Genomic DNA, 72,089 nt, shown 5'->3' on the forward strand with positions numbered 1-72,089 from the left:
ATTCCGTACACATACACAAGTAGAGATTTGTTTAGCGGTTTCTTGAACCACAATATTTCGTGCCTATGTAGTATGTAAGTAAATCTAAACGCTGTCTAGCTTAGATTTGAGTAGTATTTTCTTGACTGTTATTATTCATGCAGTGGGAATGATATTTAACTGACTTGTTTTAGTACTGTTTTAAGTTGTACTGAACAGCTAGACTCCTGATATTTCGAGACTTGTATTCAGCGGTAATCATTAATACCATAGTGACTAAGTTGAGTCACCTTTACATTAATGTGCTGTTGGAAGTTATCTATGTTTGATTATTAATAGTAACTACCAAGGGCCTAGTGATAGTTTAATTGTCTGTCACTGTTGAGATAGACAGAAGAGGTTTCTGATAATTCTGTAATCATTGTATCTTATGTGAAATTATAGAATATAGAACCAGTTTTTAACCATAATCAATTTGTCTGGATGTGATCATTTATTAAGTGTTTTCTTGTCTGGAGGGATACTGCTTTTTAGTAGTTTAATTAAAAAAGGGAATTATGTGGGATTACTAGTTAACACGCAACATAGTCCATACCCCATGTAGTTTTCTAAAAGTTAAATTCAGTTCAAGTTCGGAATAAATTAATTCGCAATTCAGATTAAATACAATTACAGATTTAGACCAATTAAATTCGTAATTCAGATCAAATTCATTTCACATCTCGATCACATTCAATTCGTAATTCAGATTAAAATACAATTAACAAAATCAAATCACATTCAATTTATAATTTATAACTTTTATGATTCTTTAACACTACACCATAAATTTACCAACAAAGAAACACATCCATGTTACATGCTTGATTTCATTTAATGATGTTTGATGTTTCATATTTTTCTGCATGAAATTACAGATAAGGCACAGCAAATTACTTTAAGTATCCACTATTTATCAGCTATCCATGCAACTCTGCAAAAATTTAAAGGTAAAAACCAGTATTGGAAACGCCCCAAATTCCAAAAAATGAAATGGAAGCTCTTATTACCAATCATGTGCAAGAATATGTTTTGACGAATACATGATGGAATTTTTTTGGCCGGGAAACCGCCTACTAATTGACATATTTGGTAAATTAGTTTATCTATTGGTATGTGAGAGATAAACGCATGTGTCGCGCATGTGTGCGTATAGTCCCATATACATCTTTCTGTGTACATGCAGTGCTTGTAACTTTACGAAGACTGGGTCAAATTTCTTATCATTTTGATGATTCCAGAACCTTGCAGTACACACCAATACTTATATTCTAGATGATCAACCTTTTCTGAGCGATTCCACAACGTTTCTTTCACAATGCAATCGCATGACCATCATAACTGGTCTTTATCTTTAAATAGTTGTATAATAGAAGGAGGATCCCTCCTATAAACCTGTATACCGGTAATCATGCAGTTTCAGTGGCTGATGAACAACTACCGTATATGTGCTGTAGTAACCACTTTATTTCAGTTTTTTTCTTTCCTTCTGTTCGTTGCTACCTGTACAATTACCTGCTAATAGCATTTGCACACAAGTTAGAACAAGCCCACATTGTATAAATAAATGTGGTCTAAATTTTTTAGACACAGACGTTGAGTGTAGGGTTATATTACATAATGGCAAAATTGATCATGAGTTGTTCTTCAAATTGGCAACAATGTTATTTCCTTCATTGTTATCAACAATGTTCTAATAAAATGTAATGTCCCTAATAACAATTTGTATATGTACGGACTGCGTCAAAAAGTTGAGAAAATTGCAAATTTCGATAAAAATCATGATAAAGAACCTCTTGATGTGTTGCCAATTTAATGATTTTAAAGCTAATTTTTCCTTTTCAAAATTCCTGGCATCAAAATATGGTCATACAAGTGAGATGGATGCAGTGAATGCAGAAATGTTGCTCTTCCTACTATATGCATCAGGGGGGTGTTTCACAAAGATTCAAAGTCTAACTTAAATCTAAGTTGGACTTAAAAGTTATGGAGAGCCATTTGTAGCCTTAAAATAAAATATATTCAAAAGCAAAAGTGTTTTAAACTTTTCATAAATTCCACATCAAGAACATGAAATCTTTCATAATAAAGAGAAAACATGATTGATTTGAATCAACATTTTATGCCTTTTAAAATAACTTTTACAAAATATTTTCAATGATGCTGATGGCTTTCCATAATTGTTAAGTCCAACTTAGAGATAAGTTCAACTTAGGATCTTTGTGAAAAACCCCCCTGGTAATGTTTTTTAGGGCTCTGAATCAAAAGTTATTGAGCGCTGTCACATATTAAGTGCAAACAAACTAACAAAGTAGTTGAATTCCATAAACCATAGTCTGGTGTTTATTCCCCGCACTGGGTATCAAGTCACGCGTATCGCATATACATCGCGCACATGCGATCTGACCTCCTGAGGTCACAGGTGTCACATTTGCATAATCTGATACATATTCATTATCATGACATCCCTCCTTTGCCAGAATGAAACTTTATCCTGGTCTATTTTTATACTATAGTTTCACTGAAAATTCTTGTATTATTTCTTTTGTTCTTGTGTTTCAGCCATATGTGAATTACTGAAATAAACATGCTTTGATGCATTTGCTTTTGTTTCTTCCTTTTTTTTTTTTTTTTTTTTTTTTTTTTTTAAAGAACAACTTCTAACAAACAACAAATTTATCTGGTCGATAAACTTTTCCCAAATGTTTTATCTTCCAAACAACTTTGTTGAACAACATAAAACATAACATGCAATATAATATCTTTCATGCAATATCTTTCATGCATCCAGTCTGTGGTCCAAATAAAAGTTCAATTGTTCATTGGATACTATTTGAGTTCTAGTTTTGAGTTTGTGTAAATCATCTGTTATCTCCAAGCGTTCATACGACTAGCTGAAACTGAAGTTTTTGGAAATACTCTCTTCGATGATTGAATCCATTTTTGAAAACTGATCGATGCTCCAACTCAAACTTGTGTTTTTCGCAACACCTATCACATACAATAAGGGCAGCGTTCGGCGTACACCCTTTTACATTGATTAATGTATGTGTAATATTGAAACATCTATATATCAGAACTTATTATTTTAGCACATAACACAACTTCCTCGTACGCTTGGTTTCCATGGTGATTTCTCCAACATGTCGATTTCACAAATATGGGCAGCGCAAGGCGTACACCCTTTAAATCATAACTTGGCTTCAACCAATGATTTCCAAACATTTCTCCTTGGCACATGTAGTTTCATATATCACTGTCGCTATTTTACAAAGAGCTCATCCCCACCATATTGATCTGGAATCACACAAAATCATCATATCGCTTAGGGAATCTTCTCTGGCGTTGTGGTCTACTAGCTGCCATAGGAACGTTGGTGTTTGTTGTCTCTGCTTGGGTATCACCATCTTGATGTCTCTGGTCACCGCCTGATGTGTTGCTCGCTGCCTCTGAGTCTGGATCTCTGGTCACCGCCTCAGGAGTACTGGTCTCCGCCTCAGGATTACCGTCCGACCCTTCAGGAATACCGGTCACCGCCTCAGGATTGCCGTCTGTCCTCTCTGGATTGGCAGCTTCGTTATGAGTGTCTCGGGACATGTATCTTTTTACACTTGATACATTCCTATTATACAGGACTCCGTCAGGAGATTTCACAGTTACCATACTTCCTGTTCTTGCTGTCACTGTGTATGGCTGGCTAAAGTATGGCGTGTCTAGTTTCCTCCTTTCATCACGTCTTACTATCACCTTATCTCCTGGCACTATGTCAGAATGTACGGCTCCCCTCTTCAGATCTGCATAGTGTTTTGCACCACTTTTCATTTGGAGGTCCCTGTCTCTGAGTTCCTGATCCTCACTAATGTCCTGGATTTGTGGTAGTTTAGTTCGGATCTTTCTCCCGAACAACACTTCTGCCGGGCTTTTTCCCGTTGTCGAATGAGTACTAGCCCTGTAGACTGCGACGTAAGTCAGCAAGGCCTCTTTCCAATCCTTGCCTTCTGCCTGTGCAATTCTAAGCCTTTTCACTATACTCTGGTTCTGTCTTTCGACCTCGCCGTTGGCTTGGGGCCATTTAGGAGTCACCCGATGGTGGTGAATTCCTGTAATGTTCATGTACTCTGCGAAAACTTCTGAGATGAACTGGGGTCCATTGTCTGAGTATAACGTCACAGGTAACCCATGTCTGCCAAAGATTTCAGCCAGGGCTTTGACTGTCTTCTCTGCAGTGGTTGATTTCATGATTGCATACTCGTAGTATCTGCTATAATAATCAACTACCACAAGTATAGATTCTCCTGTCGGAAGTGGTCCTAGGAAATCAACAGCTACATCCACCCAAGGTCCTGTTGGCAACATAGTACTTCGAATTGGTTCTGGTGGATTACCCCTGCTTGTGATTTGGCAACCATGACAAGTCTTGACGAATTTCTCTGCATCTTTCTCACATCCTGGCCACCATACCTTGGTTCTCAAATTCTGTTTGGTGCCAACAATGCCCAGGTGTCCTTCGTGAGCTAATGACACCATCTTTGGCCTCTGTGCCTGTGGAATCACCAATCTGCTACCTCTCAGCACACACTGACCAATTATACAGAGTTCATCCTTGATGGGAATGTATGCTTTATATGGACAATCATCCCATTGTCCACTGTGAATACACTCTCTGATAACTTCGAGTTCAGGATCATGTTCAGATTCTCTTTCGACTTCCTTCGTTGTCACCGCACCTGGCGTTGACTGGACTGCCACAAAACGCACAAAGCTCTCTGCTTCTGTTTCCAACACAGAAGTTTCTCTCGGTTGATCATCCTTCAGCAATCTTGACAATGGATCTGCTATGTTGGACTTTCCTGCGATGTGGACTACCCTGTACTTGTACTGTTGAAGCCTCAGAACCCACCGCTCTATTCTCGCACATGGCTTAGATCTCGGTGAATAAATGACTTCAAGCGGTTTGTGATCAGTCACTAGATCAAACTCTATTCCATACAGGTACGCATGGAATCTTTCACAAGCCCACACAAGTCCAAGGGCTTCTTTTTCCGTCTGAGAGTATCTCCTTTCAACGTTACTTAACGAGCGGCTGGCATATGCTACTATCCTCGGGCCATCACCATGCACCTGCACCAGCACTGCTCCTAAGCCAACTGGACTGGCATCCGCTATGACTTTTGTCGGTGCATTTAGATCATAGTAGCCCAGGGTCTCTGCACTCATCAAGCTTTCCTTTAGCGACTTAAACGCTTGTCGCTGTTCATGACCAAATTGAAATGGCGTGTCCTTTCTGGTCAGCTTTCTCAGTGGATCTGCCAATGTAGCAAAGTTCGGAATGAACTTTGCGCAGTAGTTGACTAGCCCCAAGAAACTTCTCATCTCAGTTGCAGTCTGGGGTTCACGGGCCTCTGCAATTGCTTTCACCTTGGCCAATCCTGGGTTGAGTCCCTCGCTAGTCAGTCTGTGCCCCATGAAGTCCAACTCAGAGACACCAAACTTACACTTTTCTGCATTTGCAGTAAGTCCTGCGTCCCGCAGTCTGCCAAGCACCTGCTTCAACCTCTTGTCATGCTCTTTCTGGGTCGATGCATGCACAATGATGTCATCTGATATGTTCGCAGCTCCTTCTATCCCAGCTATCACTCTGTGTATCTCATATTGATAAATCTCTGGAGCAGCATTGATTCCGAACAACAGTCTCTTATAGCGGAACAACCCACAATGAGTGACAAAGGTTGTCACCTCTCTAGACTCCGGATGTAACTCCAGTTGGTGGTACCCCCACTTCAGGTCTATTTTCGAAAAGACCTTGCTAATCGACAGCTCCTGTAGGACTTCCTCAATAGTGGGAATGGGGTGACGTTCTCTTATGATTGCTTCGTTCACTCTACGCATATCGATACACAGTCTTATTTCATCATTTCTCTTTGGAACTATGACAACTGGGCTTACCCATGGCGTGGAGCGTTCAACTGGCTCAATGATGTCGAGATCGATCAATTCCGCAATCTTCATCTCGACCTTTTTTCTCAGTCCAAATGGAGTCCTTCGCACAGGCTGGGCCACTGGCTTCACCGTTTCATCCACTGCTAACCGCACCTGTCGGCCCTTCAACTTCCCAACTCCTTTGAAGACTGCTTCAAACTCCTGCTTTAAACCTGCATAACTCTGTACCGCATTTACATGTACAATTCCCACCTGGAGCACTCCCAGCTCTCTAGACGTATGTTTGCTCAGTAAAGGTTCTCCCTTTTCTTTAATGACAACAAACTCTGCAGTCGACTTCATCTTGCCAACTTCTACGGTGGCTGTGAAACATCCAACAGTTGTTAATGGTATATGTGATGTGTACGGATAAAGCCTCTTGGTACTCTTAGTAGATTTGCAGATGATTTTGTCCTTCTTCAGTTTCTCCCACAACATCTGATCTATTACATTGCAATCACTTCCCGAATCTACTATCACTGGGACTGTGACACCTCCAATGATTATTGGGACTTTCTCATGATCACCATTCACAGCAAATTGATAGTACCTCTGATCACGGCCACGGCTGTTGTCATCATCACTATCATTTCCGGGTTCACCTTCCACTTGGCGAACTCTATTCTTATACTTCTTTCCATCTCTGGACTTCCCATCTCTGAATTTTCCTCTCGCCTCACTTGTGCTCTTGGCCTTACTTTTGCACATTGTCGCAAAGTGGTTTTGGCCTCCACATTTCCGACAGATCTTTCCTTTGGCTGGACATGATGCATCCTTCCCAAAATGTCCTTTGTTCCCACATCGGTAGCATTCCAAATTCTTTTTTCTGTCATTCTCATACGATACTTGGTTCACTTGAACTTGTCCACCAGCTCTAGGCCTTTCTCTCTCTCTCAATGACATGGAGTTAAATTGACCTTCAACAGCTTCTAGAGCAGCAGCCATGGACAATGCATCATTTAACTTGAGCTCACCTCCTTTCTCCAGCATTCTCCTGCGAAGTTTATCAGCTCTACAATACTGAACTACTTGGTCAAGAATTTGGTTTTCTACATCCCCAGCTACGAAATTGCATCCAATAGCAACCTGTCGTAATTTGGTAACAAATTGGGCAACCGTTTCACCATCTTCCTGCTTTGTTTTCCTGAACAAATGTCTTTGAAACGTAGCATTAGGTTTGACAACATAATGAGCATTTAGGGCATCTGTGGCTTTTTGATACTCATTCCTCTCTCCTTTATTGGGAAGTGTTTTGAAAGTCTCCCTTACCACAGGCCCCGCAGTGTACAGCAACAGTGCTCTCCGTTGAGCCTCCTGGGCCGGCGTACATCCGTCCAGAAACAGGCCGCGACTATCGGCGTAGGCTTCGAACTCTTCAAGCCAAGCTTGCCACTTGCCGCTGACAATACTTGCACCACCCGTCGGATCGAAGTGTGGAACTCCTCGAAGCGCTAACAATTCCGCTCCAGCGAATGCCATGTTGAAACTTTTCCAGCTCGTAGCCACAGATTCAACATCCAAGAAACATTAATCCTCGTCGCCAATGTCACATATTAAGTGCAAACAAACTAACAAAGTAGTTGAATTCCATAAACCATAGTCTGGTGTTTATTCCCCGCACTGGGTATCAAGTCACGCGTATCGCATATACATCGCGCGCGCACATGCGATCTGACCTCCTGAGGTCACAGGTGTCACATTTGCATAATCTGATACATATTCATTATCATGACAAGCGCCAAACCACAGAATGTGGAAAGCCTGTCAAGAAAGGGTTAAAGATGAAGTTGAGTTCTGGTCATGCGATTGGATTGTGAAAGAATTGGTGTGGAATCGACCAGAAAAGGTTGATCATCTAGCATATAACTATTGGTGCGTATTGCAAGGTTCTGGAATCATAAAATTGATAGGAAATTTGGCCAAGTCTTGGTAAAGTTACAAACATTGACCTCACTGTACACAGGAAGATGTATATGGGACTACACAAACATGTGGCGTAAAAATCCTACCCCCCCCCCCCCGAGTTTTACGATAATACATGACATATTTAGAATATGAAGGCATTTGAGGAGCCATGCTTTTTAGGGAACATGTAATATCTGATGTTCTTCCACAATTGCCTAATAAGAATGATAACGCTCACAAATTATTTTTCACCTCTTCCCAGAACTCAACCTTCTCTCTAACGTTCACTGGTGCAGGTAATCACAAATAATACATGATTATTGAATAAAAATGAACTTAATGAAGTTTTCCATTGAGTGGATATACACAAAAAAAATGATTGCACACGTATGTAATATGTAATGTGTCTCAGCTGTCACGAACTGGCAATTAAGGTTTTAAAATGAGTTTCATCTACAATGAGGTACGTTTCTATTCATTTTAACCCATTAGCAACTAGAGATTCTGTAGAAAAGGCCTATGACTCACTGGAAGATGTTGCATTATTTGTTGTATTATGCAAGTTTAACCATATGTATTGTATACAAACTACATGATGCGTGCACGAATATAATTGTGACGCGCACGCATATCATTGTGACACGGCATATTGGTCTGCGCCAATAAACCTCTTACCCATGTGAGATGTGACTCTATAATCGTCTTCAAGATCCCACTTATTTGCAACCATAATCTACAGTGTGTTATATTTGACATTAGGCCATGTCCCATAACACAGCAATTATTGTTTTCATTTTGACAATGTTCTGAATAATATAAAACCGTGCGCTATTTTTCTATGCAGAATCGTACTGTAGACATTGTAAGGATTACGCACGTATAACATTATCATAGAAGAACCCAGAACGGATACTAAAGCGCATTGAAAACGAACGAAAACGGGCGGTTTAGTAAGTACAAGGAGGGGCAGTTTTGGGCGGTGTAGTCGCTAATGGGTTAATATACTTTCATAAATCACTCAATAATAAGACATCTTGTAATAAGGCACTTTTAGTACCAAAATAATGGCAAAATCATATTTGTTTGTAATAAAAACCTTGAGTTCCTTGAACAGTTTTATGTTATTCTTTATTGTGTTCATACTCATTATCCATAAGGCCATAGTTCGAAGTTTTTAAGGATGATTTTATACATTCTAGCTGTACACAAATTATTTATTTAGGTGATTGCATGGTACAAATAAAAGGAACATTCTACAACTCCTATATCTTACTGATACCAAAATAAAAGTTCTTGGTATCAGAAACAGAAAAAATATTTGAACAAATATATCCCGACTACCGAGAAAGTAAAATACATTTACATGCAACATAATAAGATATAAATCTAATTTATCTTTATAATTTGTGTATTACTTTGAGACAAAATGATCCTAGAATAAGCCCTATGTACAGCTAGATTAACATTCTTTTAGAATAGAATAAAGCATGAAGTTGCAGCATGGTTTCAAATTTGAAAGCTAGAACATCAATGATTTCATCACTAAATGATATCCCCTGGGGCAATATTCTGAAATGATGTTATTTTTTATGGAAGTGGAAATGATGTTAATTGACACAGCAACTCAAATTTTCGAGGAACCAACGCTTATACTTGTTGCTTGTGCTGATGCTTCTTTTAGCTTCACGCAATTGCAGCCAGATTTGCATAGACATGTACATGAGCCAATGACTCGTCCTAATTCTTATTTGTTATGATAATTTAACATCGTTTTACTAAACATAAAATATATCATCATTTCAGAATACGACTGGGCACTGATACATACAAATGTATCCTTACCATAAAGATATTTTCTTTGCATCCTTTAATTCTTTATATTCAGAACAGAAATGATTGCAACATAAAGTAGATACATATTTTTCTATATAGTTATACACCAGTGCATCGTTTCACAAAACTGTCATGATAACCACTAGTCCACCGACATCCCATTAAAATGTGTGCTAATTTCAATGCATGTTTTAATGGGATGTTGGTAAACTTTTACTTGTGAAAGTTTTGTGAAATGTGCCTGGGGCACTGATGCATACAATCGTATTCTTACAATAGAGACAAATTTGTAATCATTTCAATTCTTAATGTCCAGAACATCAATGATTGCATCACGCAGTAGATAAACATTCCTCTTTATAGTTACACATCAGCCTATTGAAATGCTTGCAAATTTTAATGCACATTTCAATGGAGTTTTGGCAAACCTGTACTTATCACAGTTTCCCGAAGCACTGCCCTGGGTACTGATAGGTACAAACGTACCCGTAAGATAGGAACAACATTTAGTTATCCTTTTAATTCTTAATATCCAGAACATCAATGACTGCATCACGTAAAAAGTAATATTCCTCTTTATAGTTGTACACTTGGGCACTGATACGTACAAACCGATCCTCACCATCATTACTCACAGCAACAGCCACACTATGCTTTTTCAAAATCTCATAAATCAAATCTTTATTGGCCTCATAAAGAGCTAGCTTGGGAGATGGAGGAAGTAGGACAAGACGCATAAATGGCGCCCTCAACTCCTCATCCCGGTCAACCCAGGTTGTGTTCCATGCCTTGGCCAACATCTCAGCTGCCCATTGGACGAGCAGAGAGTTGTAGGCTGTGATCCTCTCCTAATAAATGGAATCAAAAAAGCAAAAAGAGGGACAGAGAGAGGGAGAGTGGGAAAGTGAGAGGAAGAGAGAGAGAGAATCAAGATAATTAGGAAATACAAATTTAACAAGAGAGAAGAAAAAACAAGAGAAAGGGGTGAGATATAACATGGCATGAATTCATTGATTTTGAAATTACTGTACTATTATGATACCACTAATTCATTTTTGTATCGCATGATATGTACAATGTCACTTGAACTTCACAAAGTGCTTGAATATTACCTTTGGCCTGGCTTACTCCATTAAATTAGAAATCTAATATGTAATATTTAACCATCATCATAGAGGAGACGACAAGAAGATTTGGAGAATCGATGATACCTTCCCTTATATTTCTGAAGATCATCCAACCCAATTGAAAAGCAATCTGTGGGTCTTATTTTGGCAATATAAAATCCACTTTAGTACTGCATTATCTCTCCCCAAATCTTATCAATCTTATCCTCAATCGATGCCTATAGAGTGGTGAAGTGTGACGTCATCAAAATACTACTTTTAGAATTTCTCATTTTGAACTTCATTTTTCGAAAGAGCATCAAAAATAATGTCCAAATGTCAAAAACCAATCGAATATGTTAAGTATTGGCTGAGATATGACCATCTGAATGAATAGTTTTCCTATAAGAACTCAGTGTTATTTTGCTCTGGTTCATAACATTACGAACCACAGTAAATCAACACTGAGTTCCTACATTGGATCATAGTCAGATCGAGTAATGTGCGCCGGTTCATTAAACAGAATTCTCCAAGGTCAGAACCAGGTTACTGTTAACCAGGGCCCCATTTCACAAAACTTGTCATCAGTGACAAATGACAGTTTTTGTTATAAGCTACTGAAATCCTTGCTTCTGATTGGTTATCATCAGCTTTGACACTGATTTTTGTCATTTGTCATTGAAAAAATGCTTTGTGAAACAGGTCCCAGAACACATCCTCCAGGGACCCGTTTCACAAAGCCTTTTTTTTCAATAACATATGACAAAAATCAGTGACAAATCTGCTGATAACCAATCAGAAGCAAGGATTTCAGTAGCTTATAACAAAAATTGTCATTTGTCACTGATGACAAGTTTTGTGAAACACCCCCCAGCTCTCACGCTCAAACTCACCAATCCACCGAGGTAATAATGATAGTGAATGGCATGCTTGGCCGTGAAGTAAGGGATTGCATCCCTGGTCCCGATGTAATGGAAGCGATCTTGAAGATCTTGATCAAATGTATGATGGGATGAGATAGCGGTTCGGATCCAGCTCTGATGCTTGGGATGTACATAGAACAAGGCACATCCCCTAGGTGAATAAAGCCACTTGTGCAAGTTGCCTACAAAATTTAAGATGGAAAAATAGCATTAATTTAAAATTTGTAAAAAATTTAATGTTATTTTTGAGCAATCATCAGAGGAGGACACTGGCGCTATACAAGAAGACATCATCATTATCATCACCTAGAAACTAAGTCTGAAAAGATATGCCGGTGTCAAAAGTCAATTTTTACCTTAGAATATAAACTCTGTACAGAATAGTATAGGTCCAATAAAAGATCCTTGTGGCACATCTACATCGCCCACAAAGGACTGCAAGGCTTCGAAGGTCGGGTGACATCCAAATATAGATTCCTGTTGATGTGCAGGAATGCATACAACTCATATTTTGTTATTCAAACATCTAAATAATCTTAATATATTTCATAGAATTTAAAAAGGCTTTTCAAATAATTTCAAAGCAAATTTCACTAGCGCAAATTGGTACGCCTCACCATAGTAAAAGTCCGCCCCAAGTTCCTCCAACCGAAGAGGGAGCTGCCCCGGAGCATGAGCCCCATCGATAGCCACTATCACTCCACGACTGTGACAGATCTCGATCAGTTCCTTGATTGGCAACAAGAGGGCCGAGAAGGACGCAATGTGATCCAGCATGGCAATCTTGATCCTGGGGTTCTCGTCGAGGGCACGGGTGTGGAGATCGATGATCTCCTTGGCTGTCGTCTGGATTGGGATCTCAACGGACACAGTGCTGACATCTGATAGGTACATGACAGGTTTGATAGGCATACAAAATATTTCCTTTGTCATCAGTTGGTCACAGAAGCACCTCCAGAAGGATTTTTCTTTTCAAAACATGCTTGATCTGAATTCCCTAAACATATTGTCAAATGATGGTTAAAATATATGACTTAACATTTTTTTTTTTAAAGATTACTGAAGATGAGCAGCCTTATCTTCATGCTTTGCAAAGTAATCATACCATTTTGGGAGGGGGTAGGTGAAATATTTATTTGGTCATCAAAGAAAGTATTTGTCACTGTACAAAAGAGGTTTCAAAGTATACCCAGTTTTCTTGAACCTTGTGTCAAATGATGCCTAAGACTTGAATAAGAGTCATGGAACTGAGAACTGAGATCTTCATGCCTTACAAATGTATCACTAAGTTGTTGAATCATGGCTCCCACTCTTTTTGTTAAATTCTTCTTGACTTCTTCCTATTGCACATGAAAAGGAAGGCCAATGCACACATCAGTAGCCTACAGTCTATCCTTTTGACTTTTGACTCCTTTCTCATTTCCCAAGGTTTAACCCTTGCAGGGCAGGATATATTTTTAGAGCTAAGTTGATCATACGTTGTTCTTCAAATTGGCAACAATAAGTTTTTCTATTATTGCTACATTGTTAAAATGAAACATCATGTTTCTGAAAACAATAAAAATGGGCGAGAATGTTGTCCAAAGTTGAAACATATCAAATTTTATATTTCATTACTACATCTACTTTTAGTAGTACAATCTACTGCATGTAAATTGATGAGTTGAATTTGAAAGTGTTACCTTGATTGAGATTGGTAACAAATTTCAATGTCTTCAGCACAGCCCCATAGGTATGATTTGTCACCAAGATCTGGTCACCAGCACTGAACTTGAAGGATTTCACGATGCTGTTTGTTGCTGAAATATTGACAAGGAAGAAAAGTAAAATCACAAATTTGTGCCACCTACATGTAGCAAGCAAGCAACAATAAAAAGACATTTGCAGTTCGCACTTCATAAAAGTATAATTTAAGTATTAACCCTTGCAGGAAAAGATTTATTTTTAGGGCTAAATTGATCACATATTATTCTTCAAATTGGCAAAAATTATAATAACAGTAATGTAAAACAACATGCCATGGAGCACCAAGTGTAGCACCTGTGATTCTGTCACAAAATCAATGTTTTTGTCACCAATCAATCCCACCAATTGATTTTGTCACAAAAACAATCTCAGCAATTGATTTTGTCACAAAAGCAATATCACCTGTTGATTTTGTCATGAAAGCAAAATAGATTTTGTCACAAGATTACTCCCAAGAATGATTCCATGGACAAAATGACCTCCTAGACCGATTCCGTGAACAAAATCACTACCCCATAAAGTTGGAAAGTTGCCAAAATTGCAAAGTTTGATAATAAACAATGTTTTTGAATATCTCAGCATGGTGCCAATTTAAGGATTTTAAAGCTTGTGTTTCCTTTTTTTTAATTCCCGGCTTCACAAGAAAATTGAGCCATGAAACAAAAACAGAAAAAGGTAATTTGTACAAAATTGTAAAAACCCTCCAAGACGACTACTGGAAATGTATTCATGAAGCACTTCCACCACACTGGCAGTGATTACATGTATTCTAAAATACTCAGTGTTTAAATGAACTTTGCTAACTGTGTGCTAACTATAAACTGGTCTGCTTCGATACTAACCAGTCGTAACGTTTTCAACTAAGACCAGATTCTCCGGCTTCGCGCACACAAACTCGGCAACGTTCTTGACCGCATCCTTGTACATGTCCTGTCTACGGAAGCGACACCACATCTCAGGATTGGATTCCCGTTCATCCATCATTCTGAAAAATATGGAACATCATCATACATTCAATTATTTTGCCTAATGAGTCTATACCCTCAAGTCAAATAGACCAGCATGTTTGAGTAGGGAGATGGCAATTATAACAGAAAAATAATGTTTGAACACGACAAATGTGAGAGTTATCCACATCTACGTCACAATCCACTACCCAAACTGCCAATTTGAGATTCACATAGACTTAAAGTGATGTCATATTTCAAACATTCATAACTTTCTTATTATGGGTCCTGTTTATTTCAAACTTTTGACTTTCTGTTTCTCTCATTTTTCTGCTTTCAAACAAATGAACTTATTACAAGGGTTGGATTGCCCTTTAAAGTTGACAGCTGTTTCCTTACTCCCACAGGTCACTGGCAAGTCAGGAAATGCAGTGACTAAGAACAGATGTGAATGTAGCACAGGAACTTTGCACACATGTAGTATCAAATGGCAATATATGCCTGGGTATCTGAGTTTAACTCTTTACTGTTTGGCAACGTTTTTAGCACTGGACTGCCACAAAAACTGATTTACTAACATATATCTAAATTCACAGATGTATCTTTCCTGGGGACCTAGTGATGAGCTATTCTATATAACCTGTTTTGAATGAACTATAATACTCGGAATCCAGTCTGCAACCATTATTTATTGCTAAATTGGGCAAGCCTCAGGTTTTCAAGAACAACATTTGTTTCAAAATCATGCATACAAATTTGGATACCGGTATGTTAGTAAACCAGTATTTTAAAAAATGTGAGTAAAGTTCACTTTTGTAGTCAGCTGCAGAGTTGAACAAATGAGAAAAAAGAGTAGAAGTTCCTAGATGAACAATGCAGAAAACAAGATCAATTAGAAAACAAACCCAAAGTGAAGTGGTTTAATTTCAACTTTCTAAAAACTGAAAACTCTTGAGATGACTAAAGCAAGTTTTGAATTCCTTCCCTGTACTATGGGTGGCAAAACCTGCCCCCAAAACTCAAATCTTGTAAAATGTGTTTAAATTACGAATGGCCCTCCTCAGCATCTCTTAAACTTTATTCATGTACAGCATACTTGATTTCTAAGTTTTAAAAATGAAGCAAATAATAAGAATGCACAATATTTTTGGTCTTGACCTCCGATAATTATCTTAAAAGCTTGGTAACACATTTTTTTATTCCCTTGAATATGGTTTCTCTCTGTATTAAACTAGAGGAACCTGTACATTAAAGGCCCACTGCACTACTTGTAGCTACTTGCGCCCTCTATATAACAAACAATGCATAATCGGTGACCATTGGTCCCCCATGATCCTCTTTTTCTTATGTTAACTGAGAGCTGAGTTGATGAGATAATCACCTGTCCAGTGACCTTGCAGGGCAGTCTAATCCCTCCTGTAAACTACGGCAGATAAGCTTTAAGACCACCTGGCTATTAAGACCACTTTCTTTTCATGCCTGCCTTGAGCGGTCTTTATATATACAGGTTTTCACTTCACAAACCTTTTCTGTAATTCCTTCCCTGTACTATGGGTGGCAAAACGTGCCCCCAAAACTCAAACGTTGTAAAATGTGTTTAAATTACGAATGGCCCTCCTCAGCACCTCTTAATCTTCATTCATGTACAGCATACTTGATTTCTAAGTTTTAAAAATCAAGCAAATAATAAGAATGCACAATTTTGTTGGTCTTGACCTCCGATAATTATCTTAAAAGCTTGGTAACACATTTTTTTATTCCATTGAATATGGTTTCTCTCTGTATTACACTAAAGGAACCTGTACATTAAAGGCCCACTGCACTACTTGTAGCTACTTGCGCCCTCTATATAACAAACAATGCATAATCGGTGACCATTGGTCCCCCATGATCCTCTTTTTCTTATGTTAACTGAGAGCTGAGTTGATGAGATAACCACCTGTCCAGTGACCTTGCAGGGCAGTCTAATCCCTCCTGTAAACTACGGCAGATAAGCTTTAAGACCACCTGGCTATTAAGACCACTTTCTTTTCATGCCTGCCTTGAGCGGTCTTTATATATATACAGGTTTTCACTTCACAAACCTTTTCTGTAATTCCTTCCCTGTACTATGGGTGGCAAAACGTGCCCCCAAATCTCAAACATTGTAAAATGTGTTTAAATTACGAATGGCCCTCCTCAGCACCTCTTAATCTTCATTCATGTACAGCATACTTGATTTCTAAGTTTTAAAAATCAAGCAAATAATAAGAATGCACAATTTTGTTGGTCTTGACCTCCGATAATTATCTTAAAAGCTTGGTTACACATTTTCTTATTCCCTTGAATATGGTTTCTCTCTGTACTAAACTAAAGGAACCTGTAAATTAAGACCACCTGGCTATAAAGACCCCTTTCTTTTCATGCCTGCCTTGAGCGATCTTTATATACAGGTTTTCACTTCACAAACCTTTTCTGTGCTTTGAGCACTCTCTGCGGAACCCCGCCATAAGAGCCATTATTCAATGGATGGAGATTTTCAACAAGAGAGTATTCCCGATCACGCAGGCTCTTTCCAAGTTCTGGCAAAGCATCACTTTCACAAACATCAGTAGTCTTCTCTTCCTGCTCATCTCCCGTTGCCCATGATGCAAGTCGTCTCAGAATCTCGTAGACGACCACAGATGCACAGGCAGAGATGGCGGCTACAGCCACAGTGCATTTCCTTTGAGACATCCCGTTTCACTTGGATTATGAAATTCCCTAAAAGAAAAGAACATGAAATTGTGTTTTGTAGGATTTACTACTTTTTCAGAACTTCAGAACAGCCCGCCAAACAAGTAGTACGGTAAGCCTAAAAATTCTGACTATTAACACTGACTTTTAGGGCCTAAATAGTCAGCTAGTTAGTGAGTCGGGCTAACTCGGGTAGTCCCGTGGGCCGAGTTAGCCCGGATTCGCTAGTAGTAATCCTATAATAATGGTGATATCAATATCATAAACCTTTTCATAAACCACCAAGCCGGCAACGTAACTTCAACTGTCTCAAGTTTATTTGGCTAAACCAAGGAGTTACTACACTAGGAGTGGGGACTGGATTAGGGTCAAACGACCCATCCTGTATGCCGCGCTCCCCAAGCGACCATTCCACTAAATTGGATTAATGCCGCCTGGTCGCACCGGTCGTAAATAACATTACATGGCGCATGCGCAAGGTCGGTTAATCAGCCGGAACCGCTGGCATGTGCGGTGCATTGTAGGATATGTTTACAGCTTTCTCGCGTGACGATTACTATTTGGAAGATGACTGATGACTATTCAGCGGCTGACTGAGTCGTTGCGAAATTTTCCCTCAAAAACTAGACAAAATAAAATATGTGCTCTTACACCCACCCCCCCCCCCCCTCCCCCCACCTTTAAATTGTAAACATAAATGTAAACATCTAGGCATTACCATCGATAATATGCAGGGAGGTGCTCCCTGACATTACCAGTAATAATAATATTAATTTAATAATAGTAATATTTAATTTTTATAGGTATAGCGCTTAATACAAATGTCTCTAAGCGCTTTACAAATATACTATTACCCCAGCCATTGGATCAATTATCATTAGACTATTTATATACAAATAGACCTAGATCTAATTGCATATTTGACAACACAATCAACATCATTAATCGCCACAAAAGTCAAAGACAATCAATAGACATCACTAGAGTCTAGACATCACAATGGATTTGTAATTGTATTAGAACAGTTGTTTAATAATCATTAAATATAATCCTAACTATCCGCCAAGCTTAGCGCTTATAATTATATGCATGTCATCTCATTCATGCCCTCCCGGCCCAGCTAGCAGCTATAGTTCCTCAACTCGTCCAACACGCACAATAATACCGCCAGGTGAACTGAAACAAGTAACTCCTTGACTGAAACCACACACCAATATATATTAGTGGGACAATAGAAAAATAGTGACACAGCAGATGTTAACAGGTTTCCAATAGGTCATCACAATAACAAGAACGGCCAAGATCGGTGGAGTCATACATCAAAATAAAGAAGAAAATCTCATTTGTCTGCCAAAAAAATGATTTTCATCTGGGGTAGTCTGGGTCTACCACTAATATTACATTGAAATATGAATATAAATGGAACAAAATAAGGACATTTTTCAACAACAATCAGGTCAAAACTCAGCTTGTCGTTTGCCGATTTTCGAGATCTTTGTACCAATCGAGAGCTGAATTCTTAGACTACCACGACATCAGAGTGTGTGTCGCATATGATGAAGCTATCGACATGTGTATAGAGCTAGTCTAGATAAACCACCTATATATTATGACTGGACTGTCGATGTTTCCTCCTAGAGAGGGCCAGTTTAGCACGGCATCGCGCATGGCCATGGGACATAAAAGTCCGGAGATCGAGACCAGGGTGACCTCGTTGCGTAAGAGGTCGTTTTGTTTTTCGTTGGACCCCTAATCCCTCATAATCCCGCTCTGAGTGATAAGAAAAGCCCTAAGGGCAGAGTGTTCACTCCTAGTGTAGTAACTCCTTGGCTAAACTAAACTTGTCAGCACTGCACTGTGCATGCATGTGCACTACAGTCATGCCACATGATGCCCTCGCGTTCGCCGCCAATGCAGGCCAGACTCAATACGCATTTAGCATTGACTGCAAAATGTATATTATTTAACTACATTTTTGTACAATTTTCCATTTAAATGGTACCTGTTATTAGTTATATATATCCTCAGAAGTAACCTACCTTTTTAATTTGTCACGTTCGCAGTGATGTTTACTTTTAGTAGATCTAGGGCTCTAGGCCTACCTATTTACTTCTTTTGTCAACAATTAAAATCACGTGATGACTAGCATGTCACCTGACCTAGTTCCTATTTGGGTAGGTTACCATTTGGGTAGGGTCGATCGGCTCCTCTACTAAGAGGCTAACGAACGAAAGAGAGAAATTTTTGGTATCATGCGTGCTCACCACAGAATTTCTTCTATTTCAAGAACAAGAAGAAAAAGAAAAGGAGGATCAGAAAAGGGAGAGGAAGAAGAAGAAGAAGAAGAAGAAGAAGAAGAAGAAGAACTTAAGAAGAAGAAGAAGAAAGAAGAAGAAGAAGAAGAAGAAAAAGAAGAAAAAGAAGAAGGAGAAGAAGAAGAAGAAGAAGAAGAAGAAGAAGAAGAAGAAAAAGAAGAAGAAGAAGAAGAAAAAGAAGAAGAAGAAGAAGAAGCTTGAAAGAGAAGAAGAAGGAGAAGACGCGGAAAAAGAAGAAGAGCAAGCGTGAAAAAGAAGAATAAGAAGAGATCGAAGAAGAAGAAGAAGAAGGAGAAGAAGAAGGAGAAGAAGAAGAAGAAGAAGAAGAAGAAGAAGAAGAAGAAGAAGAAGAAGAAGAAGAAGAAGAAGAAAGAAAAAGAAGAAGAAGAAGAGAAGAATGAGAAGGAAAGGAAGAAGAAGAAGAATATGGATAAGAAACATGCGTTTTTTACTATTAAATATATATTTTATTTGCCTTATCCAACGTACACGATAAAATGTAACTTGTGACAGAGTACATAATAGCAACAGTAAAGTTCATATAATACATTTTTGTAAAATATAAAGACGAGGAAGATTAACGCTTAGCTTGTAGAAGTCAAGCCCCTCAATTACAGCAGTATCATTAAAAAAATAATAAGCAGCCTAGCTGGTTATATAATAAAGTAACAAAATAATATAAGAAATGTTCGTCAAAAGCGCTTGAGTGCTTAACAAATAACTATAAACATGGTTTAACTGAATCATGAAAAAAGGTGGGGAGAAGAGACTTAGTACAAAGGAGAGTGATCAAACATTCAGGATATAGAAATGGAAAGAGCTAGGGGTGAAAAAGGAAGAGGAAGAGGAAGAGGTAGAGAGAGAGAGAGAGAGAGAGAGAGAAAGAGAGAGAGAGAGAGAGAGAGAGAGAGAGGGGGGGGGGACATATTTACACTGAAATTGTGTCCCTCTGCTCTTTCCTCTCTGAAGGTTTCAGAGGAAAAAAAGGAAAAAAAGGAAAAAATTATAAAAGCTGTCTATAGGCGAGAAAGGGAATATGAAATAGGAAAATGTGAGTCGGCAGTTGCTATATACCAGGCGCGTCGCCAGGGGGGGGGGGCGTGCCAAAAACGCCGGCCAAAGAGAAAGAGAGAGAGAGGGGGAAGAGATAGAGAGAGAGAGAGAGAGAGAGAGAGAGAGAGAGAGAGAGAGAGAGAGAGTAAAAGTAAGAGGACGTAGAAAGAAAAAAGAGTAGACAAAGAAACATGACAAAGAGACAACAGATATTCATCAGAATCATTTGATTAATTGTTTGTAAAATCTCAAAAATGTCGATGGGTCTTCTAGAGGCGACGGACCCGGAGGACAGGAGGCACAGTGCCCCCACAAACTTTTTCAAATACCCCTGAAGTGCCCCTTTTTACATAGGAAAATGCCCCCTTTTACTTTTTAAACGTGCCCCTTATCATTATCTCTGATAAGATTACAGCCTTTTGGAATGCGCTACGCAGAAGAGTGACTGATTTTAATCCCGATTATTTTCTTACAGGCAAAATCATTTTATTTAGAATTGCCGAACCAAAAAGTCAAGCCACCTCAGATTTTAATTTTCTTATTTTACTTGGTAAACAGTTCATTCTACGTTGTAAATATCAAGAGAGTGTACCTAGTTTGAAACAATTCAATAATTATATTTTGTCTTATAAATCCGCTGAAGAAGCTATTGCAAAAAAGAAAAACAAATTTGAGAAGCATATGGCAAAGTGGCAAAACATCAACAAGTATTTCCGTGTTGCATAATGATAATGTTATATATTATGTGCAAAACGTTTCAGGGGATAGATTTATTTGTTTTTGTTACATTTTTTTTGTTTTATTCATGTTGTAGTGTATTTGATGTACTATGTTCTCTTATGTAATAGAAAAGGTCAGATTATATCATGCGTTATGCCCCGGCGGTGCAGCCGGGCCGACTACGGACCGGCGGGCCGGGGGGGGAGAGAGGGGCTATAAATGTTCTTTACTTTTTGGCCTCTCTCTTTCCATTTAGTGTCGGATCTGGTGGTCGTATCGTCTGTGCGGCCGGGTAGTATCATGCTATGTTTTTTTAATGTTTCACACTGATATGTGAAACCGGCAATTGTAAGTGTGAAACAATATGATTATTCATTATTTTTGTGCTAAACGATGAAACGCATATTTTGTAAATCATTGTGCTTTCTGACCAATAAAACTTATCAAGATAAAAAAAAAAATATCTCTGATAACTTGCATCTATTAAAATCTGAAAGGTGCCCCTTTCCCTAACAGGCGCCCATTTTCCTTTGTAAAATGTGCCCCGGCTATTCATCTCATGTGAGCGCCCTTTGCAGGTACAAGACGTTCCTCTTACCACATCTGATAAGTGACCCTTATATTTTGACAAGTGCCTCTTTTCCTTTTTATTCCCCTTTTTGCATTCTTATAATTGTCCCCGTTTTCATCTCCGGTGAGTGCTCTTATTCACATTTGAGAGGTGTCCTCTTTATTTTGTGAAATAAGGGCTCCTTTTCATCACTGATAAGTGCCCTTTTTATAATTTTGACAAATGCTCCCTTTCAATTTTTAATAAGTACCATTTTCCTTCTGATAATTGCCCCTTTTTCTTTCAGTAATAAGTGCCCCTTTTCTGTTCTCATAAGTGCCCCTTTTCATTTCTGGTGAGCGCCCTTAATCAATTGCGAGAAGTGCCCCATTTTTACCTCAAATGATTCCCCTTTTCTTCATTCTAATAAGTGTCCTTTTCCCATTTGGATAAAAAGCCCCCTTTTCCTTTTGCCGTAAAATGTATTCCTAATCTAAAGCGCCCAAGAGCAACTTTGTCTTTAATATCACCCAAAGCTCGTTCGCTACGCTCGCTCGCATTTAAAGTTGATATAGTATAATTTTGTTTCTTATCAAAGGTCTTTCCATTCTTTCATGATGAGATGTACTTAAAACCCTATCAGAATTGTGTTTTCCATCTTTATAGGATGCATTTTTTTTTTTGCGACCTCATATATCCTTACAACTTTACTCAATCGCTCGCAAATGAATTTCAGACCATCTCACCTAACTGCAAAGTATTATATGCTTCAGTAATATTTTTGACCATGTAGAGTGAGAAAAAATATTGAAATCATCGCTGCATGTAGTCATTGTGTGTAGGGTATATATCACTCTCTAAAAGAAAGGAAAACAAATTGCTTTGAGGTTTCCTTTGGTAGGTGCCCTTTTTTGTTGGTGCCCCCAGGCGCGGATCCAGGATTTCTTAGAGAAGGGGGCCCAACTTCTTTTGTTTTGCTCCTGAAAATTTGAAAATCGCGCCGGCCGAAAAGTCGCTCAGTGGGGGGGGGGGGGGGTAGTGAGCACTATTTTTTTTTGGGTCCTCGAAATTTTTTCATTTGCTTCCCCCCCCCAAAAGGTAAAAATCACGTGATTTTACATGATTTTTTTTCTCAAGGGGGGGGTGCCGGGCCCCCGGGACCCCCCCCCCCCCTGGATCCGCCACTGGGTGCCCCCCCCCCAACTTTGAAAGAAGCTTCTCCGCCTCTGGGTTTTTTTCGGAGCGATATCCATAGAATGATGTTACATTGGCAAACGTGTTTGAGAAGTTGCATGACATTTCATTTATTGCGATTGAGTAAAGTGGCATAAAACAATTATTACTACTTAATCATTAATGCAACGAAAATGTTTATGCTCTAATATGGCCGGGGGGGGGGGTACTCGCCTAATACGGTATAAGGGTACCGCTCTAATTAATGGGTTACTTATTTGCAAAAATCCCTAAAGATGGGGTACTGATTTTGTGCTGCAAAATTCTTCAGTGCTCCGCTTTTCAGATCTTTGCCACATTGGTAAATATTTTCTTCAAGTTGATATCTTACCCATTACTTGCTTAAGTGAAAATTCCAGATGCAAAATCCCGCAAAAAGAATTGAAATCAATTCGCTTTTTCATCCAAAGAGGCTCGCCGATAAACGCTCAGATTATCAATCATTAAGTAGAATACGGCGAAAATTAAACATTGGTTGCGTTTTGAATGGAAGCCCCTAATAACAGGTAAAAAAAATTCCCGAAAGACCCTTAAATGGGTATGGGTTTAGACGCTTAAGCCGCACACCCCCGTCCAAACCAAATCAGAATCCCCCCCCCCTACACACACACACACACACGCACACACAAACGACAGCTATACATATAAAATATATATATATATATAGGGCCAATATGTTGTAAATATATTGATAATTCTGTTTTCACGTCACTGGTGTTTTTATCGAAATAAAACAAACAAAAACCAAAATTCCACCCAACTGCCCCAATTTTTGAAAAGATAGATCTATTGAATTGAATTGAAAATTTATTGTCCCTTTCGGGAAATTCTTTTGTCACTGGTTTACAGTCTTTGTACATATATACATAATACAAGAACAATACATAATACAATAATTATCAAATGTACATCGTTACAAACAGGCGCGGATCCAGGATTTCTTAAGGGAGGGGGCCCAACTTTTTTTTTTTTTTTTTTGCGCCCGAAAATTTGAAAATCGCGCCGGCCGAAAAGTCGCTCAGTGGGGGGGGGGGGGGGGGGGGGGGGGGGGGGGGGGGGACATTTTTTTTTTTTTTTTTTTTTTTGGAGTTCCAAAAAAATCACAACGACTAAGCCAGCTGAAAAGTCGCTCTGGGGGGGGGGGGGGGGGGGGGGGGGGGGGGGGGGGGGGGTGGGGGGGGGGGGGGGGGGGGGTTAATAAGCACAATTTTTTTTTTGGTCCTCGAAAATTTTAAAATTTGCACCCCCCCCCCCCCCCCCTTGAACGCCAGGGGGGGGGGGGGGGCCAACCCCCAAAAAGGTAAAAAATCGCGTGATTTTGCATGATTTTTTTCTCAAGGGGGGGGGGGGGCGGGCCCCCGGGGCCCCCCCACCCCTGGATCCGCCACTGGTTACAAACGTAGTTACATTCTGAAAATAATTGTTGCATTGGAAACGGAACAAACGATACATGAAAACATGGCATTCCAGTGTGAAAAATTCGAACATTAAGCTTGCTGTTTATTTGAGAATAGGTGAGTTTAATATTATGAGCTTAATATATTTCATTTTGAAAGTGAAAGTTTTGTCAATAAATGCTGTCGATACTGTTCATTTCTATATTACACTTACACATACATTTTGTTATATACTACAACACTCCCCAAAGTAGTATTCAGGAGATTCCCCCCCCCCCCCCCCTGCCTATAGGTTTCCCCATGCTTCGAGTGGCCGTATACGTAGCTAGCGTCGGTGAAGCTTTTCTTCACACACCTAATCGGAGATGAAGGTAGCCCATCCAATGTGTAAAAATTGCCAATTTGATAAGTGTAAGGATCGCATTGTACACATACAACCGCTATACTACACACACGCAATATATTCTTTGTGTATTGTATCCGTCAGGCATGATCAATGCAACGATGGCTGGCTACCAATTAAAATAGGCATGGTGGTCGGATATAATGAGAGTAGATGATGGAGGGGGGGGGGGGGGGGTAAAGCGCAGTACTTAGGGGCAAATCAAAGAATTATACTAAGACCTCACCTCATGTATGTTAGAAATTAAAAAGTTATTATCTTCTTTTGAATTGCAATATATCCCCGCACCATAAGTCATGCATGAATGTTATTTGTCATATGTTATATATTTGAAAGGTGGTACACGATTCAAGCTCTATTTGCTTATGTTTCATCACGTACCTTTGTGTGTTCTTTCTTCAAACTGTATATTAGTTGCAACGTGTCTATGATAAATCATTGTTATATTCTTTTTCATGTAAAGTCAATTCAAATGGATTGTAAAATTGAAATGATTTGTATATTATTTTATATCATTTTTCATGTGATGTTAACTTCAATGAATTGTGAAATTGTGAACATGCATGCATGCATAAATAAATAAATAAATAAATAAATATGCCTTCTCTGGAAAAGGCCGGGGCATTGACTCTTTAAATACCAATCACAGAAACTATTCACCATTATGTCAAGGTCATGTACATATTTTCTATGGATATATTTTTTAATTCTCAACTCTTTACCACTAGCGTCATGTACATTGTCTATGGATAAAGTAGAATATTAACTCTTCACCACCCTACGCTAACTTATCACCCCCTAGCGCCATGTACATTGTCTATGGATAAGCTGGAATATTATAACTCTTCACCACCCTACGCTAACTTTTCACCACCCTATATAGCGCCATGTACATAGTCTATAAACTGGAATATTAACTCTTTACCGTGTTAGTTTGTGTTAGTTATGCCTATGCCTTTACGGTGACCATAATGGTAGGAATATTCCCCAGCAGAGGCCGCACTCCTGGGGGAGTAGGGGCACAGTGCCCCTCCCCCCACTTTTTCAAGCACCCGAAAAGTGCCCCTTTTTACATAGGAATAGTGCTCCTTTTACTCTGATAAGTGCCCTTTTATTTGACACGTGCCCCTTTTCCTTCGACAAGTTCCCATTTTCCATTGCAATAAGTGTCCATTTTCCATTCTCGTAAGTGCCCTCTTTAATCTCTAGTACTAGGGTAGATGTGGAGAATTGGAGACCCTTAAGCACATTTCCATAATTTACAAAACATGAAAAATGTTACACATACAGAAAGTTTTGTTTACTCTTTAGTAACTTCTTCTCTTTATTGGGAAACAAAATTGTGGTCATGATGTAACTGATTAATAACATAAAAATAATTATGACGTCATCACCAAAGGTCTCTCATTACCAACATGCGTAGGTAATAAGGGACAGTTACAAATCAAGACATTTCAAATCAAGACATCAAGACAAAAATGGAATTGTTATAGTTAGTTCAAACACTTTTTGAAAGAGATACAAGCAGCCAATGAACTTACTGTAATTTTGAAACGATTTTGAAAGAAGAAATTAATCCCATGTTATCCGCTTGTTATGCTTTATAATTCATTGATATCACAGTATATAACATATTGCAATTTAGTATTGGCCACCAGCGCCAAAATCAAAATCAACTCTATTTATTTATTGCAAAAGAAAGCCCTTCGTATTATGTACTGGTTCACCATTATTTATCGCACACAAGTCCAATATTTTACAAACTGAAAACCCTTACAGTATTCGACATAAATTCGCTACAATGTTTACTGATCATGTTTAAGTATTTAAAAAATATGCTCCCTCTTTCATTTCAAAACTTTTACACTATGAATAAAGCTATTCACTCTTACCCTACTAGTAATTCCTCAAATTTTCATCTAGTGTACTCGAAATAAATCATAAGACACCATGGTCCTGACCTATGGAACTTTCCTCCAGAATCTATTAAATCATGTTGCTCCCTCTCAGGGCCGTAGCCAGAGTTTGATGTTTAGGGGGGGGGGGGGACACATACATGTAGTTGATCGACGTTCTGGGGAGGGGTCTAAACAATTTCAATTTTTTTTGGGGGGGGTGGGCACGTGCCCCCCCCCCCCCCCCCGTGGCTACGGGCCTGCTCACTCTACTCATTTAAGGCCAAAGTTAAAACGATGTTATTATCAGAATACTCAAGGTAGAATTTCTGTGTCAACTATTCATTGTTTATCATGTCATCTCTTCTTTCATTCGAATCATTATCATCATCATCATCATCGTCTTCATCATCATCATCATCCTCATCTGCATTGTCAATATCACCATCATCGAAATTGTATTTTCAATTACCTATCCGTATCTGCTTAATATGTGTCAATGTATTCATGAGTTTTTGTCTGGGGTTGTCGTTTTATCAAGCAATCTGCTTACAATGACAGTCCTTCTTCCGCAAATAATTGTTTCATGTTTTATAATGTTTGAGGAAACTTAGTATTTATGACATTTTATATAATATATATATATATATATATGTATTTGCTAATTTATGATTCATTGTCAGAAAAATACTTATTGTACTTATATTATTATTGTTATCGAAAAACTGTATGATTACACGAATGCAGAAGAAAATATAATAAAATCAAAATATACTTAAGACCTTAAAGGTCTTTTCAGTCTTCCGTTATGAAAATGTAATTATAACCCTATCAGGATTGGGTTTTTTCCTCTTTATAAGATGTAATTTTTCGCACTGCGACCTCACAAATCTTAACACTTTTCCTCGTTTGCAAATAAATGTTCAGACCATCACACCCAACTGCAAAGCATGATGCATTATGCAATATCTTGTATGGGTATAAAGTGAAACAAATATTGAAATCATCCCTGATAATGTAAACACAATGTAGGGGTATATACCGAAGTCTAAACAATGTCCAAGGGTGTCGATTTGTATCCGTGGTTGGGGGGATGATAGGTGCCAAGATATTTTCTGCAATGGATCAAAGCAACCAAGAGGTAAAGCGTGTGGGCAGGTTGCACCCCCTCCCCAAGCGCGTCGTAGCAAGGATTCATTTTAGGGGGGCGGTAGGTAGTGAGCACGCAAAGCGTGCGATGCGCAAATCTTACAGAGCGCGCGAAGCGCGCTCCTAGGGGGTTGGGTGCAGGGAGGAGTTTCCCTCTGGCCCTCTCCCCCGCGAAGTGCAGAAGCTTTGACGTTTCATTAAATTATTAGATAAAGAAGACGATTCGATGTACATTCTCGACTCTTAATCCTTAATGTTTGAATCAAGTTCCCCTTCCTCCGCGCGTAGCGCGGAAGCTCTGACGTCTCATTAGATTATTAAAGAAAGAAGACGATTTGATGTACCATTCTCGACTTTTAATCTTGTCTGAATTCAGTTCCCCCCCCCCTCCCGCGCGAAACGCGGAAGCTTTACCGTTCGTTAAATTATTAGAGAAAGAAGACGATTCGTTGTACTGTTCTCTATATTAATCCTTGTCTAAATTCAGTTTCCCCACCCCCTCCCGCGCGAAGCGCGGAAGCTTGACGTTTCAATAAATTATTACTCTTAATCTTTGTCTGTATTCATTTTCGCCCATCGAGCGCTAAGCGCGGAAGCTTTACCGTTTCATTAAATTATTAGATAAGGAAGACGATTCGTTGTATCGTGTCCTTGTCTGAATTCAGTTTTCCCCCTCCAACAAGAAGCGCGCAAGCCTTGACGTTTCACTAAATTTTTAGAGAAAGAAGATGATTCGTTGTACTGTTCTCTATATTAATCCTTGTCTGAATTCAGTTTCCCCACATGATGTACGTACGGAACGTTCGTTCGCAAATCGTTGCATGCACAGCCCGAGTGGTGGTTAGCATGGGTTATCTCCCGGCAGTGCTTGTCGCAATAGCTCCCGCAATAGCTTCCGGAAGGGAATTGTATACTAACTGTTAATGTTAACGGCCGCTAATTAGGCCCATTAGTGACTATACAAAATATATGCTTCCTTGATGGTCATCTTGCAAGTAATAACCATTAACTTCTCTCATCATTAATTTTTTCTTATTTTTTTTCTTTGAGGGTGAATTATTGGGGGATGATTGTACAGGCCACCCCCCCCACCTGAAATATTGGGGGGATATATCCCCCATCCCCCCCCTCCCCCCGGGATCGACACCATGACAATGTTATTTCTTTTGAGATTCCCTTTGTAGCCTAGGTGTTTTTTCTTTAGAAAGTGTCCTTTTTTCTTGGTGCCCCGCCCCCCGCCCCCACTTTGAAGTCGCTCGGCCGCCCCTTTTCCCAGTGAGTGGAGACTACAAACTTGCGATTGATTGGAGGACTTACGATTGATTTGGATCAATCGTAACTCTATAAGACGGGGACAACTAAGCTCTCATGAAATTCTCACAATGATACACATCTGAAGTTTGAAAACAATATTAAGACTGCGGACACCAGAATATTTCGAAAACTAATAAACATTTATTGAGAAATTACAGGAAATGCCAATGCATATATGACTTTTTTTTCCTTTCAATTCTATTTTCTCTTCTTCGTTCTCGTAGACATAGCCTCTACGGTAATACATGGCAACATTAGAATAAAGAATCATTACTAGTACTATATAGATCAGGCGCGCCGGAAACAGTTGGGAGGGGGGGGGGGGGTTTGGGGTGGCAAACATTCCAGGGGGCTCACCTTCCAGGGGCAGTGACGTAATGAGAAAAAACGTTCGGAAGGGGGGGGGGCAGACGAAAAAATCTGCATCACCACCAGTCTTACATGTTACATGCAGCTCCCGCGGAACGTTTTTCAAAGTGGAGGGAGTATTAACGATCAGGTAGAGAGCGTAAATTGGCGTAGGGTCCAGGGCATGAGTCTCGGTAGGGGGGTCAAGGGGCTGAGCCCGGAAACTCAGGGGTTTTAGGTATATTACGGTCAGATGAGCATCAAGGGGGCCGCCTTAAGGCCCTTGGTGGGGTTCAGGGCGGAGCCCCCTTAAGCTCTGGGGTTTAAGGCATTTAATTACGGTCAGATGAGCATTTTTTATACCTTATTTGTGACATTGGCAGGTCACTTATTTTTTCTCTCCGTCTTCTTCTTTTTCTCTTTAACATACTTTTTCAAAAAGTGGTGGGGGGGGGTGGGGGGGGAGGCTCGAGCCCAGCCTTTGCAGACCATGACATAAAGGCTTCTAAATAAGCGTATTTCTCGCTCGACTGTAATTTGGGAATTTTCTTATCGTCCTACAAACGCATAAAAAGGTAAGACTTACAAAAAAAATGGAGAAAAAAATACCGTAAAATCATGTCATAACAACAACATTTATAAATTACTGGTATCGAATAAGAAAACACCCCCCCCCCCATCAGTACGCCAGCGTTCGGGGCTCATGTCTTCTCACCCCTATAACAAAAAAACAGACACGCTTTCCCATTTTCGCACAATATGCCATGATATGCGCTATTATAAAGACCTCCATTGATAAATACCGTATAGGTGGCATGCGCAATGTTTATGAAATTTAATTCCTGTGAACGTTTCTTTCTTTGAATGGAATTGTATATGTGATTTAATTCAGGATTTTATTATTGTTATGTTCTTTTGGGTTAAAAATACAAACCAATGTTTACTCCTTTATTTTTTTTTTTTTTTTTTGAGGGGGGGGGGGGGCGTTTTTGTGGGGGGGGGGCAAAATGCGTTTTGTTAACAAATTCGTTGTTATTCACATTCTCTCTAGTATAATTATATGGGAGATAAATTCAATGTTGTACAGTCAGTTTACATCTCAAATGCAGCTGTGCACATATTTAAAACATTAGACATGGCAACCAAGTCACAATGAAAACCACATATTATTAAAAACATTTACGAGACCAGCTTTGCCTTCGTGCTTCATTATGTTGTCATCCCTTTGGAATCAATGTGGAATTGTGTGGAGGTCCTACATAAACAGCACAACAATTTCGCCGTTCATTTCCGATTCTCTTGAATTCATAACGACTGAAATAAGATCCATTCAAGTTGCAAACTTCCGACGAATCAACAGTTTTCCCAGTTGCATGTACCTGCATAAGGTCTTGCGGTACCGCAAAATATTTCGGGATGCCAGGTATATTGAGGTTCATTTGTAAAATATATTCCACATATTACAGAATGTTACAATATATGTTTTCTCTACAGTTGTATTAGAAAAAGATATACAGGCTAGTACAATATAATTTTAAATTCTTCACGATAATATTTTAGAGAGTGCAAGTTTTATAATTTGTTTGATAGTCTGTTAAATGAAGAGGACTGTTTCATTGTTAAATTATCTCACCCGTCTACATATCAAGCCCTATATATTTTTTTAATTTATATAGGCGACAGAAGGGGGATCGCATCTGTTTATTTCAGTTCATCCTCGTGAAGCAATTGCTTATACATAAACCTACCGATCGGAAATAATAAATCTCTTAAAGGTTTTATTTGAACCCCATGATCTCTTTTTCAGCCAACATGAAAGTCTGAAGAACTTTGCAGGAATTGTGAATATGTCACGTATGTCCTATCTGTTAGCAGTGTCCTATAGAATTCAAATTATGCAAGGAAACCTGTTTACTTTTAAGACTTGACCGTCAGACGCTATTGAATAAATGATTGGCTTGCTAAATAGAGCTGTAAGGGGTACATGAGCATTACATGCAGGCACGGATCCAGGATTTCTTAGGGGGGGGGGGCAAATTTGAAATCATGCGAGCCAAATATTGGTACGTTATGGTGACCAGCAGTGACGTAATTGGGAGGGGGTGGGTGCAAGTAGGGGCGAGTTTCCCCCTCCCTCCTCCGCGAAGCGCGGAAGCTTTGACATTTCAAAAAATTATTAGAGAAAGAAGACGATTCGTTGTACCGTTATCGACTCTTAATCTTCGTCTAAATTCAGTTCCCCCCCCCCCCCTCCCGCGCGAAGCTTTTACGTTTCATTAAATCATTAGAGAAAGAAGACGATTCGTTGTATCGTTCTTGACTCTTAATCCTTGTCTAACTTCAGTTCCCCCCCCCCCCCCGTGCGAAGCGCGGAAGCTTTTACGTTCATTAAATCATTAGAGAAAGAAGACGATTCGTTGTACCGTTCTCGACTCTTAATCCTTGTCTAAATTCAGTCTCCTCCCCCTCCTCCCGTGCGAAGCGCGGAAGCTTCGACGTTTCATTTAAATTTTAGAGAAAGAAGACGATTCGTTGTACCGCTCTCGAAAATATTCTTCGTCTGAATTCAGTTTCCCCCCTCCCGCGCTCCCTCGCTACGCGTTTTTTGGGGGACCACCCCACCGCCCCCCTGGCTACGCGCCTGCAGTCAGATGAACCTATGTTGATACCTTGTCTGCCCCCGGAAGTTCAGGGGTTTTAGGCATTTAATTACGGTCAGATGAGCATTATTTTGATACCTAATTGTGACATTTGCAGGTCACTAATTGGCGTGGGGTTCAGGGGGCGGAGCCCCCGGAAACTCAAGGGTTTTAGGCACTCAATTACGGTCAGATGAGTATCAAGGGACCCGCCTTGAGGCTTTTCGTTGGGGTCAGGGGGCAGAGCCCCCGGAAGCTCAGGGGTTTTAGGCGTTTAATTACTGTCAGATGAGCATCTAAGGGCCCGCCTTAGGGCCCTAGGTGGAATCCAGGGGGCTGAGCCCTCGTGGTTTTAGGCATTTAATGTAATCATGGTCAGATGAGCATATTTGATACATCATTATAATGTGTCACTGGCAGTTAACTATTTTTTCTTTCTTGCTCTCTTTCTTTCTATTCTCTTTAATATACTCTTTTTTTTTAAAGTGGGGGGGGGGGGGGAGGCTCGAGGATCCCGATCCCCGCCGTTCCGCGGGCCCTGACATGTAGGCATCTCAAGAAGCATTTTCTTGCCTGGCTGTAAATTTAGGAATTTGTCATTTTCCAACAAACGCATACAAAAGTACAATTTACTTAAAAGTGATGAAAAATCTCGGAAAATTATGTCATTTCAGCATTATTTGTAAACCACCGTTATGGAATTAGAAAAAACCACGTTTGAATTTTATTTCCCCAAAGCCCCCCCCCCCCTCCTTTATCAGTACGCCAGTGCCCCCCCCCCCCGATTTACACCTTGTTGACGAGAAAATTACAACTGATATCCCTTACCTTTCTTCATTCTCTTTTTGCTCTTTCCCTTTCTCTCCTCTTTCCCTTTCCCTTCCCTTCTCTCTCTTTTAAGGTTGCCTGGGGGGGGGGGGGGGAGCGTCATTTTGGCCCCACTCCGCTCCACACATTGTTGACTGATCTCCCCTTCTTTTCTCCCTTTCTTTTCTTCTTCCTCTTTTTTGTTCCCTTTTAGCTCTCCTCTTTTCCTTTTCCTTCCTTCTCTTTTTTTTAACGCGGGGACGGGGGGGGGGGGGAGAGGCAAGGGCCTTTTGCCTCCACCCCCCCCCCCGATCGGGAAAATTGCAACTGATATCCCCCTTCTTTTCTTTTCTTCTTCCTCTTTTTTCTTTCCTTTATCGCATTTTTTCCTTTTTTTCTTTCCCTTTCCTTCCTTCTCTTTTATTTTTTGATTGGGGGAGGGGCAGCAGCCTGGGAGGCAATTCCTTTTGCCCCCCCCCCCCCGATCTCCTTTTCCTCTTTTCTTTTTTCTTCCTCTTTTTTCCCCTTTTCCCTCTTTCCCTTTCCCTTCTTTTCCTTTTCTTTCTCTCCTTTTTTTTCGGGGGGGGGGGGGCAAGGCCCGCTCGCCCCCCTGGATCCGCGCCTCTCTACATGTACTAAATGTACATTTGTCTATTATGTAAAAATCAGACTAATTAAACGAGCGTGCTCGCTAAATTCAATTCGACAACTAATGATCATTATTTTCTCACAAAAAGACATTTTCAAACCTTTTGGTTTTGAGGGAAGTTCTAAATTATTATTATCATTCAAATTACGTTGGAATTTAACCTCGTCATTATTTTTGGCCTGCACATAGGACATAATACCGTTTTAACTTCAATAAACTGTATTGTAATTGGATGGTGAAAAATTAATATTCCAGTTTATCCATAGTCAATGTACATGGCGCTATAGGGTGGTGAAAGTTAGCGTAGGGTGGTGAAGAGTTAATATTCCAGCTTATCCATAGACAATGTACATGACCGTAGGGTGGTGAAAAGTTAGCGTAGGGTGGTGAAAAATTAAATATTCCAGTTTATCCATAGACAATGTACATGGCGCTAGGGTGGTGAAAAGTTAGCGTAGGGTGGTGAAGAGTTAATATTCCACTTTATCCATAGACAATGTACATGACGCTAGGGTGGTGAAAAGTTAGCGTAGGGTGGTGAAGAGTTAATATTCCACTTTATCCATAGACAATGTACATGACGCTAGGGTGGTGAAAAGTTAGCGTAGGGTGGTGAAAAATTAATATTCCGGTTTATCCATAGACAATGTACATGACGCTAGGGTGGTGAAAAGATAGCGTAGGGTGGTGAAGAGTTAATATTCCACTTTATCCATAGACAATGTACATGACGCTAGGGTGGTGAAAAGTTAGCGTAGGGTGGTGAAGAGTTAATAATCCATAGACAATGTACATGACGCTAGGGTGGTGAAAAGTTAGCGTAGGGTGGTGAAGAGTTAATGTTCCAGCTTATCCATAGACAATGTACATAACGGAAGGGTGGTGAAAAGTTAGCGTAGGGTGGTGAAGAGTTATAATATTCCAGCTTATCCATAGACAATGTACATGGCGCTAGGGTGGTGAAAAGTTAGCGTAGGGTGGTGAAGAGTTAATATTCCAGCTTATCCATAGACAATGCACATGACGGAAGGGTGGTGAAAAGTTAGCGTAGGGTGGTGAAGAGTTATATTCCAGCTTATCCATAGATAATGTACATGACGCTATAGGGTGGTGAAAAGTTAGCGTAGGGTGGTGAAGAGTTAATATTCCAGCTTATCCATAGACAATGCACATGACGGTAGGGTGGTGAAAAGTTAGCGTAGGGTGGTGAAGAGTTAATATTCCACTTTATCCATAGACAATGTACATGACGGTAGGGTGGTGAAAAGTTAGCGTAGGGTGGTGAAGAGTTAATATTCCAGCTTATCCATAGACAATGTACATGACGGAAGGGTGGTGAAAAGTTAGCGTAGGGTGGTGAAGAGTTAATATTACCATTTATCCATAGACAATGTACATGACGGTAGGGTGGTGAAAAGTTAGCGTAGGGTGGTGAAGAGTTAATGTTCCAGCTTATCCATAGACAATGTACATAACGCTAGGGTGGTGAAAAGTTAGCGTAGGGTGGTGAAGAGTTAATATTCCAGCTTATCCATAGACAATGCACATGACGGTAGGGTGGTGAAAAGTTAGCGTAGGGTGGTGAAGAGTTAATATTACCATTTATCCATAGACAATGTACATGACGGTAGGGTGGTGAAAAGTTAGCGTAGGGTGGTGAAGAGTTAATATTCCAGCTTATCCATAGACAATGTACATGACGGAAGGGTGGTGAAAAGTTAGCGTAGGGTGGTGAAGAGTTAATATTACCATTTATCCATAGACAATGTACATGACGGTAGGGTGGTGAAAAGTTAGCGTAGGGTGGTGAAGAGTTAATATTCCAGCTTATCCATAGACAATGTACATGACGGAAGGGTGGTGAAAAGTTAGCGTAGGGTGGTGAAGAGTTAATATTCCAGCTTATCCATAGACAATGTACATGACGGAAGGGTGGTGAAAAGTTAGCGTAGGGTGGTGAAGAGTTAATATTCCAGCTTATCCATAGACAATGTACATGACGGAAGGGTGGTGAAAAGTTAGCGTAGGGTGGTGAAGAGTTAATATTCCAGCTTATCCATAGACAATGTACATGACGGAAGGGTGGTGAAAAGTTAGCGTAGGGTGGTGAAGAGTTAATATTCCACTTCATCCATAATTGACAATGTACATGACGCTAGGGTGGTGAAAAGTTAGCGTAGGGTGGTGAAGAGTTAATGTTCCAGCTTATCCATAGACAATGTACATAACGCTAGGGTGGTGAAAAGTTAGCGTAGGGTGGTGAAGAGTTAATATTCCAGCTTATCCATAGACAATGCACATGACGGTAGGGTGGTGAAAAGTTAGCGTAGGGTGGTGAAGAGTTAATATTACCATTTATCCATAGACAATGTACATGACGGTAGGGTGGTGAAAAGTTAGCGTAGGGTGGTGAAGAGTTAATATTCCAGCTTATCCATAGACAATGTACATGACGGAAGAGTGGTGAAAAGTTAGCGTAGGGTGGTGAAGAGTTAATATTACCATTTATCCATAGACAATGTACATGACGGTAGGGTGGTGAAAAGTTAGCGTAGGGTGGTGAAGAGTTAATATTCCAGCTTATCCATAGACAATGTACATGACGGAAGGGTGGTGAAAAGTTAGCGTAGGGTGGTGAAGAGTTAATATTCCACTTCATCCATAATTGACAATGTACATGACGCTAGGGTGGTGAAAAGTTGAGATCGTGAAAAATTATATCCATAGAAAATATGTACATGAGGGTGACATAATGGTGAATAGTTTATGTGATTTGGTATTTAAAGAGTCAATGCCCCCTTTCGCAGAGAAAGGCATATATAATTATGGTGCGGGATATATTGCAATTCGAAAGAAGATAATAACGTTTTAATTTCTAACATAAATGAGGTGAGGTCGTATTATTCTTTGATTTGCCCTTAAGTTCTGCGCTTTACCCCCCCCCCCCCTCCATCATCTACTCTCATTTTATCCGACCACCATGCCTATTTTAATTGGTAGCCAGCCATCGTTGCACTGATCATGCCTGATGGATACAATACACAAAGAATATATTGCGTGTGTGTAGTATAGCGGTTGTACGTGTACAATGCGATCCTTACACTTATCAAATTGGCAATTTTTACACATTAAATGGGCTACCTTCATCTCCGATTAGGTGTGTGAAGAAAAGCTTCACCCCTTAGCGTCACGTAGCTGCGCAACCATTGTCATACTGCCTAAGTTTTCGGAAGTAGATCTTAATCGTGGTCCAATTCATCAGCCGTCTGTATTCACTACACGTGCAAATGCGTGGTTGCAAACTCGCTTTTGGGAATCAATTATTTACTCAGCTACGTAAGCTATTTCAATATACGTCGGTGTATAGTGCGTGTATGTAATGCAGAGGATTTCGAAAAGTTGTTGACAAAAAGGAACACAAATTATTATCTGCTTCACCTTTTGACAGCTGATGATGTCACACAATGGAGGAGAAATTTTCAAAGTTTGGAGGAGAAATGAAGAAGCAGGTCAGGTTTGATTTTAATACATGATAAATGATAGGATTCTTAACCGTGCTTTATTTCCATCGAATCGCATTGTGACATGGATCGACACTTGCACTGCACTGCCAACTAGGGCTGGGCTAGGCGTTGGCTGCCGTTACCTCCCCTGGCCGTGGCCTTGATTTTCTCCGGCTCGGGAATGGAGTAGTTAAGCCATTAAATTTAACAATAATAACAAGTGTAACTGTAGCTGTAGTACGCCATAGCTCCAGTAGCATAAACAGAAATACCTGTACGTTGTGCATTGATTGATTGTGGTTGTTTAACAATTTTACTTTTTTAGTCTTTTAGAGCAGAAACTGAGAAAGTGAGATTGAGTGAGAAAACCAGAGGCAGAACTTCAGTTCAGAACAGAAGATTGGAAAAATGTTGAATAAAATTGGACAAACAATAATGAGAAAGTTATGATTTTTGTAAATTTGTAGTATCATGTTAGCATGCATGCATGTTTAGGGAATTTTAAATTGGCTGAATCGGTAAACTAATCTAGACTCTAAATGTATAACTTTCCGCATCGAGCGCTGTGAGTTGCACTCTCCCATTCATCATCATCATCATCATCATCATGATACGAGGAGAGGTAGATCCTGTAATCCTCGGTCACTTCTTCAGGGTTGGTTATGTTCTAGAGGTTAACTCATTGCACATGCGCAGGTTTAGGACAGTTTTGATCATATCAATTTATTTGAATCGCTCAGACCACCAGTGCTTATCCAGTCTCATCTTGAAGATATCGATGGAGTTTGAGTCAATTATTTCTTGAGGGAGACTATTCCAGTCGGACACCACTCTGTTGCTGAAAAAGCATTTCCTTATGTTTAGACGAGACCTTTCGTTGAAAATCTTTAGAGAGTGTCCTCGGGTTCGAGTATTCAGTGATAAGGTGAAGACGTGACTTGGGTCCAGCTTTACCAAGCCCTTTAGTATTTTGAAGACTGTAATGGCATCGCCTCTCTGTCTCTCATTGAGCAGCTTTGAAATTAAAGTTGCTCAAGCTTGGGTTAATAGAGGGCAGCACACTGAGCCAATGGGTATTACGCTCCTGCGCATACTAGTGTCTCTTTATGCATACGTCAGTACCGGTGCGTAAAACCCGTTGGCTCAATGTTCGCCAAGTTGCCTACTACTTCACGAATGACTATATAACGACGCATGAACATCTTTAAGTGAGAGAGAGCTCACTTAACAAAGAGCGCAATGACAATGCCAGTAGTCAATATGTAATATTGCATAACACACTGACATATCATGCTTTAAACAGGTGATGCACTTCACTCATAATAAGCTGACACACACTTCAGTACAACTTTCCAGTTTGTAGAACCTTAAATATGAGAATTTTTCAAACTTAAGTAAGATGCTGAAAAAATTGTAACAAGAAGAAGGTTTGACTGAAATATCATGATTTTGGTATCAGCAGGGCGTACCAGATCAAATGGAAAATCACAAGCTTTTTCCTCACACCAATATCTTACTTCTTATCAAATTCATGACCGACAAATGGAAGATTTGGCTATGACTACGTCACAATCAACTGATTAATTTTAGATCTGCACAAGAGTAACAATTTAACAATTCAAATGTTCATAACTCCCAAATATTGGTCCAATTTATTTCAAAATTTTGCTGTTCTGCTTCTCATATTTTCCAGCTTACATGAAAAGTCAGACTCCCCTTTTTTATGCTGTATTCTTTTTTCTTTTTGAATTTCTGGTTTCAGTATTGGTTGGAGCCCACTGCTGCTGCCATGGCCAAACTAGATGAAATCCAGTTTTCGGTTGAAAGTATGAAGCCAGCCAGTGCCTTCAACGTGCAGTCAGTATGGAGTCCCGCAAGCTCTACACCCCCTCCGAGTTCTCCAATCGGGAGGAGTCCCTCCAGCTCCAAAGCATCACCGTACACGGAGCTTGAGACGGAGCCACCGCTGTCTACAGTCAGCATCCAGAAAACGTCTGCTTGGTGAGTGATTGTACGATGATAGACCGAATTAATCGTCTAGTATGGGACATTTGTCAACATTCCCCATAGAGGCGGTCAGAGGAGCCAGATGGAATCTTATCTCAGCGGAACAACCATCGATATCAGAGACTGAAGCTTTAGGTCTAGTACGTGCATGCTCTACATGTAGCTACCATCGCTCTACAAATTCCTATACTATTTGACTTCCTAATTTCACAAAGTGTAAAAATACTTTTCTCTTTGCTGGAGCCCTTTTAGGTTTTGATGTCACATAAGTGTGATTTACTCACATTGATATTTCAGTATTTAATTGTTTGGGGGATTTCAGCTAGTCCTTAGATCCTTTTGATTTTTATTGATTTATGTATTAATTGTTGTGATTCAACTTCATTTTGTCCAAGATACAAGGATGTACCAATAACCTAAAAAGATAATCTGTGTACAGCAAGAATGTTTTAAATCAACCTAATTGTTCACCATGTTTTTTTTCTATTGGTCAATGGGGACATATTTATGCGAGAGTGTTGAGTAGTCTATTCACAAACTGCTTTTTTTGTTAATTGAGAGATTATTTAAACTTTCAAAACTTCTATTAAAGAAATGAAGTACAACATGGAACTGGATATTGCAGTTCTGTCCTACACTAGCTGCAATATAATTGCTACAATTTTTTTTTTACATACTTGCAAAATATACCACATGTCTTTGTGGAAGCTAAGAACAAGCCTATATATAAACATAACATGGCACAGCCTTATAAACTTTTTTGGGATAAACCATTTCCTTTTTCTTTTTTTTTAATTTCAGGGGTAGTAATACGTCAATTCCAGATCTTATCAAGGCACAGGGGGAGAGACAGAAGAAGCCGAAAGGTGCCCCCAGGAGGCCCTGGAGCGGGAGGAAAGTGCCCTCGAGCCCCACCCTCCAGAGGAGGGGCAGCCAGACTGGGAGCGGGGATGACGCTAACAAAGATACACCAGGGGCCTTTATTGCAGGTAAGTACTCATCATTCATGTTTCATTTTGTGCAATCCAAGTTATAAGATTAGTCAAATTTGGCTGTCGATTAAAAAAATATGGTAGTAGAATTAATTGAGTTGTCAAGATTCATTTTTTTCAGGAGAGCCTGTTGCATTGAGGCTGGAAAGCTAGCACATCAAAGAGACTTATTAACAAAGTCTGTAATACATGGTGCAAAGTCGTCAATGCATTCTTTTAGAAGGGCAGTAGGAATTGGATCTAGCTCACATGATGATGTTGGAGAACTCATGATATAATTTATTCGCTATTTTAGCATAGATCTGTCAGAGGAGTAACACTTCTCTGAAAACTCAAAATCTAAAATATTTAAAATGCGGAAGTTGTGGACCTAAAAACTGGGTATCAACTTGAGGACTTCATCTTGTATGGAGTACACATATTCACGATGACTTTGCATTAATTAAGCACTACTCATCGCCCCAGTTTTAAAGCTTATCTGTACTAGTTCATAGGAGGGATTAGATTACCCTGCAAGGTCACTGGACAGGTGGTTATCTCATCAACTCAGCTCTCAATTAACATAAGAAATAGAGGATCATGGGGGACCAACGGTCACCGAATAGGCATTGTTTTCTATATAGAGGGAGCAAGTAGCTACAAGTAGGACAGTGTGGCTTTAAAGGCGAGGTGATCAGGTCCACATGTTATGTCGTCATTGTTACTGCAGCAAATTTGATCCCTGTTGACCTGTAATTTGGAGGGGTGCAGAAAATAGGTTTTAACTTACTTTTCTGCACTATATACTGAAAGAGAAAATATTTTGTATTTCTGTGTATTTGTATATTCTACATTCATTCAGCTTTCCATTGATAAAAGTATGATTTTTTTCATAGGATAGGGTGTTTTTGCATCATATCAATCCAAATCATCGTTGAATTGATATATGTTATCTATGTCTGTTTGTGATGACAGTGAAAGGAGCAAAATCAGTCATGTATGATGTGGGTTCCCGACCTCCCAGTGGCCGCTCCCACCCATCTTCCTCCTCATCCTCGACTGCAGGCCCACATAATTCATCCCATGATGTGTTTGAGATGATGGAAGCAGCGAACACAGCAAGGCCTACCCATGGGGAGAGTGCCACAGAGGGAGAGGACAATGCGCTGGAGGAATTCTTAAGAAGTCAGCCAAATGGACACAAGCATGAATTATGTAAGTAATATCTATGATGGATGAGTACATCTTTGAATGTGTTAAAGGGAAAGTCCACCCCCAAAATAAGTTTGTTTCGATAGAGGCAGAATAATAAGAAAATCAGGTGAGTGAAAGTTTGAGCAAATTCTGAATGAAAATAAGAAAGTTATGAATTATTGAAGTTGTGATCAATCAAATACAAATTGGCAACTCTGTGACTTATTATACGAGCTCTCCTTCATTTGCTTTGTGCATAATATTCCATAAAATCATGTTTTCTTCGTTATTGATGACGGAATATATATTTGGTCCTTGCAGGGGGAGTATAGAAACATATTTGCAATTATTATATTTAGGGTGCATGTACATGTATGGTTGAAATTTTTCTTGAGGGAAAATGAAAATTTTAGATTTTTTTAGTACTGAGCAAATGGAAGTTGAGCTCGCATGATACGTCATAGAGTTGCCAATTTGTGTTTGATTGATCACAACTTCAAAAATCCTAACTTCCTTATTTTTAATCGGAATTTGCTCAAACTTTCACTGACTTATTTCTCTCATTTTTCTACTCCTATTAAAATTAACTTAATTTCAGGGTGGACTTCCCCTTTAAGATTTTTAAATGGACATATAAACTTGAATTCAGAACCATTTAAACTGCCACAGATGTGCAAGTAGTCTAGTGGATAAGTCATCCGACTGCAGATCACAAGGTACTATGGGGTTCCATCGAGTCCTGCCGCAGCACTAATGTCCTTTCGAAAGACGTTAATCTACTTTTGCCACTCTCCACCCAGGTGTTAAATGGGTACCCGGTAGGATGTGAGAGTTAATGTAGTTGGATAAGCAAGTGTGTGCTTGTAAATGGCGACTGGCCAGAATGTTCCCTAGGGAGTGGAGAATGAGCATACGTACATTGTGTGCGGGTAAGCCTGAATCCGATGACCGTGGTAATAATATATACTGCGCCTAGAAACAAAGTATTAGGCGCGTTATAAATTTGATCTATTATTATTAAAGATTGCTTCATTGTAATTCTTTCATTTAGGAAAATATGAAGATCATTACCAATATGTACTCTTTAATGCATAATCCCCCTCCCCCCCCAAAAAAAAAAAAACAATGATGATAATAGAAAGTGTTCAGGAAAATTGCTTATTTATTTTAATTAACAATGACTGAGAAGTAAAGAAATCTAATTATTTATTTTGAATTAACTTGATATGAAGTGTGTATTTTCACTGAATCTTGTTCTTAAAATCTACAAATGATAACAAAGTAATGAATGATAGTGATTTGACATGTATTGCCTATCTACCGCATGTTCATGATATGAGAAAATGAATTATTTTACTGAAGTGGCTTTAAGAGTGTTCTTTACATTTAAACTGCTGTCTATAGATTACCAAACGTGAACTTTGTAACCAATGCCACGTTGTGTTTTCCTTTGTATTCCTTTGTGTGAGCACCTAATGACTGTTGTTACTCTATCTGCACTTTACAAAAAAACAATCATTACGGCAATTGTTGAACAGGTGTTTTTGGTTTATGTAGCAGATTGCATTTCCCCTTGCCCACTATTAAAATGCCAGGACAGCATTCATTTGAGCATGCATACTGTACAATATGTGTTACAAGTCTTCTAGAAATGTATATGTATGCTTTGTATAGGAACTCTATCTGTTGATGAAGTAGCCAGATTTAATTTTTGAAAATTTTGTTGAAGAATTTTTGTATGAATCAATTTTATAAATTTTTGTTGTCGGGAAGTTGATGGAAAGGTTAATGTTTCCTAGCCGATTTAGTGTTATACCCAAAGTGATGATTTAATGAATTTCAAATTGGAAAAGCTTTTTTTTTTAATGTATCTTTTTTTTCCACATAATTATCATGATATAAGAATTAATCAATTTTTGTATGATTTTAAATATTCAATCATTTCACTATTTTTCACGACCAAGATGAATGATATAAATACACACAATGTAAATAGTGACACTAATTTTCCAGAACTGTATGGAGAATAATCCCTCTCTTTTTAAATTCCAGTGTAAAAATTTATTTTAAATTCTGTAAACAGGAAACAGAAGCATATTTACTTTATATCTTAACAAAGTAAAGCAAAAAATATATTTCTGCACAACGGCCGATTCACAGATACAGTCTTATAATTAATAGAAAATATCTCATGGGGCAATCTAGTTTGTATTTTAACAGGTTTGAAAGAAATCCATAGTTTTTAAAAGCAATGATATAAAAGTACACTTTATCTCTCGGCAGATGGATAAATGATCACATTGAAAACAGTCAGCCAGGGAATGCCCCCGAAATGCTAAAAAGAGCCCCGAAATTCATAAAAGAGCCCCCAAAATGTTTTATATCCTTCTATAACAAGGACACCTGCTCAAGAATTTTCTAAGTTTTAATATGAATTTGGACTAAACTATAATTCCTTTTTATACCTAATACTTCTATGGATGATATCTGGGCCCTACATGTACTGTAGCTGTAACACAATACTTAATAGCAATTGACTTTCTGATTGATTGATCGGTTGACAGCTGCTCAAGAATTTTCTAAGTTTTAATATGAATTTGGACTAAACTATGATTCCTTTTTATACCTAATACTTCTATGGATGATATCTGGGCCCTACATGTACTGTAGCTGTAACACAATACTTAATAGCAATTGACTTTCTGATTGATTGATCGGTTGACAGGTGATTAATTGTACATGTACATCATGGTCAATTGCAAAGCAGCAGTCAATTGCTAACTAAAATCTTTGTGTTACGAGGCCCTGAAGCCAAATTTAAATTAACGTACATGTACGTGTACCTAAGCAATAAAATCTTGATTTTTTAAACTTAATATTTTTAATAATGATGCTTGTCCAGAAATGTGTTGGTATACATGTACATGTAAGAGGGGTTAATGCAATGAATCTTGTGGGCTATGAATGATTGATCAAAGTGAATACCTCCCATAGCTTTCATGTTGAAGGCAATCAGCAGGCATTAAGCCATCTGAATTATTGATCAAGTTCACTGTCAAGGGGAAGTGGATAACACCATGCATTGAATGCACACCACGTGGGGATGGCATCCTGTGTTACCATGGCGATGTGTACGTTGGAGAGAGATGGGGAGTTCAGTGGACAGTTTGAGTAGCTAGTGCTCATTTGGTTTAGGCTCCAGAACTGTGTGGCACATAACTGATTTGAGGGATTTGAGCAATTGTTTGGCAAGCTAGCAAAAGGACCTTTGATTACCAGTGGAAAGTTTGAGAGAACAATATTAATTTACATTTGTAATTTGGGCAATAGAACTGATGGCGGATAACTGATTGAGCAAGCTGTATGCAATTCCTCAGGAAAATTGCATACAAGGTATCTAGAAAAGAACTTTAATATATGTCGCAGTGCTTATTTATGCACTGTGAAAGTTCTCAGTTTAAGTGTAGGTATGTTTTCACTTTCGGTGTGTATTTTTTTGGTGATATTGATAATTTGAGTGTGCCATATTAAAATCATCTATTTTTCATGATTTTTTTGTTTTGGGGCTGTTTTGGTGGTTGTTGCTGCAATATTTGACTGTTTTACAAATCAACCATCTATATAATTGCATCAATGATCTGCAAATCATTATCTTTTAAATTGATATTTGTACATATCAGTCTGAAGTTTCTGCACACATGTATTGATTTCCAATTTTGACTATTAAACTGCCTTTTCAATGAAGATTCACAAATGTCAATGTATTTCCATTCTGTCTCTTCAGCTAAGTTATCAGCAGCCTATGCGGATGAGAGAAACGTCACACCCCCTCCCCCTCCTCCCTGTGCCTCTCCCGATCTTGAGAAGCTTATTAATGGGGGTCTAGATGAGGAGGACTATTACTACGCTGACAGAGATCACCCAGAGGTCGAAGGTCATAAAGAAGAAGACAGAGATAGTGGAGAGTTGTATATACATGTAACACAGGTTTGTTTTCTGTTCAGTCTTATTGGTAGTTTGGTATTTGTAAGTTGCTACAATGCATCATATGTTTTCATCCATCTGTCTCTATGATTATTTTGTTGTGCTTTTCTTTTAATGATCTCTCCTTGTTGCAACATAACTTGATTGGAGACAAAGAGATTCTACGTAATCTTAGTAGAAGGATCTGATGGGAATTTGAGAGAAAATGTTGCTTTATAGTTGATAAGAAACTGAATACATTATATTGGTTGAAATGTATTTTTTTTTTTTTCATTTTTGGTTTGACAAGAAAGTGTGACGTATACTTCTGATTATCTTCCTCTCCATTTTGATTATTCTTTACTTTCTGTTGAAAAAAACAAACAAATTGTTGTTTTGAAATACTGATTAAAGCCATCATAAAGAAACGGATGAGAATTAATGTTTGTGCAAAGAAGAAATTTTACATATATGTTTAAAAGTATCAATAATACATGTAGTTGATGATTTTATAATTTGATATTACATTTATTCTTCTCCATAAAACTAATGAATTTCAACTTTCAAACAAAATATGCTTATGTCAACATTCACTTTTAATTTACAGCCCTCCTATGTCCCTCCTCAGCTGCTACGCAGACCTACCCCTGAGCCATTGAAACTGTCCATGACTATACCTGATGCTGAAGGGGAAGAGGACTATTCCACTGATGAAGATAGGTAGGATTATGTTATGGATAGTATGATGCATATGGTGTCATGAGAATAAGCCAGTTTGTAGATTCAATCTGTGCATGGGCAGATAATGCTTATGTGTACCAGTTCTACAAAAATCGTAAAACCCACCAAGATGAATACTGGGTACCTGCTCATGAAAATTATGTTATCATTATTCCATAATAATAATAATAATAATATTGAGTATTTGTAAATCGCCAAATTTACAAGACTTACGTGCTTGAGGCGCAATGGTGAAGAAAAACTACAAGTACGCGAATACATAAAAAATTAACAACAACGACGGATCGTACAGTCTATGGAACACAGGTGGAAGTATTCTTCTCAAGAGGTCAAACAAAAGGGATTCACAAAGCACCTCCATGTCTTAAGCCAATGATCATTTTAAATTGAACCTAGTGGAACTTCTACAATCATGTAATGTTTAAAAGATCTGTGGATATCATTTGAGCCATGTGCTATAATTAACAACTGGTGTTTTGCTATTGATGGGTTTCTAACATGAAACAAATTGTGAACTTTAACCTGGACCAAATGCTTACCTTAAAACATAAACCTAACCTAAAACCCCATTGCAATCAAGTTTCTGGTTTTGCAATATATGTTTTCGAGGGAATTTAATTTCTTGTTTTTGCTGATTTTGATTTTGTGTTTTTCAATTTGACAGGTCTTCAGGTGCACCATCTCCTCAGCTTTCTCCTGACATTGAGGTTCAGAGTGTAACAAGTGAAGTATCCGCCCAGCTAACAGCTCAATACATCACCTCTCAACGGGATAGTCCATCCCACACCCACCCTTTGACGCCACAGGGAGTGGATTCTACCATTACCCAGGATAGGGTGGACGAATGGGACCATCGCGAGATAGATGCAAGTGCTGGTAAATCTAGAAAAGGGAGACAGTCTGTGAAGTTTGTTGAAGAAAGGAATGTGACTTTTGATATCACACCAAGAGATTGTGCATCCACTCACAAGCCTAGTCCTCCATCTGTTAGTAGGGTTCAGAGACCACGAAGCGCTTTAAAAAGTCCAGGAGTTCGGAAGTCCATTGTGCAGAAGAAGCGACCATCATCCGCAGGTTATAAAGGCAGCAGTCAGCCGTCACAGGGCAACTCATATTCTTCTGGACGCTTGAATCATCGTGATGATGAAGGTGGATCCAATGAAGAAAGCGATGAAGAACAGAATGTTACCAATGATGAACTAATGGACGCAATTAACAACAACGCCATAAGCCAGTTGCTTGATAATTTGACAAAACCAAGGAGTAAAAAGGAGGTAGAAACAATGATGTCACATCTAGCCGTCTCCGAAGCCAACAAGGCGACTACTGACACGACCAAAGCAACGCAAGAAGTGCCGCAGTCTCACATCGTCAGAACTGTCCAGGTATCGTCATCCTCCCCAAAACAGAACTATTACGAGAAGGCGATACTAGCCAAAAAGAAAAGCATGTACCACAGGCAGAACACGCCGACCCGGACGCTGACCACCAAGGTGATTGAGTTTGGTGATGAAGGGCCGTCCATGGAAACCAAGGAGGTGTCGTACTTCCAGGTTGTTACACCGCCCTCGCAGGTCAAGGTCTCCAGGCCTACATCCTCCAGAGGGCCTCGCAGGGGATGGGAAGAACCCGGTGCATCAGAGGGTACCCATGTGAATAGGCCTACCATGGGAAAGAAGTCTGTAAGTATATGAGGACTTTGCTAATTGAATATACCCCGCAAAAAATTGTTGTTTGTCTTTTTAAAAATTATTACTGGTTGCTTGTTTTTGTAGTGATTGTTGTTTCCACCAGATATTGTAATGTTTTCTCCGTCTCACTCGAGCCATTCTCCTGACGACAGACGGAGCACAGTGTCCAAAATGTTGTGACCATCTGTTTCTCTGAAAGATCTAAAAGTTCTTGTGAGAATAATAGTCACAAAAGAATTATACAACAGTTCTTTTAAGAACTAACACATCCCTCCAGAAAGAATACCCAGTCCTTATAAGGACTACTCACGTGGTGTACCCATTTAAGTTTTCCTCTATGCAAACCTATAAAGAACATTTGATTGTTGTTTGTTTCATATCACTAGAGATGAAGAAATACCTAAAGCATTCATTTTACAGAATGTTCAAGTTTGGTTGTACTTTCTTTCAATGTTAAGTGGTTTAAAAAATTGACAAGGATGTCAAAGTCGTTGTTGATTAAGCCTTGGCATTGCCCTAATGTGCATTAATAAGACATCATTTGTGTGCCATATTTGTTTCAGGTATAGTAAATGGCTACCCATCTGTGTAATTTTTGAAATTAAACAAATCAGAAACCTTTTTTTAATACTTTCTGGCTCCTGCGGGAGGGGGGGGGGGGTCAAGGTATATCATCGGGATAATCTTGTTCCTGATGTGTAATTAAACTAGATAACAATGCGAGCAGTCATGTAATTGAAGCCTTTTCATCAAGTCCCGATTACTATATTACTCATGACACATGAGACCCTACGTCCAGCTGTTTCACACCTTCTTGCCTTTGTGCAGGTGGCAATGACGTACATTAGCTTGGGAGGGAATCAGTGATAGTTCCTTTACAATCATGCACATTGCTTCACTCTAAAATAGCACCTGCTGAGAGCCATAAGGGCGTTAACTTTGGATGAAAACAGCTGCTGCTGTACATTGTATATCATTGTGGAATAGAAAAGGTCCCAGTAATGTCATGTATCAAAGCTTTATTCTGTGAAACTTTTATTTATTATATACATTTATTTTTCATTTTTTTGTTGGTTGTCCTTATAAATCAGAAGTTTAATTTCAAGTACAGTCTGTCTTTCGTTAGCAAACACCTGTATAGAAAGAACACCTGCCACAAATACAATTTTTTACTCAATAGAGCTTAGAGATTTTGGTGGTAAGCACTTGATAAGCACCGTTTTTATCATTTATTGTTATTTAAAAGGACCCAATTGGGCTGAAATGTGAGTTGGACTTTATCAGTCAGACATGTATTTTGGAATGAAGTATTCTCTGAAACATGTCTTATAAATAAAATAATTTCATGGAAATGTACTAGATTAGGTTATTATTAAAGAAATAATTTTTAATTGTTCTTTTTTTCTTAAACAGTTTGTTGAGCAGCAAGTTGCCAGGCCTACATCAAGGATAGGATCTTATCAAGATTTTGAGGATTCTGACCCCCTAGAACTGGACAAGAGATCTCCGAGGTCTGCAGCTTCTCAGGTGAGACTGACCCCTTTACCTGGAATTAGTTAAAGAGCAATAAACTTGGGCCCTGCTTGCACAAATATCATGGAAGGGGAATCAAATATAACAATGTATGTTCTGTAAGTCATTTATGGTTATGTGACACAATGTACATGTACAAAGTATAAATGCCACTGTTTATGTAAAATATTTAAGAAATAGTAGTAGTATGTCTGATCAGATGATTTAAATTGTGCTTTCTCCTCTTTCTTTCTCTCCCATTTTTTTCTCCCACTTTGCTCGCTATCTCTCTCTCTCTCTCTCTCTCTCTCTCTCTTACTCTCTCTCTCTCTCTTACTCTCTCTTTCTCTTACACTCTCTCTCTCTTACTCTCTCTTTCTCTCTCTTTCTCTATCTCTTAATGCTATCTATGACTCTTTGTATGCCTCTTTCCCTGTGTCTCCACCTCTGTCTCTACTGCTCCTCCACCCCACCCTCTTTCTTTCTCTCTCTCCCTCCCTCCCTCCCTCCCTCCCTCCCTCCCTCCCTCCCTCTCTCTCTCTCTATATCTCTCCAAACAGAGAGCCCGACCAAGGTCAGCTGTTTTGAAGGCCAAATCACAAGTGAGCCCCCACAGTTGTGCTAGAACGAAGAGCCCGAATAGGACCAAACCTAGGCCTCACTCATCTTTTGTCAACTCAAATCCACCAAAGGTATGTATGATGGCCAAACTCTAAATATTGCATCTGCAGCCAGAAAAGCTCCCCGTCCACAAATAACATTTGAACCATTTTCTTATCTTATATCCCTATGATTTCACATCATGTTGCATTTTTGTCAAGAGACATATGTTTTGGGGTTGTCCATCCGTCCGTCCCAAGAATTCGACCTTCTCTATGTTTTTATCAGAGTAGTAAATCTAAAAGGTATATCATGCTACTAGTTGTTCATTTTACTTGTTGGGATGCAATTCACATTAGTTTGTAAAATTCTTATTAATTGGTATATCCATATTTTCTCTTTGATCTTTTAATGTTGCCTTGGGAAAGTATAATTTCATAATCACAAGTGTTTTAATGAAAATTCATTGCAAGTGTGCACTTTTAAAAATGATGCCTGGCTGGAATGCTCCCCAGGGAGTGGAAAATGTGCATAAATTGTGTGCAGCCTGAATCCGTTGACCTGGGTAATAATATATATCTGTAAAGCGCTTTGAGAGGGCCTGCGGTCCTGAAAAGCACTATATAAGAACAAAATATTATTAATATTATTATAATGATCCTTGAACTAGTTCAACTAAATTAAAGGTAATACAAAGTTTTGGTATGGGGTCATGAATTTGGTTCAAATGAACAAATTGGAAGCGATGCGATCGTACAATATTCAGTGATCGTTATCGCGGTTGAAATTGAGTCTAAAGTTATGAAATTGTGAATAATAATCTCTTTGTGTTGTATAGCTCCCTCTCAAGGTTAAGATATTAATTAAGCTATAAAACAATGTTTATTAACTAAAATCGACCGATTATCTATTCCCGTTTGGAAATTATATATCACAACTACATGTACATATTCTGACATTTTCATGGTCGCAGCTACCATTGTACGGCCGTAGGCGCTGTTTGAAATTTATCCAAATTTACCGGGAGCACCGGTAAATTTTTATATTCAATTTTCCTTGAAAGCAGAAGTGTTGTAGGGGCTTAATTTTCTAGTGCTTATGATCCACAGGGGCATCCAAATATATCAAAGTTGTAAAAATTCTCTATCCCATCAATTTTCAAAATTTCCCAAAACTTTGTATTACCTTTAATCTCATCTCATTATCACCTTGGAACAGAAACCAGTGAGACGAAGCTCCTCTCCGTCCGCACAGAACTATAGCAATTCAAGCAGGGCTCTCGTTCCTGCCGTCAGGAAAAGGTAAAATTTTAATCATGGACCTTTCTTTGCTATTGAATTTTATTAAAGTGTACCATTCACCACAACATATTAATGGTGGCTTCTTATTTAGCGCACATGTCCCTCACATCGTGACGCTCCTGGCGCTGCCCCGATTATTACCCTGGCTTTAGCAAGGCGGCCATTACGGCGCTCTAGCATTCCAAGGAATTAATTCCTGCCAGGTGCCCATTTACATCTCCTGGGTTGAGTGTGGCAAATGTAGATCCATGTCTTGCCAAAGGACATTAGTGCCGTGGCGGGACTCGAACCGCTGATCTTTTGATCGACAGTCCGTTGACATATCCACTCGACCATGGCACCTCTATATTCTGTTCTGTGTGTTAGTATTTCCATATTGTTATACTGTATTAAAAATCTGAGCTTCAAATAACATTCTGTAAAAGGGGATTTGCAAATTTGAATGCAAACTCATTAAACATAAGAGTAGTTAGTAGACTAATCGGCGCACCTGTATGCTTGCCCAATATAGGGCCCACGCAGAACCAAAGTCAGATTTAAGTTATTATTATTATTATTATTATTATTAGGCATTTAGATAATAATACAATAATACAATAATATGCAATATAACAATATAACCACAAGTCTTAACATAACATTGAACAAACAAAATTAATAGCGAATCAAGTAGGAAATGAGTTTCTTAAAGACATCCACTGATGGAGCAGCTTTTATACGGGAGGGAAGTTTATTCCACTCCTTAGCTGCTGCAACAGTGAATGTGCAATCTCCTGCCTTACTACGAGCCACATGAAAAGTCTCCCTTTTATTTGTTATTTGTCAGAAAGCTACCAATAATTGATTATCCATCATGTACATTAAGATCTTATAGATCAGAGCATAAAATTTAATCAAATAGTTTGACCAGTCTGAATTGAATGCTTTTTCGACACAGATTCATAAACCAAGATGATTACTTGTATCAAAGAGAACTGTTGCTGAGCTAGCGCCATGAGCGTCCCTGGACGGTGTGTGCGCTCTATAAGTTTACACTATTATTATTATTATTATTTATTTAGGAATTTAGAAGTCTTTTCATATCATAAATGCAATGTTTATCACAGTATTTGTTTATTTGCTTCTTCAGCAAAGCAGAAGTCCAAAGAAATAGAGAGGCTTTCAGAGCATTAAAAGATGGGTCCTTGAAGAAAACTAAGACATATGGAAAGCAAAGTAAGTACCATATTTCAAATTCAAATGATAAATATCGCACCATTTTCATGAAACCCCTTGTTCTAGCAAGATCTAATAAATCTGTGCATAAAGTGAAGATATTTTGTTAATCCCGTCCAGTTTTTAAACTCTTAATTAATGGCCAGTTGAGTACCAAGTACAGTGTCAACTACTAAGTCTTGCTAGCGCCTGTTTCATCTGTCGTACATGTGAAGCAATAAAAAGAGACAAAAAAAGGAAGACAGCTAAGGTGATTTTGGTATGTAATTAGATGGAAGAATAGCTTGGCAAACACTATCTTGCAAGAAGGAACTGATGGGAGAAGAAAGAGGGGCAGACCAAATAGGAAATGGACTGCTACCATCAAGCAATGAACAGGAATGTAATATGAGTGGCTAACTAGAATAGCTTAAGACAGGAAATTATGGAGGCCAACAGCCACCAGATTATGGGACATAGAAAGATAGATAGATATATAGATATTATAGATAGATATATAGAAAGATACATGTGCAACTACAAGTGTAGAAAGATATTATGTGTGAAATGACATGAAGAATGACATAAATGGCCAAAAAAGATAAAAAGAACAGTATGTAGAAATTCAATTCAAATTCAATTCAATTCAATTCAATTTCGGTTTATTAATATCAACATATACAATGTACAATGCAGTAGTCCAGGAACCAATAATGCAATGTTTACATAAAATGTGCATAAAAACAGGAATGATCATACAAAATAATGTACAATAAAAATGATAAAAGATAAAGTTAACATTATTGTTCATACCTTAAGTTATATACATATATAAATAAATGATAATAGATGGATGAACAACAATATTGAACCAATTATTGCAAGTAAAAATATTCTTTAAATAAACAAATTATTTTAACATAAGAATGAATTATTGTAGTACATCAATATATATACAAAGGAATTCCAAGGTGCAAGCTGATAGCTAGATCATTCACTGTGTATTGAATTAGTAGGTTTCTAGTCTGTTTTGTATAGAGAGTGGAGAGTTAGAGAGTCACCGACAAACTTTTTTCTAAGCGATTAGAGATATAATTAAGAATTACTCAGCTAGAAATTAAAATGTGTTTAACGTATTGGAATACTTTTCAGTTGTTGCGGTAGACGACAGGTCGCCTGTACGCACAGTCTCGACAGGAAAGGAGCAGCAAGACGGCGGCAAGGGATCTGATAGTGACAGTATTGATGAGGTTAGTTGAATTGTTCATTTGAAGACTCTCATTTCAGTCTAGTTCCCCTAGACTGTCACCAATTCTCATTTGATCTCTTCAGAGCCAGGAGGGCGTTAGCTTGGTGTTAAAGGTAATACAGTTTTGGAATTTTTGAAAATTGGATGATGGTGATTCTTTTCAATTTTGATATATTTGGATGTCCCTGTGGATGTAATATAAGCACTAGAAAATTTAGCCCCTAAAACACTTCTGCTTTCGAGAAAAATTGAATATAAAAATTTACTGGTGCTCCCGGTAAATTCTGATCAATTTTAAATAGCTCCGTACGGCCATACAATGGTAGCTGCGCCCATGAAAATTTGTAGATGTGATATATAATTTCCAAACGGGAATAGCTAATCGGTCGTTTTTAGTCAAGAAACATTGTTTTATAGCTTAATTAATATCTTGACCTTGAGAGGGAGCTATACAACATAAAGAGTTTATTATTTATAATTTCATCACTTTAGAATCGATTTCAACCTCGACAACGATCACTGAATATTGTAGGGTCGCATATGCTTCCAATATGTTCATTTAAACCAAATTCATGACCCCATACCAAAACTTTGTATTACCTTTAAAGGATATCACCTACTGCCCTTCTGACTCTAAACAGACAATTATATAGTCATCATCACTACTCTGAAAACACGTCCTCATGTTATATTCTTTTCAGGTATTAGTTTCATAGAGGAACATGCAGGGCTCACTTTGATCGAATTTAGTCACGCAGTCAATGTCTAAAGAATATAATGATGATAATAATAGTAGTAATAATAACAATATGAGATTTGTAAGGCGCGAATTCCACTTAAATCATGATTTTCGAATACTGGAATTGATTTCTTTTTCAATCTTCAATTCAATTCAATTCAAATGATTTCATTTCTCATGCAAAATATAATACAATAAATAAGTATATTACAAAAAATATACAATGAGACAGCAAATATAATAGCAATAGCACTAGAAAAGAGGAGCTAAGTAGGAGCAGATACAGTTCTAACCAAATTTTGTATTAAAAAAAAAAAAATCTTGCACTAGATATGATAAACATGTCATCTTTGTATCTTTGTATTCCTACAGTATCCCAAGAGCATGAGGGAGGAGGAGGTATTTAGTTTACACAGACACCTAACCAAAAGTGGAGTTAAGATCTCTTTTAAAACACTGAAAAGGTAAGTGCTGTGTACCTACTTGTTAATAATTTTCTTTTACTTCCACTGCTACTACTTCTACTTCTATTACTTCCACACTACTACTTCTACTTCTACTACTTCCACTACTACTACTTCTACTTCTACTACTTCCACTACTTCCACTACTACTTCTACTACTTCCACTACTTCCACTACTTCCACTACTACTACTTCTACTTCTACTACTTTCACTGCTACTACTTCTACTTCTACTACTACTACTACTTCTACTACTACTTCTTCGACTTCCACTACTTCGACTGCTACTACTACTACTACTACTACTACTACTTCTACTACTTTCACTGCTACTACTTCTACTTCTACTACTTCTACTACTTCCACTACTTCCACTGCTACTACTTCTACTACTTCCACTGCTACTACTTCTACTTCTACTTCTTCCACTACTACTACTTCTACTACTACTACTACTACTACTACTACTACTACTACTTCCACTGCTTCTACTTCAACATCTACTACTTCCACTGCTACAACTTTTACCTCTACTACTAGGCCTAATCCCTACTGGTCAAACTAGTGCAGATAGGCTTTAAGGACTACCTACATGGTGCTACCTGAACTTCGTTATATTTCATCCTGAAGACGATTTGTACGGCCTATCTTAACTTCGAGAGAGAGCATGAGTGGGCCCTTTTTAGAGCCAACTAACCCTGTTGAAAGAATAGACCAGTTTATGGTTAGCATATGTCCCGAATGACCTCGAATATCTACAGATCTTCAAAACATGAAGAGGTCCCACTTTGTAAATTTTGTATTATAAATCACTCTTAGGGCGATGGAGCTGCTACATAAATAGTCTTTGTTTCCCCTTTTCAAAGAATACTTCCATCTGTGTATCATGGAGTGCACTGCTTGTGCAGAAATGAATAATTATTACATAACTTTCATGAACACGTATCCAGTATTTTGTCTCCATGTATTTCACAATTTGGTCTGCAATGACCTTTACCTGCTCATTCTCAGACTGCAACTACTGTATGAACTGGCTTATTGGCGGGTGTAACCGCAAACCTCGCTCAAATCTATCCTCACCATGGAAGCCTCCAAAGATTACATATATATTTCTTATTTACCTTCTTTTATGTCCTTTAGGGGTCTCGTCGCACCAAATGAGAAGAATGCAAACGATTGTCTGGATCAGTTACCCAGCAATGTATCCCTCAAGTGAGTCAACACCCCATTCTCTCCATAGCTTTCCCTCTCTTTTGTTTTAAAGTATTATTCAACATTTTTTAGGCTATAAAAAGTGATCAATCCAAAATCAAATGTGCTACTTCTCCTGAAAATGAAATTCATAGGTGATATGACTATTTCTGACTGTTTCATTCCAATGTACATTGAATGTAACAAAATAAGTGTAATTTTCACGTTATAACACAAGGTCCTTTGTGTTTGAAGTGTGTATATTTTTTTAAAACACAAATTAATCACTTTTATGTGTTTTTCACCAAAAAAATGCAACATTTTACAAATTTAAAGATTATGTTTTTTTTTTAACCCATAAGAACAGCGGAATTGCATAGAAACATGTACAAGTAAACCCTGCAACCCCAACAAAAACTTTGCTTTAAATTTTCTCATTAAATTTTAATGGAAGAGCAAACATTTTACTTGACTGTACTTACCAGTAAAACATTTTTCTGAAATTTTACTGGCCCGGGGCTAACGGGCCAGTGATTTTTCTCTTCAAAATCTGATTTTTTTTTTTTTTTTTTTTTTTTTTTTTTTTTTTTTTTTTTTTTTTTTTTTTTTTTTTTTTTTTTTTTTTTTTTTTAGGATACTCTGTTTTTTGTGTCAAGAGGTTGGCATCTCTGAACATACACAAAGAAACGGTGCAGCATACACCAAAAATAAAAATGTAAACAAAATTCTGAACTTGTACACCTAACGTGCATAAGGAACCACTTTGTGTACTCAGTGGAATAATCTCTTTATTATTGTTTCTTTTATTTTCATACTAGTTTACTAAGTAAACCGGAAGCCTGGCTGGGTGAAACTTACAGGAATTATCAGATAGCTGAGAATGCATTGAGTAAGTATACTTAAAGACAAGCTTTCTGTGATCTACGCCTTCATTCTGATTGATTTGACAGAAGGAAGCAGTCTTGTCTTATGTCCTCTGAAATCCTTTCCCTCTGAATAAGCAGTTGGATTGTCGAGTGTACAGAACTTGGGATTGTTGATTAATAATCAATTATGTTGAGTTACTGTATGATTTGTTATTACCATGTACATATATATATATTGTTCTGTTTCATAGAATTTGAATCTCAATCCAGCTTTTAACTACAATGAGCTATCATATTGAGTAATCTAATTCTCTTTTACATTGACTAGGTATGTTGTTTATTGTTATAGCTTTACATTCCCCGATTTTAGGATATGCTCAAACAAAATAAATCAATTACTAGTACTATGACTTTTTGATGCATCAGAATTCAAGTACATATCCAGTTCAGAAAAATTAATGCTTTCTGAATCGTTCAACAATGTCACACTCCACACGTTTCATACTCCATCGTTCTTGAATCCTTAAACCAGTATAATTACTCATTCTGGGGAGTGTTTCACAAAGACTAAAATCAAATTTAAGCTGGACTTAACTATGGCAGGATGTTCATGCCACTGTTTGCTCTCACCATGTACTGGCATTAGTCTTTCAAAGGGCGTACAAACCATGGTCACAAATCTACTAGGTTTACATTTTTTATAATTCATTATTGAGGGTAAAAATACTATCTAAAGATCATAATGGTGAGAGCAAACATTGGCACAACAGCCTGTCATAGTTAAGTCCAGCTTAAAGTCAATCTTAGTCTTTGTGAAACACCTCCTTGTAATCATTTGTTTGTGCTTTCAATCATTTTATGCTGTATAAAATTACAAACTAATTCAGTCACTGATGGAATTTCAGTGGAACCTTATTATAAAGAGCTGTGATATAACAAGTTATCTGTCATAAGACAGTTATTCTGCTGGTCCTAGTTCTTTATATTCTTTTGTTTTTTACCCTGATATATCAAGGTTCCTGATTTAGCAAGGTAATTTCCATGGTCCCAAGGACCTGGGGGTGTTTCAAAAAGATTCTACATCAAACTTAACTCTAAGTTGGATTTAAATATTATGGAGAGCCATTAGTAGCCGTATAATCAAATATATTCAAAAGCAAAAATTGAAGTATTTTAGACTTCTCATAAATTCCACATCAAGAACATGAAATTTCCCATGATAATAGAAAATACGAATGATTTGAATTAACATTGTATGCCTTTCAAACTAACTTTAACAAAATATTTTCAAAGATGCTATCGGCTTTCCATAATTGTTAAGTCCAACTTAGAGATAAGTTCAACTTAGGATCTTTGTGAAACACCCCCCTGGTTATAAATGAGGTTCCACTGCACTCTCTTCTCAATAATTGATGTGACTTTGTATGTGTTCATTTTCTCAGGGAGAGCAGAGACTCAGATTGCTATTCAAGAGGAGAAGGCCCAAATAGAGGCAGAGAAACTCAAGGAGTCCATGAAGATGGCCAGTGGTAAGAAGAAAAAGAAGAAGAAAGGGGGTAAGAAGAAGACTAAATCTTCAGGCTCAACTAGATCCACTTTGTCATCGGCTAAGTCTAGTGCCAGTGTCATCTCATCAAGGTCAAAGGTCGCAGAGGGTGATAGACCGATATCAGCAATATCAGCATTAGGATTGGATCCAGATGAAATTCTGAAAGATATATTGTGAATATATCATAGGAAAATGTAGGACACATTGAAAAAATTATATTAATGTCGGAAGAGAGAAAACCTGCTTTCTCAAAGCTCAATCAAAAGACACAAACAGTGATAAACAAATATTAGCAATATCAAGCGATTTAAGTTTCTTCAGTATTTCTTGAGATGCAGTTATGAGCTGAACTGCCGGTTTGCAGTCCAGTGCAGTTGTAAATGTTAACAAGTTTGTTTCAGCTTTGCGGGGATTTGTATGAACAGTTTATTAATCATTGACATTATATTGATTTTTCATTGCGATATTTTCATGCGTGAGTTGGGGTGCTTGATTTTCTGTGACAGATATACAATGTGCAAAGGAGCTAACTCTGAAGTCTGAACTGGAATTAATTATTATTTTTCTTGAATACTAATCAAATTCATGTCTATGCCTGTAGATATGCAACATATGAAACTACTGCTTTTTTGCTATCAAAAGGATTGATAAGATTTGAACCCAGGACCTTCAGGTCAAAAGACCACAGCTCTTCGCTGAGCCATCATGCCTCTATCATGTTCTAATGATGAGGAAAATGCTCAAGAATTTTCTTATGTAGTTTTTGTCTTAACTTTACTGAAATCAGCTTATGTTGTGGTGGCCTTAAAAGCCTGAAATATTTAAGAGTAAGAGACTTATTTCAGTGTTTATAGAAATTTTTACAGAAAAATTATAACCTTCCAAACTGGTGGAGGAAATTGAGTGTTTTAAATTCAGATTACTAAGGTGGGTTTTTTTTATAAGAGAAAAATTGTATATTACGAGAAAAGTAATACATTTACATTGCAGCTCTGAATAGGAGCTTTATTTTATCTTATAAGGTGGGTATTTCTAGCAATATTTTAGTGTAATAGTTATTCAGTGTGTGTGAATTAACAGAATCCATCCAGCTTTTTGTAATCTTTTTATTATTCACCTTGAAATCTAGATGTTTTATTACTGAAATAAAAAATTATGTTTTTGAATTACTATGCAAATTTATGGATATTATCAGTGTTGCAAGTGCACAATATGATGCAGGTATATGACTTAAACTGTAAAATTGTTATTCTATTGATTATTGAAAGGGAAAATCTTGTGTTATGTAATAAGTGATAAAGTGAGGTAATTAACAGTCATTTCCAAGCATTACGGAATGACATTCTCAGAGAATGTTCAATTTTTGAAAATAAATGTTATAGACATTTTAATAATAATCAAAAATGAATGATATACCATAGAAGCTGCTTAGATACTTTTTAACAGTTGAGTTTCTGTAAACCATTTATAAAATTTACAAAATATTGAAATTGAAATAGCTTTTTAATGTAATTAAAGGGGGAAAAAGTCTTCCTCTACATCCTTCAGTAACAAACCTTTATCAATTCGATACTTCATGAATTTGATGAAAGGTTGATTGGAAGCCCAAATGTTGTGAAAGTATTTGATATTACGATAGTTAAAGGGAGTGTAGCATGACGAGACTACAGGTCTTTCCTGTGGCCTGACTCGATCGGGGGCCAATTGGGTATAATATGTCTAGCGCAGTATTCACGTGCGTGGAACATACGCGAAACCGAAGTGGAACTTCTGTCTCTTTCGCGAACGCTAGCGCGCGCTGACCCAGTTAATCAAGTCCATTCGTTTACGTGCAGTTGTCCAAAAGAAGTCGTAGATGGCTCTAACCAGTATTTGCCATGCTACACCCTCCTTAATGTATCATATCATTCATTTTATAGATTTTTAAACAAAATGTCTGAAATATTTGTTATTCTAAATAAAAAACAAAATCTGGAAATGTCATTCTGTAACACTTGCAACTAATAATAATAATAATAATAGCCTAATAGTCCACTCCAAATTTTATTAAACCGAAACGGAAATTCTTTTTGCCCAATTGATCGTGAGCCCGGCAGCCACTGAGCAGCGCCATATCGACGTTGCTCTATCCCTTATTGTTGAACGCCAAACAAGGTAGCAAGAACTCCCATCTTTTAACGTCTTTTGGTATGACGTGGCCGGGGTTCGAACCCACGACCTCCCGGTTGTGAGGCGGACGCTCTACTGACTGAGCCAACACCCAAATATAGAAAGTTTATTTTGTAGGTGTACTTCACATGAGAAACTAGGTACACTATGTTCTAGGAATGTCAAAGTTCAAAGGTCTATGAGGTCACCAAGGTTGGAAAATCTTATTGATATGATAATGTATATTAAATTGGATAAGGAAATTTAATTACTATAGAGAGGAGAGATGGAGCATGCAAGAGAAAGAAGTGAAAGGATGTAGGGAAAGGATCAGTCAAAAACATTTTTTTTTAATTCAGACAAGGATTAAGAGTCAAAACGGTACAACGAATCGTCGTCTTTCTCTAATAATTTAATGAAACGTCAACATTTCTTCACGCAGGGGGGGGGGGGGGACAGAATTCAGACAAGGATTAAGAGTCGAGAACGGTACAATTACGAATCGTCTTATTTATCTAATAATTAAATGAAACGTCAAAGCGTCCGCATTGCCTTCCATCAGGATGCCATCGGAGGTCACACTTCGAAAGATGCTGGCATCCGTAGATAGGCAGCCAGGCTTCACTATAGGAAGCAATTGAAACATTTAAATCCGTCAGAGACAACTCTCCTACTCAATTACATTGTACGTTAATGATAGATGCAATGACCATCAAAAGGCAAGTAAAATACGAAAAGAACAATGATTGTAACTCCGGTTTTACAAACATTGGAAATTTGAAATCGGAAGGGGAATCATCAGAACCTGCAACACAGGCGTTAACTTTTATGGTAGTTGCCATAAATATGCAAGTAAAACTAACAGTTGGCTATTTTCTTGTGAAGAAGTTGTCAGCCCCTTTTCAGGCTAGCCTGATTAAGGAGTGCTTACAACTTCTTCACGAGAAAGAAGACGATTCGTAATTGTACCGTTCTCGACTCTTAATCCTTGTCTAAATTCAGTTCCACACCCCCCCCCCCCCCCCCCCTCCCGCGCGAAGAAACTTTAACGTTTCATTCAATTATTAGAGAAAGAAGTATTGTACCGTTTTCGACTCTTAATCCTTGTCTGAATTTAAAAAAATGTTTCTTTGTCTGATCCTTTCCCTACGTCCTTTCATTTTGTCTCTCTTCTCTCTCTCTCTCTCTCTCTCTCTCTCTCTCTCTTTGACCGGCGTTTTGGCGTGCTCACTACCGCCCCCTAAAATAAAATCCTAGCTACGCGCTTGTTCGTAGGTTATTGATCATTTCATTGATTATTTGAAACATATTTAACCTGTAAAAAATAATAAATGTGATCTAAGACAATAACATCGTTTGACCAGTGTCATATTTTCGTTTCATGTTTTCTTCAAATGCACAGTTAAAAGTTACATGAAATGTATTTTCACACTAAGACTTCAATAAATATGCAATGAGTCAAATTAAGAAGTTGCTCGCGTCTTTTGCATAACTATAGCTTTTGTGTAATTTCTTTAATGAGCCCATATTCCCAAATCACTATTCAAAATAATAGTGCATTTCTCTACAATCGCCACTATTTACCCTAAAATTATATCCTTTACAATGCTGTCACTTGCGTTTACTCAATGACATAATATTGAAGAGTTCGCCTAACTCTCCCATAAATCAATGGCTCTGGGATAGTTCGTACACAATGCTTCTTCCGCTAGTTTTTCAACAACCGAGGAAAACACATCAAAATTCCGTAACGTTTCTAATTATGTGAAACCCCAGACTTGTTTCAATTTCATTGAAAAGTCACTTCGGCTTGAAGATTTACCTGTTAGGCTGTTTCCGCCAGCCATGCACAAAGAAGACGACAAACTTCATGCAAACGCCTGAGCTTCCAGGGGCTCCCCCCCCCCCCCCTGGACCCCACCAAGGGCCCTAAGGTGGCCCCTGGATGCTCATCTGACCGTAATTAAATGCCTAAAACCCCTGAGCTTCATGAGGCTCCACCCCTTGACACCCCGGGGCTTTGCCCCTGGACCCCACGCCAATTTACGCTCCACTTTGCTTTGCTTTGCTCTACCTGATCGAAAATACTTTAGCTCCCCCCCCCCCCCCCCACTTTTAAAAACGTTCCCAGGGCCTGCGTAACATGTAAGAGTGGTGGCGATGCAGATTTTTTTCTGACCCCCCCCCCCCCCCAAAAAAAAGAAAAGTTTTTGCTCATAACGCTAGTGTTCCATCGTCAATCGCATTTCGTCCCCCCCCCCCCCCGGTCATGAAAATAAATCGCCGCCCCTGATAGGTGGTGCAATGAGTGATGGCCTTATATGGAAAACCCAATACTACTGAATTCGAACGCAATAGCCACCTTGTCCAATGATGTGAGCAACGAGCGAGGATCGAACCCAGATCCTCCCGTATGATCGAGAGTCAAGAACCTTCACTAATATACCGCAGTGCTCCTACATAATACGCTATTGATGTACTCTTCGTTGAATAATGACTAATCGTGTGGTTGACGCTTTACTATATTCGCAAACAAAAGATTGTTTCCTTAAGCGTCAGTTCGTACCCTCGGCTTTGTTAGATTTACAATTACATTACATACCCCTCTGGAGCCTATATCCATTATTGTAAGCTTTTCTTTTTATTTGATTTTTTATTTGATTTATTGGTTTCGATCATCCATATCCTCATTTTCAATCTAACTTAGTCCTTGATTGATTGATTGATACATTTTATTTCATTTCATATAACGATTGTTTTTACAATAAAGAACGTATTTGACAAAGTAAGATCAAAATTATGAAATGAAGCAGAAACCTACTGGAATGCATAGCTTGTTTTTGTAGGTTCCCAAGAATAAATATAATATTAACATTATTTTCAACAATAAAATAGATATAATATAATAACATATTTTCATAAACCATTTTAAAAGGGAGGTCCACCCTGATATCAAGATGGGTTTCAATTGAAGCAGAAAAATGAACCAAATAGGTCAGTGGAAGATTTTAAAAGCCAAACAAATATAAATACAATCGTGAATTTTAGAGGTGCAATTAATCAACACGAATTTGCAACTCTGTGACGTATCTCCCGAGGCCCCCTCCCATTTACCCTTTACTTAAAAATTAAAATCTTTATTATTCAATCATTTTTTGCAATCATACATTCACCGTATATATAATTATGGAAAATATTTTTTTAAGAAGCAAATCTATGAGTCCGTCATCAATAACTAACAAAATGAAACTGATGACAATTTCAAACATTCATAACATTCCTATTCTAAAACGGATATTGAGCAAACTCCCACTAATTTGTGTCTTTACTTTTCTACTTGTATTAAATTTAAACCATCTTGATATCAGGGTAGAAATTCCCTTTAATAATGTTGATTTACAAGTAACTACAAGGAAACTAATATAATGTGATTTAATATAACTTATGTAGTTATGTTTATTCAATATACCTCTCTAGTGAAATATAAAATATGAAATAAACTGTATTGAACTGAACTACACAAACATATTCGAATGACGGCCTACTTAACTTGGGGGTCGCTTGATTTATCTTTTTTCCCCCATGCAAAGTTTCTCAACCGAGTGCAGGGGGAAAATGTGGCTTTCCCCTTTATTAATTCCACTCTTTTATTTTTATTTGTATAGTTCCTCTTCTGTAAAAGCAATGCATAGCGTCATGCATATCAATTGTTGTGCTGGCTTGTAAGTGGAAATTGATTTTTGGTAAAGGTACAAAATAAATTTGCTGAGCTTTTTTCATTTTGGGCTATGTGGGAAGCCATCAGGGCGTCGGGAAACGAATGCCCGCTAAAAATTTAATGCTCTGATATTTGAAATAATTAAAAGAAATAGACTTTCCCAATCCCCTTTGCCAATGACGTGTATGTCCAACATAATACATTTCCCTATGTGGTGCTGTTAATTGTAAAGGAGAATCACCCTCCTGGAAAATTACCAATATGACCGTTACTCCACCCCCTCACCAAATTTCTTTTGTACAGAGTAACGTAGAAAAGTGCTCGCAAGATAAATCACAATGTGGTTCATATTTTGGTTATGTGGGAAGCCAGGGCGTCAGGAAAAAAATGTGCACTGAAAGATATAGCTCGGAAGACTTTAGAAAACTTTTAGGACAACAACGTATATGTCTAACATGCACATTTCTATGGGCAATGCTGCTCATTGTATAGGAGAATTGCCCCCGGCAAATTACCAATATGAACTTTGCACCCTCCCAAACGAAAACAAGGAACGAGAAAAATTTCACCTCGAAAACTCCCGCCTGGGACAAATACATCCTGGATAATTACCTACTTGGGGGATTATTGTCCTAGTTGTGTTGTCCTAGGTGTTCATTATCCGCATTGTCCAAGGGGTGAATTTTTTTTCCGGGAGGTAATTGTATTTTGGGGTAATCGTCCTAGGGGGTAGTTGTCCTATAGTGGGTAATTGTTCTAAGGGGTAATTGTCTTAGGGGTGATTGTCCAGAAGGTAATTTTCCTATTAGTAATTTTCCGGGGGATAAATGACCTGGGGGTATTTGTCCCGCTGCTAATTGTCTATGGGGTCATTGTCCTAGGAACCTATTTTAAAAGTGTTATGGCATTATTTCTCTGTAGTTTTTTCCCTGATGTAGCTTCTGTTATCGATTGACGACATGCAGTTCGGCAAAAACAAATATGTTAGATGAATGTAGTAAATTGATCGATTGCAATTTTAATTTCATTACTGGTAAGAATATTCTTCGCCACAGGTAGAAATAACATCTACTTTAGTCATGTATATCATTTACCAATCAATGTAAACATATCCGATTTCTGGCTGTGTGTGCACTTATATGCCCGTACGGCCAGATGTCGGATATGCATTTATATGTTTTACGTTTCATGTCTTTTATATATGAAGAGTTTAATTCCAAAAGGAGCTAAATCCATTTTTGTAACTTCAGAGGAAAAAAGGATTAGTTTACCAGATGTTGTAGAGGGGTTTATGGACAAGTGATATTAGGAGGTGCATTTTTTCATAATTGCTCCCAAAATATAGGTCAATACTTTTGTCGAAAGACGGGGAGGGCCTACTTAAGTGAAAAATGCTCTGATATCAATAACTCAATTTTCATCAAATTAGAGTGGATTAAGCTCCTTTTGGAATTAAAGTCTTCATATTTAGATATCAATATATTCAAATTCTAGATGAATAATATTCAATGCTGATCATATACACTACTGCAATTCTGATATTAATAATAATAGTAAATTTAATAATATTTATAATGAGAATGATAATTATAATAATTATTATAATGATAATAATAACAATATCAATATCAATAATGATTATGATAATATCATTACTAATAATGATAATTATAATAATAATAATATTTCTAATTATGATAATAGAATAACAATGATATGCAATACTTATGATAATAACTTTATATGTCTTGCCCATGCAATTTTGTACTTTTACGACTATTTATCTTCACTGTCGAGATTAACCTATTATTCTAAATCTTAATTCATAATGTAATCAGATCTCGATATACGAATTTTCATGCCTGAATTTGAATACCCGACTGTAATTCCAAGTTTAATCTTCATGGTTTTAGGCATTGTTCTACATTGATTTCCATTTCTTCTTCTTACTCTTCTTCTTTTCCCTTCTATATTTACTTTGTCTAATCTGTCCTTTTCATTTCCTTGTGGGTTTTCCTTTGCCTTTCCCTGTTGATGTAGCCTTTGATCACGGCCGCTTTGCTGCTCTGTCGATCCCATGTTTGATCCTCGAAACGCACGGAATAGTCCTGTGATCGTGGGAAGTCAACACACGCCTACCGCATGATCGACCATGGGGAGAGGCTACTATTAATGTTTTTATTTCAACGTTTTTGTATATTATTGTATCTCATTGAATCAAATATCAATGTATTGTATTTTAATGAACGTTTATTTTCTACTCTTGAATAATTGTTAATCCAATTCATTTCAGCTTTGTTTTTTTATTTAAATAATAAACCATATCAAATAATTATTTTTGAATTTTCATTATTTTTTTTTCTTTTTCGAATCACTTCCTCTTTGACCTTATTCGATAAGTCCCCCCTGTTTGAACGCCGGAGTTCATGTACTAAGATGTTTTTATCTTGTGCACCATGCGTGCAAATCATATCATATCTAAGCAAAACATTGCCACCTATAGACATCACTCACCTCGCCGCCTGATTCGGGAACAGTTCGGTCATGTTTGCAGAACTACGCTTGAAGTCATGATGGATAGCTGCGTGGAAGCTTAGTTTCTATCATTTAAAGCCTGTCTGCACTAGTTTGGCCAGGGGGATTATAACACCCAGCGTAGTGGGGCTTTAAAAACTGCAGTATCTTCACAGACTAAAGGTAAGATATCACAACAGAGGAGGGATGTTGGGAACCTTTTCAGCCACCTTTTAATTCACCACAATAATAATTTCATGCATATGCAAACTTTAGGTTAATCCTTTAGGTATACATGCGCATTTTTGTATCCGCAAGGGGATGAGTCCTCTTGCTATATTAACCATCCTGTTTCTATTTGATTCGAGCGAACGAAGAGAGCGAGCAAAAATATAACATGTTTAAACTATGGTAATGGTAAAATGCTATTTCGTCATCCAGATACGTACACTAGACAGTATACAAGTATGATGAGAATCATACATTTGGGCATTTTGCTACCCGAATATGACGATATTCAGGCAATTAATCCACTTTCATAGTATGAGGATGCTTTTGATTTTATGTCACTGAGCAGCGAAAGTTTGGCGATAGTGGGATTCGCGGCGAATCGCAGTTCGTCAAAAATGTGAATCAGTCTGTTCCTAGAATTTGTAGAGGGCCTGCGTACTAAAAATGCCTGACTTCCCCGTTAGTTTTCATAATTTACAATCATCATATAATCTGTCGATTAAAGAAATTGAAAAGGTTTTTGTCCGTCCGAGAATCAGCTCATTAGATAATAAACTAAGAGAATTTCAGTTCAAACTGCTTTATAAAATTATTTATATTAATCGCTATTTATATAGGTTTAAATTCATTTCAAGTGATAAATGCTCATTCTGTGCAATAGATGAGGAAACATATATGCACATATTTTTTTTAATTCGTTATAGGGAGAAGATTATGGGAACAATGTAGTGATATCCTGGATCTTCCTATTCTTAAAGACATGAGCTGGAAGGAAATTCACATTAGATTGGATGAAGTAAATCACGATAGGCAAATAATTAATCAGGTTGTGTTATTAATCAAATATATGATAGTTTTAAGTAGGGAGAAAAAAAAATCCTCCAAACATTGAGGAAATAAAATAAAAATCATTTAAAAGCGAACAAGAAGAAAGAAAGACTGCTACTGAACGAAAAACATTGACACTCCATTATAAAAATGGGAACATCTTAAGGTAAACGGTGATAATAAACAAGAAAATTGAATGGATGTGGACCGGAGGGGTCCGCTCATTTCGTATGTATGTGATTGACCGCTCTCGACTGCCATGGCCTGCTCACGTTTTGTTTGTTGGTTTGTTTGTTGTTGTTTTGTTTTTGTGCTTTTTTTTTTTTTTGGGGGGGTGTTTTGTTTTGTGTTGTTGTTATTGTTGTTGTTTAAAAAAAATAAAGATGCTTCGTCTTTGTTTTTTGTTTTAATTTGGGGAACTTGGGTTATTAAGAATCTTTTATTTTCATTCGAAATAATTGAGTTGTGTATATTGTGTACTCTTTATGTTATGTATTGTAATTTGAATTACTTTGTATTTGTATGATGACATGTACATGTATTGAATGAAGACAATACAAAATACTACAAAACAAAACAAACAAATACAGACGAATTAATTTGTCGACCCTGTATGGCACTCTATCCGAAAAGTATTTGCAAGTCATTGAGAGTCCAAATCTGAATAATTGATGAATATTTAGTGGATGTTCATTAGCGATATTTTGATGAACATCAGGTGAAAAAATGAAGCAAAGCTATTAAAAAAAAACTCAATTTGACGATTAGTCAAAAAATTGAAAGAACAGTCAGCGACATTTCGCCGTATGTGTCAAATGTATAGCGACCATTACACTGCTTAGAGAAAAGTTGACAACAAACTGATGAATAGCTTTTGAGCAGTCTGTGAATAGCCCACGAATATAATATCCTCGTGAGATCACGCCCCTTTATTATTGGAGCCTACCCTGTTGAGTCAAAGTATTTGGAACACTCTATCATACAACCTGCAGTAGTCATATTTTTGCAAACATTTTCTCCTAAGACAAGATATAATTCAAATATATGTTGGATACATTTGTCCTGTTTTAACGGAGGTCTTACCTTTATAGAGCACATACAGAATTTAGAAAGAATTCCGAAAAGGGTGTGTAAAACCATTTTAGGGGAAATTTATATAAATTATAAAGACGCCTTGAAACGATGCCAGCTTGAACGATAACAAATAAGTCGTAAAAAATATGTATTGTTTTTTGCTGCATCTCTAATTAATAACCCACAATGCAACGGCTAGATTCCTGAACGAAAAATTGTTGGCATGCCATTACAAAATAAACACAAGTATAGTCAATATGAATGCAGAACCTCTCGTTTTAAACAAAGTGCAATACCATATTGTATTGATAATCGCTGATTGTTTTCAGATTTTCTATACAAACTCAATCTTTTTTATTTGTATATTTGAACAGTTGTCTCTTTAACCAGACCAGTATTTTATCTGTCATGGTTTCATTGTACGATTATGTAGATATGTTTTGTGAATGGATATTATTTTTCTATTTATATGTATCCTCGATAGTTGTAAACATATACATTTCAGCTTTTTAACTGCATCGTGTGCATCTTTGTATTCTATGTTTTTTCGAAAGAAACCTCGAATTGAATTGAATTGAATTGAATGTGCTTAATTGGCCGCTAATCCCCTTTCTTGTAATTACTTCTTGTATTTGACGTTAGTACCTTCTTGTAGAAGAATATACTATTATTCAATGTTAGTTACCTACTTGAAGAAGAATATACTATTATTCAATGTTAGTTACCTACTTGAAGAAGAATATACTATTATTCAATGTTAGTTACCTTCTTGACGAAGAAACAATGCTTTGTTTATTGTTAATTTCCATGTCGGCCTATCATACATTCCTTTTGAAAACTCCTCGGGACAGTTTTGTCAGGCGGTTTGTAAATGAGATGTATGTTGCTTACTATTAATAATATTCTTGTACACTAATATATTAAGTATGTTAGGTGTCATTGCAAACACCTCTTAGTATAGCAGTTTAGCAGCAATGTACGCAATAACATGTAATTCAAATGAACATACCCCCCGATGCCTATACCTCTCTTCTCGGTTTCTATAGTAACTTGCCCATTACGTGTACTATGCGTTCCTAACACATGGATTTTCGACTCCTTATGCTTTTGAACTTATATGTGCTGATTCCTGTACGTAAACTGTTCTATTTGCTTATTGTTTGACATTATGCCAGTGAGAAGGAAATAAATGTGACTTTTAATCATCTATATACAACAACAATAATACCAAAAAGAATGAGAGGGCAGTACCCTGCTACATTCGAAGATGGATTTCCAGAAATAAGAAATGGGTAAAAACATAATTATTCCTCAACTAATCTGTAACTATCTGTAGCTAGTTTTCATCAACTGCTCAGATTGTTTTCGCTAACTTTTCTATAATTATTCTTGAAATATTGATTACGTTCTGGAGGTGGGGGTGGGGGGGGGGGGAGTGCGAACTATTGAATAATAGTTGTCGATTAAAAAGACTGTTTGCAGACAAGTTGAAAGAAGATTAGCTCATGACCGTGGTGCATATTTGCATACCATTTATGGGGGGGGGGGGGTCATGTTCGCATAAGGTTGCTGTACAATCTAATATTTCATTATTTCTAAGATTTCATTTTAATAGTATAAATAAAAGCCTTAAACCTAGTTCCTAAAAACTTCACATAAAATATGTTTACTTTAGAATGTGCAAACAAATTACAAACAATCATTACAAACTTAATTATCTTGTTGTGTTATTCCGCTACTGTGCGATAAAAATGGGAAAAAGATGATAGTAAGCATAATATAGACAGTGACATTTAGACATGGTTATTATCACGTTGACAATATACTTTGTTACAATCTACTGCCTTAAATTGCTAGTGCTAAGTATTTGAAAAGCATTTGTTAAACTATGGTCGACACTGCGCTACATTTTCCAAAAATAAGTTTGTGGTGATTGGATTAAAAAGTACGGATGGAAAATGCCAACAACAAAGTGCCCCCCATTTTTTCAAGTACCCCAAAAGTGCCCCTGTTTACATAGGAAAGTGCCCCTTTAACTTTGTAAGAAGTGCCCCTTTTTACATAAAAGTGCCCCGTTTACTTTGACAAGTGCCCTATTAATTTTTAAAAGTGCCCCTTCCCCTTTCCACTTCTGATAAGTGCCCCCTTTTTGTTCCCATTTTCCTTTGCAATAAGGGTCAATTTTCCATTCTCATAAGTGCCCTTTTTAGTCTCTAGTAAGTAATCCTTTTCAGGTACGAGAAGCACCCCCTTTCACTTTTTAAAAGCGCACCCTTCACCTCTGATAATCGCCCTATTTAAATCTAAGAGGTGCCCCTTTTACTTTGACAAGTGCCCCTTTTCATTTGTTAAAAATGCCTCTTTCCCTTTTAATAACTACCCCTTTTTAACTTGGATAAGCGCACATTATGTTCACATGTGCCCCCTTTCCTTTCCAATAAGTGCCCCTTTTCCTCATGATAAGTGCCCCCATTTAAAAAAGAGCCCCTTCCCCTTCTCATAAATGCCCCTTTTCACCTACGAAAATAGTCCCTTTTACTTTGACAAGTGCCCCTTCCCCTTCTCATAATTACCTCTTTTTTTATCTCTGACAAGTGCCCCGTTTATTTGAACATGTGCCTCTTTTTCTTTATAATAAGAGCCACTTCCCCTTCTCATAAAATCCCCCTTTCACCTGCGATAAATGCCCCTATTAAAATCTGATCGGTGCCCCTTTGCTTTCAACAAATGCATATTTACCTTTATTATTTAGTTCCCCCTTTTCATTCTCGTAAATGTCCCTTTTCAGATGCGATAAGTGTCCCCTTTCACCTCTGATAATTACCCTTTTAACAATGATACGTGCCCCTTTTCCTTTCTTATATAAAGGAACATATCCTTTTTATTTATAAATGCCTCTTTTCACTTCTTACAAATGCCCCTATTAAATAGGATTGGTGTCTCTTTTCCGTCGACAAATGCTCATTTCTCATTCTCATAAGTGCCGTTTTCATCCCTGGTGAGTGCCCCTTTTTAAGGTGTAGGAGGTGCCCCATTTCACCTATGATAATTACCCGTTGTAATTTGACGCGTGCTCCTTTTCTTTTCTAATAAGTGTCATCCCTTTTGATAAGTGTCCCCATTTCCTCTCATCATTACATGTGCCCCTAATTTCAAGCGACTAAGAGCAATATACCCCGAAAGCTCGCTCGCTACGT

The 72,089-nt window shown here is 38.0% G+C and overlaps 3 protein-coding genes across 3 annotated transcripts; 1 reads left to right on the plus strand and 2 right to left on the minus strand.

Moving 5' to 3' along the window:
- Positions 1–3,321: 3,321 nt before the first annotated feature.
- Positions 3,322–7,476, minus strand: LOC115929045 (uncharacterized protein K02A2.6-like). The gene has a single exon (XM_030997156.1). The coding sequence runs from the start codon at positions 7,474–7,476 to the stop codon at positions 3,322–3,324; it is 4,155 nt and encodes a 1,384-aa protein (XP_030853016.1).
- Positions 7,477–8,980: 1,504 nt separating this feature from the next.
- On the minus strand, positions 8,981–19,322 carry LOC100889686 (putative L-cysteine desulfhydrase 1). Its single transcript, XM_030997858.1, has 7 exons — positions 19,212–19,322; positions 16,907–17,199; positions 14,353–14,495; positions 13,447–13,563; positions 12,382–12,645; positions 11,735–11,946; positions 8,981–10,583 (listed from the first exon to the last, which is right to left on the minus strand). Exons 2-7 carry the CDS (start codon positions 17,170–17,172, stop codon positions 10,254–10,256), a joined length of 1,332 nt encoding a protein of 443 aa, XP_030853718.1. The 5' UTR covers positions 17,173–17,199; positions 19,212–19,322; the 3' UTR covers positions 8,981–10,253.
- A 17,569-nt stretch (positions 19,323–36,891) lies between these two features.
- Positions 36,892–59,545, plus strand: LOC755357. Its single transcript, XM_030997548.1, has 16 exons — positions 36,892–37,153; positions 38,910–39,148; positions 39,956–40,143; positions 41,101–41,340; positions 45,104–45,306; positions 45,890–46,002; positions 46,688–47,705; positions 49,128–49,241; positions 49,787–49,918; positions 51,045–51,127; positions 52,257–52,342; positions 53,474–53,571; positions 54,682–54,773; positions 55,914–55,985; positions 56,783–56,853; positions 58,273–59,545. Exons 1-16 carry the CDS (start codon positions 37,109–37,111, stop codon positions 58,554–58,556), a joined length of 3,078 nt encoding a protein of 1,025 aa, XP_030853408.1. The 5' UTR covers positions 36,892–37,108; the 3' UTR covers positions 58,557–59,545.
- The last annotated feature ends 12,544 nt before the right edge of the window (positions 59,546–72,089 follow it).

The sequence above is a fragment of the Strongylocentrotus purpuratus genome, unplaced genomic scaffold (genome assembly GCF_000002235.5).
Source record: "Strongylocentrotus purpuratus isolate Spur 01 unplaced genomic scaffold, Spur_5.0 spur5_scaffold_4, whole genome shotgun sequence".
Taxonomy (NCBI): Eukaryota; Metazoa; Echinodermata; class Echinoidea; order Camarodonta; family Strongylocentrotidae; genus Strongylocentrotus; species Strongylocentrotus purpuratus.

Coding starts and splice junctions, on each gene's coding strand:
- LOC115929045 (XM_030997156.1), bottom strand. CDS start 7,476: ATGGCATTCGCTGGAGCGGAATTGTTAGCGCTTCGAGGAGTTCCACAC.
- LOC100889686 (XM_030997858.1), bottom strand. CDS start 17,172: ATGTCTCAAAGGAAATGCACTGTGGCTGTAGCCGCCATCTCTGCCTGT. Junction 13,564..14,352: donor AGTTGAAAACGTTACGACTG/GTTAGTATCGAA, acceptor TCAATATTTCAG/CAACAAACAGCATCGTGAAA. Junction 11,947..12,381: donor TGGGGCGGACTTTTACTATG/GTGAGGCGTACC, acceptor TAAATTTTGTAG/GCAACTTGCACAAGTGGCTT.
- LOC755357 (XM_030997548.1), top strand. CDS start 37,109: ATGGAGGAGAAATTTTCAAAGTTTGGAGGAGAAATGAAGAAGCAG. Junction 49,242..49,786: donor CGAGGTCTGCAGCTTCTCAG/GTGAGACTGACC, acceptor CTCTCCAAACAG/AGAGCCCGACCAAGGTCAGC. Junction 49,919..51,044: donor TCAACTCAAATCCACCAAAG/GTATGTATGATG, acceptor ACCTTGGAACAG/AAACCAGTGAGACGAAGCTC.